Source organism: Vanessa tameamea, chromosome 12, assembly GCF_037043105.1.
Source record: "Vanessa tameamea isolate UH-Manoa-2023 chromosome 12, ilVanTame1 primary haplotype, whole genome shotgun sequence".
NCBI lineage: Eukaryota > Metazoa > Arthropoda > Insecta > Lepidoptera > Nymphalidae > Vanessa > Vanessa tameamea.
This window is the reverse complement of record NC_087320.1, coordinates 662367-721777: the sequence shown is the minus strand read 5'-3', so window position 1 is coordinate 721777 and position 59411 is coordinate 662367. Positions and strand designations below refer to the sequence as shown.

Here is a 59411-nt window from a genome sequence, read left to right as displayed (position 1 = left end):
CGCCACAGGGTCGCTTTCGCATGCTACTGTGAACCCATATGAAGATTGTGGGACCTATCGGCGCTGAGTACACCGGAATACCCACTAGAAAACCAGCACCCACTCCGTCTCTTCGAGGGACGTTAGGACATCGCTTGCGCACGCTGTCGTAATCCCCAAAGGTACCCTAGAAGGGATCACTCTTTAACCAGCAAGGCAGCCTGGCAAATTATACAACATTGTATATCCCGAAAAATATTGCTTGCTTATATAAAATATTAATTATATTTTGTTAATTAGAATGAAATAAAGTATAAATAAATAAATTGCATTTATAGTTAAGTTCGGTAATTAATCAATGAAATGAATACCTACTATTAATATTGTTGGTGCTCTCATAATAACTAACGTAATTGCAATGTTGCGATTCATTTAATTTTCCTTGTACATGTTCATAAAAGAATAATTTACATTGAATATTTAGTTCAGTATACGTATACAGATTAAGATATTACACCCATAACTTACTATTGTGTTTGTTAATTTGAGATTAGAAAATTGAAGATGATATATTGGATATAAGGCCGTTGAACTCGAGGTCCTGTGTAAAAAGTAATTGGAGTTTTCTGTCAAACAATTCTCAGAAAACGTCCGGTGTTTCGATGTTTGATGTGCGTCACTCTCTGTAAATACTCCCTTGTTTCGAAAAGCACGTTAAACCGTTGGTCCTGCGGCTGAATTCTTTCCGGTCTAGTTTGCCGCATCGGATTATTGGAGTAAGGGAATAGAGAGTGCCTCTGTGTTTGCACACATATTTGGACTATAATATGCACCACGTAATTGGCTGGTCGCCATGGTCGCCGTTGCCGAAATCGATCAGCAAAACAATTCAATTGTACATCACAATTGAAAGACTTCTAATGAGATTAAAATAAAAAATATAGTGTTAAGTGGATAAAATAGATATGATTTTTATTGTTATAATGATAAACAGCAACGAAATAATCAGGAGGAATTTTTCAGGCAGTGGATGGACAAATTCGAAACTATAAGAAATGGCTACAATTTCTTAAAGCAGTAACGGGTCGATTTTGATGAAAACTGAAAGTACGTCATTGGGATTTTTTAAAGCAAAATATTCCTAGCCCTGAATCGATCTGGTTCTATTTAAAAAAAAAACATAACAAACATAATAATAATACAGTTCCTACGCCATTCATTACATATTGCAAATTTAAGGAAAATGTTAAATTTAAATTTCTTTCATTCATACACATTTTTTTCATAAACAATTTGAATTTGGCCTATACGCGGATATAATAAAAATTTAAAATTAGAACATTATGTTTTGAAGAAGATTGCAGTACAGGTGTTGAAAAAAAAATGAGAATCATTTCGAAAAAGGTGCGGGCACACATGAATGATTTTACGACGTTTCCTACACTGTAGAACATGAGATGAATTGCATACACGAAAGAGCCAATGCGGTTATAAGATATTATCATATTTACATTACACGATACTTTTTTTGTTCAATTAAAAAAGCAAATTACATTTTTCCCAATGAATTTAAAAGTAAATTCTCATACTCTAATTATCTCCCTCCTATAAAGTGATATTATTTTAGGCGGCTACGTTAGTTACACGAGATAAATTGTTTCAATAACTAGAAAAATACTTTCTGCAGATACGTATACAATATATGCACAAGCGTCAATAGCGCAGTGGTTTAACGGCCGCCTAGCGATGTAAAAAGAAACTAGATCGATCCTGACCCTATGGGCTATTGTCATCCTCACTCCTGACATATAAGCTAAACTGGGTAAATAGGAATATTAGTAATTCCTTATAGTGAGGTGTCGCAATTATCATTAAAAAAAATGGTCTACAATCGATTGTAGATAGATTAGACGTTTTATCTATGTCGTGGTGCTCGTTTTATTCATCATCTTCATTGATAAAGATATTCATTTATATATCTTTGTTATTTATAAGGATAGTGTCAGAAATGAGATAGCAGATCGACAAATGCTGCCTCGGTCCCGTTCTTGGCAGCCAGCCAGAACAGCGACCCAGGTGGAGGCTGAAGACGGACTTAGGAGAGGTTAGATTACGATTGATCGTTTTACTGTAAGTCTTAAAAATCCTCACTTATAAACAATTATTTATCTTAATAAACATGTATTGTATTTATGTGATATAGAATGCGGGAAATTATTGATCTGAAGTTCTTGTCTCCATTCTACACGTTCGTGACTTGAATAGTTGTTGAATTTTTTTGCAATTAATTTAAACAGTACATATTTAATTAAATAATCTGCCGTTTTGTATTTATATAAAAATACATATTCTATGAAGAATAATTTTATTTATTTTGTTAATTTTTTAAGTCTATAATCTAGTCATCGTTTATGTTCAACCGCCAAAACCGCAACACTTTGCACGTGTTCCGGTGTAAAGGGTGAGTGAGTTGGTGTACCTACAGCCACAAGGGTCATGATATCTTTATTCAAGGTTATTTTAGTACCACAGTACCAGTGTCTTAGACGAGAAATTTACCATCAGATGACACATTTGGCAGTCTCCCTACCTATATATAAAATAATAATAATATCATTGTGCTATTGTTGGCATTTATATTAATATATTTACGAAAGTTTGTAATTAAAGTTTTACATATAAAAAATATCTTACGCCTCGTAGTTCGTTAAAATGTTTCGAATGTGTTTTTTAAAAATGCGCTTCCGAACGCACAAAAACATAATAAAGAATAGAACGATTAAATGAACTCTACGTTTGTTTATGAATAAAAGATTTTTGAACGTTGAAAATTGTATATAATTTTCGTGATCAAGTTTTGTGCTTTACGTCAATGGCTTAGGACGAAATTCACACAGAGAGACAAGATCGAATTGACCTTATATAGGATAAGTGAGTCGATTCGGTTTAGTGCTGCGTGCGAGCGCATAATGTGTGGTGCCTTACGTGGGAAGTGTCGATGAATTCAAGTGATCGGTTCTATAGTGTTGTGACAGAGAAAACGTGAAATATTCCAATGTAAGTCTATTTATGTTGACCACGCGTTTTGCTATTATTATATCTATGACGCTCATTATAATTGTTTATTTTATTTAATATATATTTTTAAATAGTGAAATTGAAAGAAATTGTTTCCATTATAAAAATAATGATGGAAATATTATTAAATGTGTTTTATTATTGTTTGATTGATCAACCTAATATACATAAAAGGTATTCTTTGATATAATTATGTTAAATATTTAAAAAAATGGCCAAAGAAAATATATATACTCAAATTGAAGCTTTTAAAATTTTTGTTTCAAGTTCAACTTCAAAATATAAAATAATTAAGAAAATATTTCTTTCAATTAATCTTTGATTGATCAAAAATAATCACAAATCGATGTAAAAATTATAACAATAAAAACAACAAAAAAAAATTTAGTAAAAAAGTAACTTAAATTTATTTATTTCTTTTGAAAATTCATATTATTAATCAGATAAGGATTTTTTTTTAAATTACACTTTACATAATAAATATACCTATTTAAAAATATAAAATAAAAAGAATATTGTTAAATGTTTAAGTTTAATTTTAGTGAACTTAATAAAATATATATTGATCAATAACTGTTATTACGGTAACTATTAAAATAATATTTTAAATAAATTAATTTAGATATATAAAATTGAATAATTATTAACTTAGCCGTAAAGCCTAGCTATAAACATATTTTATAAGAAAAGAATTAATAATATATTTGGAAAAACATATTTAATATTTTTAAATTAAATAAGAAAAAAATAAAGCTCAAATTTCCTTTCGAAATTGTCGGTAGCAATAAAACAATAATTTCATTTCATTAACATTACTACTGTTTTGTTTTATATTTATAAAATAATTGAATCTGTATCACAAATTTAAAAAAAAAAAACATCTGTGCACTGCGAATTCTGTTGTTAAAGAAGGATTATTTTCAATTGTTTTAAAATGTCTTTATCACAGATATTTACAACAAAGACTTCAATAAGACTTGGCATATTCAATTACCATACCTATGTAAATTGGTAAAGAGTAACTATTAAGTTTCATGCAGATTTTCCTCGATAGAAGGTAAATTCCGAACCGGTAGTATATTTACATTTAATTCTATACTGGAACATGACGATTCAGAGTACTTAGGGGGCTAATCTTCCTGTCGAGGAGAAGGTTTGGAGATTATTCCAACACGCTGCTCCAATGAGTGTTGGTTACACATGTGACAGAATTTTATGGAAATTAGACACAGGCAAGTATCCTTACCATGTTTTCTTTCAACGTCTGCTATGAGATGAATTATAAAAATAAATTAAGCACATGAAAATTCAGTGGCGCTTCCCTGGGTTTGAATTCGCAGCCAAATTCAAATCGATTAAGGTGCACGCATTCTAATAACTAGGTCATTTTGGCTACTTGAACAAAGGATATTTTGATAACAATTTTTTGATTCTAATATACTTCCCTCGGAACACATACGTGTGAAGAGAGCGGATGTATACGGGGAAAAGAGCCCGCGAATTCTTTAAGAATCCTACATAGCCCGTTCAACGGGATATCTTTTTCGAAGGTGTCCTCCACGAAAATGAAATACAATTAAAACGTCATCTCGTAAATAAAGCACATATATATATATATATGGACGTATAAAAACGGAGAGATTTTTAATATATTCATATAAACAATCAAATAATAAATCGAAAAATTTGGAAATCTTGGAATCGTCGTTTTAAGATATCAATTTAAATTAAGTTTCTTTGTGGCTTTGTGCAAGTCTATCTGGATAGGAAGCACTCATTCGTCATATAATCAAAGTGAAACAGCAATACATAGTATTGTTTTATTCTAGTTTGATGCGTGAGTGAGCCAGTGTAACTGACATATCTTCTTAGTTCCCACGGTTGGTAGCGCATTAGCGATGTCTATGGATGAACTAACCATCAGGCTCATTTGCCAGTCCGACTACATATTTTACGCAAAAAATAATTAAAGTCACCGAAAGCTCCGAGTGTAGATTCTGCAGAACCAGCAATAAACTCAGCAGCTACTCTTTTCCGACAATTAAATTACATTGGTAATTAAGCACAATTCAATTGTTAGTAATCGTGAAACGAATGCATTTATCATCTTTGTAATGTATAATTGAGTAATCTTTATTAACCAATGGATTTATAACATTATATTTTATTTTATTAATTGGAATCTTATATATTGTACTAATTATGTAACCTAACCTGAACGGTTAGTATGCATTATATTTATCTTGTAAATTATATAATTCGTTTGAAGTGATAATTATTGCTAAAAATAAACTCGAGGTAGAATTCGATTATTCTGACATTGGAGACTGGATTGGTTGTATGTAATAAGTATATTCTAATATCGAAAGTTTAAACGTATCAATTATTGATTAAAAAGTGTAATTCATTATTTTATTGTTTGTTTTTTTTTTCGGTCTAATCTACGTTCTGAATCGGTGAGGTTAAAATAAAATTTAAACATAAAAATTACTATTCAAAATATTTTGTAAGACTCTATTTTAATATAATGTATTTCGATTTGCTTCTTAAAAATTGCGTATAATCTTAAATCAGTTTTCAACATTTTAGGAGCCTTAGGCTAAGAACTCACGGAGCGGTTCTCAACCGCACCCGTGGCGCTTGCGGAACAGATGTTTCACGTAACCGCTGCGGTTGCGGAACGGTCCGCAATCTTGGCGGAAGACGATCGTAAGTCGTGGGTTTATTTTGGATCCATCGAGATAACTTACATTTAAAAAAAAACAATGAAAATACAAGACAGACGTGCATTATAGAAATTAACTAATCGATTTTAATAATATCTACTTGACGCCATGTTAAAAACAAATGACAATATACCGTTCGAAGGTGAGAGCCGAAATCGCACCGAATTTGCGCTCGCGAATCGACCGTAAAGTACGCGGACGAAAACCGCCAAGAACGCGGTAGACCTCGCCTTTCTATCAGTGTCTTAAAGGTACTGCGATGCTCTGCACAGGCAACATATCCGTCATAAACGAGAACCACTCCGTAAGTGCTAAAAGTTTTTGACGGAGCATCTTTATTGGTCATATTTATGACTTGACCAGACATCAAATTAGCGACCGTCTGCGTTAAACGGTTGCTTCTGCTTTTTACGGTCAAGATTTTAAAACGTACGTAAAATAAATACTACACTTATTGAAGAATAAGGAGCAATAAACTACTTTTGTTTTTTTAATTAAAATTCCACTTCTCGTTATATCAGTGAAACGCAATTGTTATATAAACGTTAGATAAAAGTCAGCGATGCGGTTTATTACGTGTTTGCTAAAACTGATTTGTGCAAAGTGCATCATTAATTTATATTTGTTTAACAGGTATAGTTAGTTTGTATAACTATAGTACACAGATTGGCTGAGGCATATTTATTAAATATTGAAGCTAATTGACAGTCATAGTAAAAAATGCCACTGGTTCGGAAAATTAATAGACTTGAGAAGAACCGGTTACAGAAACAATAAAAAAATGCTAACATTCTTGCCCCTGATTTGTTGTGATTATTTTTGAAGATTGAATGATTTTAGTTTATATTAGACGTCCTTTTTATCGCAGTTAAAACGCATTTCGCGTTTACCTCCCGTAATGTAGGGGCTTGCAGCCCAGGATACCTAGAGCGCGTCCTAGTACACAGGAATACCCTCCAAAACCTTTCTTCATTCACTCGTCGGCGAGCGTAAAGGGATTTTGCATTTTACGTCAAAAAAAATTTTCGAGAAACGTTTTTAGGTGATGCTTATATTAAAATCAAACTATTTTACAGCTTTCTTGGATTAATTGTTTTGGCGGTGCTTTGATAGTGCGTCAGGACAAACGAATTTATGAGTATATATTAATTAGTTTCTAATACAGTTCTACAATAAATGTATCCTCATTATAAAGTAAAAATAATAAAAGTATGGAAAATTTTTATTCTATTTTTTATTATATTTAAAAAATAAATAAACTATATTTGTTGCTGTTTATTATTTCTAAACGAACGTCTGTCTGTCCAACGTTAAATATTAATTAGGCAGAACGTATAACCTATGAAGCTATAAATCATCAACTATAATTTAACAATACAATTTAAGATCATGTTAGACGGAACATTTGCTTTAAATGGATATAGTCATTAGCGATTTTTTCACCAAACTTTTGTACAATTATTTCGGCTGTTGTTTGAAAATAATCACCAGTTATTATTATTTTTGGTATTCTTTAAGCACGTCACGCTTTTTGTTCTATTGGTCTTTAAGCTAACTATAATTTTCTGACAATAGTTTGACGCAGTAATAATCTTTTGGGACGATAACAGGTGGTTCGATGTTCTCCACTGATTTATTATATTGGGTCATGTAGGTTTGGTTTTGGGGGGTTTCTATTAGTGAACTTATAACAAAATGAACTGGCATTGTCTATTTTAAAATCATTTTCTTTATTTTAAAACAAATCTATTGTGTCCATCAAAGAGTGAAAAAACCCATACCATTGAACTATAAAGGCTTGTTCTTAATATTGGGGCTCTACCGTGTATATATGTAAAACATATGTTTAGGTATATAATTCAGCAGTAAGCTGCGTATACTTTGACAAGAAAATCGGCGACACCATGGTAAATGTTCTGGCTAATTGCAATGGATTTATTTACTTGGTGATAGAACTTTGAGCAAGCCCATCGGGGTACCATCCACTCATCATTTATTCTACCACCACGCAGCAATACTTGGTATTGTTGTGTTCCAGATTGAAGGGTAAGCCAGTGTAACAGGCAAAAGGGACGTAAGATCTCAGCTCCAAAAGTTGGAAGTAAGGAATAGTTAAAAAAAATTACGTCACCTTTACTATGGGCATTGGGGACCACTTATAATCAGGTGGTCTATTTGATGAAAAGAAGGAATGCAAGAGATCGGGATTGGAACTTCCCCTACCATGAGGAGAATGAATGATAAATATAAACAAATTACTCGAAATATCACTATTTAATGCCCAATATCACCGACTAAATAAATCTATCCTTAAGTTGAAAACTAAGTAATATCATATGCTATTGTTCAATCAGAACCGGTCAAGGCGTGTTTTGCATCTCAAATGAGACGGAGGCGCTTAAATTCTTTTTGATTGCTCGTAACTTAAACGCTTTGGCATTACTTAAAATGTTAATATCGACGGAGGGGACAGCGGTTATTTATCCTACAGTGGTATAAAACAATTCAATGAAAAGCCAATAGTCTGGAAAAGATTGCTCTTCATGATAAGGCTACACCTATAGCACAGATCACCTACTCGCCTCACACAAACACACATGCATTTTTTAATAATTATTAATTTCAGTTCAATCTTTATTTTTATTTATATTTTTCTCTTTAACTTTATTTATGTTAATTAAAAGTTTATTCTTTAGTTGCTTATATAACACATGATGTCATGGAAGAGTGAGTCCCTCTGACACACGTATGTATCACGATCACTAGAGAGACCCAACCTTAAATATATATACTGTGGTTGTGGTGGTGGTGTGTGTTCGTCTTGTTGTATTATTATTTAGAACTCACTAAAAATATAAAACATTTTCCGTAATTTTAAAGGGCTTTCTGGATAATCCCAAGGTCGTTTAATAGGAAACTAGTAATGATAATGCAATCAATGAATTTTCAGTTCCTCATTTAATCAAGTAATTGACGTTCGTCCAAATGAGGCGATACCATATTAGACTTCACCGAACACCTTGAATAACTGTCTGTAACATTCTTTACTAGATGCAGAATATTCAAAGATGAATGCGTAAAAAAACATACAACATATTGAACATTACATAGGAAATATATTGTTGGATTGAACAATAAGAACCTCCCAATTTTTGGCGAGAATTGTATTACGAGACGGTCCAGTGATTAGACAAACCACTCGACCACCTCAAAGCATATTAAAGGTGAAGTTTAATAATCTTGCCAAGTTAAATTGATGTACCCGAACACTTTAATGTTTGGGGTATCGTTAGAAAACTTACGTCATCCTAAACGACACTGATAATAAATTGTTTATTGCCAAAATCCAATAATTTATCACAAATTGTATTTTTAAGAACCATTAAAGCAAGAATGCGGTATAGTATAATATATCCATAATATCTTAAATTTTATTCAAATACAAATCATGTAGAACTTGTAAGGTATTTAACAGCGAAGTCGTTTTGAATTTAAATATTATTAGAAATCGTTGAAAATCATTGAAAAGGTTATATCTAAAAATAAGTTTAGAAATTCATCTACAATATAATTTATTAAAATTGATCAACTAAGAAAAAAGGTACGACGTAAAAAAGAACTTTCTAAAATTCCATCATATAAACTAGTCGACGTTACTTCTGTAACATCTGTGATGATCTCCTGCACGGAGATGGTTTCACAAAATTTGCCTTAGCGAGCACATATTAACTCTACACTGTCAAATCAAATCAAAATATACTTTATTCAAGTAGGCTTTTACAAGCACTTTTGAATCGTCATTTAGCAAATTATATTAAGTGAAGCTACCACCGGTTCGGAATGTAGATTCTACCGAGAAGAACCAGTAAGAAACTCAGTAGTTACTCTTTTTCAACATCTAAAAATACAGTCATGTTAGTTAAATACAATTATATATGTATGTCATTCTTATAGTCTGGCAATTGGACACGATTGAGGAGACATAAGGAAAAATGCCAACGACTCACTTTTCCCATAAGCATGGGAAATAATACCGACTTTCTAACTAAGAGTAGACATTATTATTACACTAGTGTTATCATCGTCCAGATCTATTGGCACCGTAACAAATCTTATCCACCTTATAACCTGAGCAGTAAAACTAAATATTGCTGTTTTTAGCTAAAATAACTGATGAGATGAGGCAGCGCTGGTCTGGTGACCAACTAAATCAGCAGACTACAAGGTCCTGTGTTGTTATGAAATGTCTGAACTCTTCCCGGTCTCTGTCTCGTCTTATCGGATTATGACAGTGAACGAATTCATAGTTCAATTTCGTTTGTTTACATAATTCCAAATGGGTAGTTTTTCTTAAAAAATGGCAAGAGCTGTAACCAATCTGGAGGACATAATTATAAATATCACCAAAGATGCCGCAAATATTTGTAGTAAATATACAATTTAATTTAAAATACCCATATTCAACTTATGCAAATAGACAATATATCTAAAAAACCTAATTAGTTAAGACATTTTTTTGTATGTCTAGAATAAATTATATTTATATTAGCAAACTAAACACGACTGTCATATCCGTTGACGTAAACATGTTCATGAATGTCATTTTAAGAAGTCAAACAATGCTCAAATATGCCTGAAATTGCCTCGTGTAAATTAAAAAACTGTTTGCAGTGTATAATGGATGTTATAGGTCAAAGGCCTTCTACCCGTTAAGGATAATAGACAATTTAGCACAATGTAACTCAATTTTACTCGCCCGATTTGAACCTGTGAACTTCGTTTAAATATCTACGTTGCACATCTTAATGCTGTATTTGTTATTGTTTATGAATAATAATTGTTGAGTTTTTTTTTAAGACATGATGGGTACTCTTTTGATTAGAAGATATCCAAATAAAGGGTGTCGTAATTTTTATGAAGGTATTTGATTACTTCGTATTTTTTTAATTTAAATTTTCTAATTTTTATCTTTAACTAAATTTATAAATAATGTTTTTTTTTTTAAAATAATGCTGATTGTACTGTACAGGCTTAAATAACACGAATAAAGTATATTTTGATTTCATTTCGTAATTTATAATTTAAAATTCATGTTCGTATTCTGGGGTGTGTTTTCAGTATGTTTATATATATTAGAGTTACTTGAGTACTATGGCTCCCTTAAGTCTAGCTGCAATGGTCGAAATTGTCTCAGAGGACGTCGTGGTATATTGAAGAATGTTTCTCTTGAAAATACGCGACGCATCTGTGATTATGATGGGAATACTTTGTCTAGCAATGGAACAATTGCTAATATTACTGAAAGTTCATAAATAAATAAAGTCAACTCTTCGTTTAGGTTACATTGTGCAGGTGATATAGACACGAAAAAACTATACTGTTAAATACAACCATTTTATTTGTTATAGGTTAGGTCAAATCGCCACATGAGCTGTCTGCTATATAAATAATGTGTTAATTTTTAAAATAAGTATTAGCGTTTTTCAAATATACATAATTCATTTAATTTGGTGCGAAAATTCACACTTCGCGTTATATTATAGTTTATTAAAAAGTTAAGTGTGAATTCGGAATAGTGCATAGTGTATAGCTGTGATATAAACTATACACAATAATAATATATATGTCATAACATACACAAACATATAATATCATAACTTAACTAAAGTTTCTTAAACGTTTGTTGAAGTTAGTTTTAATCTGAACATTGTAGCTGTAATCGTAAAACCATTCAGATTGTAGTCTAATTAGTTAAATATTAATTACCAACACTACCCTAACACTGAATATAAACGAAAGAGTTAATGTTGAATCCGAATGGTCACCACCACCTAAAGCCATTCCGCGACGACATTGCTCCTCAGAGGCTTTCCGTTAGACGAATGAGTGCGCAGTCGTTTATGGCTTAGACGAATCTAGTCTGAATACATTAAATATAAATTACGCGACGATTATTTCAATCATGACGTGTTTTTAAACTTTTATTACACAATAATAATAAAATATAATGACATTGATACATCCGGCTTTGTTATAATAGTACAAAAAAATAACAAGTCAAACTATCCGTTCTGATGCTACTGTTTGGTTCAGGGATTGTTCCCGCGACCTAATACTCAGTAAAAACTATAGTTTAAAGTAATATTACACAATGATATAATTACATTTATGAACGAGTCATAAATCGCTCATCAGGGCCGGATCTACCATATGGCTTCAGCCCAGGGCCCCGTGTATGCGAGGGGGGCTCCAGGTAGGTCAAGTCAAGTCAAAAAAAGAACGATATTGGGAAAGAATCCATAACTTTATTAAATTAAACATATCGTATGGTTTGCAGTCCTGCGAGTCCTGCAATTAATCAAATCCATTCAATTAATTTAATTCAAGTCTACGTTCAGATATGTCTTAGGTGGGCCCCTAAGTAGTGTTAGCCCTGGGCCCCCTAAACTTACGGTCCGGCCCTGTCGCTCATGAACACTAATACCACTTCATTAAACGTAAATATGATTAATTTAATACGTTTTCTTATATTAAACTACTACAGAACTATTGTAGTTTGAATTAATAGTCATTAAACTTAGTTCTTGGTTTATATAAAATAGTAAAAAAACATTAAACAGCTTATTTATAGCTGTTAAGTGTTTGTGATTACTTTTTGTTTCAAATACTAAGCTGCAAAATATCTAAAGACATACAAGAGATATTTTTTGTTTAAATTACATTAATTTTGTCATTATTTAACAAAATGTTTTTTTTTTTTTTAATATGCGTTATTAAACTTTTAATATTAAAAATACTATATTTAAGTAGCGGTTTACCCCTAATGTCAGTGTAACAACAGACTCAAGGGACGTAACATCCTAGTTACCAAGGTTAGTGGCGCATTAGCGTTAGCAAGGAACGTTTAATACCGTGCCAATTTCTACGATCAGTGGTTATTATTTACCAACAGGTGGTACCCCCATTTGCACGTCTGCCTACCTATTTTTTTATAAAAAACCATTCAATTATAATATTCGCGGCCACGGATTAATAAGATTTGTCAGTCTGTGTAAATAAAAAAAGAGCAACTTTGAGGTAATTTACCAGATCATAATTTAAACTAACGTCGTGAATTCAAATGAACCATGGACCGAAGTTTTTTTTGTTTAGTTCTTAAATGAGTAATCTAAAATTTTTTACTCGTTCTACCTAAGCCTGTAATTATGTGCTCCAGGTGTGCGAAGGTCGACGGCTGTATACGAAAAATTAAAATCAACGGCGAAATAAAAAAAAAACACTTGTCAAATTGACGTCAACTGCGCGCCTAAAAATATGACGTTTCTGTTAAACATGTTGCTTATTGATTGTTTATTAAACTACCTATTCTCGTAAAATTATGAACTAATTGAAATTTAATTGATAATCTTATTAAAATGGGTATAGTGTGTTAATACCATCTTGTGTCATTTGATAAGTTATTTTTTTTTCATTAATAGTAGGAAAACGTACAAATTGATGGCCCAATTGATGTGTCTTGGCCAGCAGATTGACCTTGACTAAAAGATGTTGGCAATGATGGCTTTGTTCCCTACTAAACTTGCTTTAGTGTAATAATAATTATAATGTAATCTGACGAAATTAGCAACTTATTAAGAGAATTACCGTAAAACTTACAGCAAAAGTTACAAAGACATATATATTTCAGTCTACAGTCTAGACCCACTTTGTATATATAAAAAAAAAGATATTTAAATTTTGAACAACAATTTTAATGCATTGAATATATATTTTTAATACTTTCAAACAATCACAATTATTTGTTCAATGTATATGTTGATATGAAAGAACGACGTAAGCTTGCATATTTTTTCCTTTTTCTTTACAAGAATCGTACCTACTCATGTTTCTTGTAAAGGACTAAAAAACTGTTTCACTCGATATATAATTAAAGTCCAATATTAAGAAATAACATTATTTATTATCTATATTAATACATATACACTAACCTTTTTTTTAAATCGTTTAAAAGTTGTCTTAATTCAATGCAATAATAAAATCAGGGCGGGGAAGGGTAGCATCTCTCTTGATTTATTAATAATTAATATAATATATTATTAACTTAATATCGTTGGAAATAAGTAATTACTTAACAGTCGCACTAAAATGAGTTAACATTCGCTTATTATAATTTTATTTATAAAATTTTATGAATCAAGAAATATATCCATTTTATTTTAAATTAAGTTAACCAACAGATAATAAATTGTTATTGACCAATTTGGTTGCGTTGGAATAGAATTCCATAAGAAAAATGAAGCCTTTATGATTTCGAAATATCTAATTCTGGTTAGTGTATCCAAAAAAGGAATCTTTTTCCTGGTTTTTTTTAAAACGAATCGTTTTTGGAATACATTAATCGAAAAATTATGTCATAAGATTATTCTTTTTTAAATACGGATGGGGAAGCTCAATACAGAAATATTATTTCGAAAGGTAACATTATTTTTTAAGTTCTTTATGAATAAAAATTACCATCTATTTTTTTTAAAAATGATAACGGTAAAAAATCATTTAGATAATATTGATTTATATTGAGGATTTTAATAAGTATATGACTAACAACATTTTAAATACATACTGTTCAAATCATGACCGCTTGGAATGTCACTTAGGAGCATTTCCCCGTTGAATTGCAATTTAGTCTCTGGCGAAAATTTAACTAGTTATGTCAACAGAGGACGCAATACGACTGTAGATTTTTCTCGACTGTGGACTAAGTCCATGATTTTCAGTACCAAACGGACACAACTATAATTTTGAATCGAAATATATATTATAATAAACTTAAACATAAAAAAAAATAATATTTAATAACTAATTTAATAGCACCTAATTTAGAAACATATCCACATCAATGCCAAGTATAAGGGTCTGATTTTAGGAACATACGGTTTTGGTACTTAACTAAAATACGAGTAGATTTCACACGCCGTTCATATAAGTAAGTTGCAAATCTCGCTAGCTCCAAATCATCATCTTAACAATATTTAGCGTGTAAATTTTGTACGATTTTGACCTCGATCCGTTGCCAGAATTTACCGACGTACGAACGGATGCACCAAATATTATACACAAATATGTGTACATAATACACTTAAAACAATATTTGTAGCTTAAAAGTCGTTGAAACTTCTCAATAAGGAAAAAAATTACAATTTTAAATAAATCAAGGTCCGGTTAGTCTAAACGACAGCATTTTGTATGAAAACCAAACACGTAGGTACATTTTATAACATTTTAATCAATCAGAATAAAAACTTTAATCATAAAATAATATAATCTGATATTTTTTTAGTTGAAAAAAACCTTGGTTTGTATAATTTGTCACAAAATAATAGCGCAAAGATGACATGACAACACAAACATCGAGTTCTACATCTTGCAGTTTGCAACACCGGACCGATTATCTAACATCTGATAACTTAGTAACTGTCTTAGACTGTTGCTCATAATGTCTTGCAATATTTAATTAAAAAGAAAATCAGATCAGCGATGCACGTCCTGCGAAGCGTAGCTCGGAAATACTCAGAGCACAATCGCTACGCTACTAACCTAACACTTGCTCAACCGTCTTCAATGTGCACTACATTCATTTAGTGCGTAGCCTGGCGCAAACGGCTTCCAGCGCGTTTATTTTTGCGCAGCTACCCGATACTCATCTTTCCGATGTAATTTTCAATGTACTCTCAGTTATGAGATGTAGTTGCTTTTTTATGGCATAGGTTGGCGGACGAGCATATGAGCTACCTGATGTTAAGTGTAGTAGTAGATGTCACCATCGCCAATAGCCAATGGCGCTGTAAGAAATATTAACCATTCCTTACATCGCCAATGCGCCACCAAACTTGGGAACTAAGATGTTATGTCCCTTGTGCCTGTAGTTACACTGGCTCACACACCCTTCAAACCGGAACACAACAATACTGAGTACTGTTGTTTGGCGGTAGAATATCTGATGAGTCATTTGTACCAATCCAAACGGGCTTGCACAAAGCCCTACCATCAAGTTAAGTCGTATTTAATTGTAGCTTTTGGAATATATTCAGTTTTCATCTCATGTGCTGATTAATGGAGAGTTTAATGCGGCAAAAGCAAGTGCCCTGTTCAAGACACGATACGAAATGATGTAAACTATATCTATATTCTAACAACGTGATAGATTTGTGAAATATAACAATCAAATTTAAATTAAATTCAAATAAAAACTTTATTCAAATGTACTTTTGCAAGTACTCGACCCGCCAGTTTACCAAGTAATTATGTCGGTTCCGTGTAAAGCGACAACCGGTTCAGAATATGGATTTATACTTTGATTGTAATCAAATCTTGCGTAATAATATTATTGATACACGTTGTATGATTGATACTATGTTATATGTCAATTTTACAAATAGATTAAGGCTACATTGTAAAACAATAGCCTGTGCGTTTATGTTAAATGTATACTCTATATGAATTAATATTTACCTTTATTTGAAAGTAAATGTCCAATTTCGTATTTGGTTTTCAGCATTCTTTGCAAATACGTAATGTTACCAGTTGATCTACGTCCATAAATACAAATATTATAAATGCGAAAGTAACTTTATCTGTTATACTTTCGCAGCCGAACAACCGCGAAGATCGATAAAATTTGTTATTAAACAAACTTGAACCCCAAGGAAAGACATAGGCTAAATATTTGAACTTAACATTTGACGACTAAACCTAAAATACGAGCGAAGTTGCGGGCGACAACTCGTCTATACATACAAGTAATCCTGTTTCTGTTTCTTCCTCTGACAAGGCAGTTATTTTTGTAGTATCAGGTGTCGGAGGATAGTCACCGATAACTTGCAAAACATACCAGCAGAAATAGTACTATATAATTATTGTAATTAAATGACTTACCATAATTTCCTTCCTGATTTTCTTCCGGTAATCCAAGGTCTATAAAATATTTTAATCATTTTAATTTAGATCCGTCGTACTGGTTTTAAGGTTAAAACGAGTTGTTTTCTTAAAATTACGCCTTTACTGTCGCGCCTTGTGTTTGAAATGTTAATTAATTATTGCATTTTTATGTGTTTTATATTTAACGTGTTTATATAACGTGTGTATATAAACCTATTTTATATTTTTAATTTATTACTGGACAAGGCGAATTAGTCTAGACAAGGATCGGGAGCTTCTACAAGGAAAAAGTATCAAATCAGCCGCGTATAAATGAAATGTATACGATGTAATTTATATTACCCGAATAAATTATCCGCATGACGTGTTACATTAAATTCTGTTTAACAACTATTAAATGTTTCGTAAACAATCACAAAAAATGAATGCTGTTACAGATAATTTTAATACCTTATTAAACGTTGAGCCTTATTATTCACATTCACAGATAAAAAAGTTGCGACTTTTTGCTTTATAAAAAAAAAAAAAAATGTATAGTTATTAATATATAGTTTGTGAATATATTTTTTAATATTTCCACTTCTCGATTAAGCAACATTTATATCGATAGTATGTATTTGTCTGTGTCGATGTAAAACAAACATTTAAAATATTGTTTTGGTATGGATACAAAGCATTAGATTTGTATCTTATTATTTTAAATTTATGACACTAAAATACTATTAAAATTAATCATCAATATTTTAATATACATTATTTTTCATAATACATATTTGGATAATACATTATTTCATTTCTAAGAATTTTGTTGGTTTTCGATTAATTAGGTTCTTTTTAAACAAGCAAGCACTTTTGAATCGTCATTTTACACTTCTCGCGTATGATTGGGACGACGCCGTGTAATCTTCTTTCATCTTTCTCTAAAAAATAATAGCATTAGTAGCATTCTGAAGTTTCGATGTTGAGACTCTCATGACTAAGATAGCACATAAAGCTGGTCCCATGTCATCCCATCAGAATATAAGGAGGGAAAAGAAAGTGTATTAATATTTGCGCACAAACGCCCGCGCTATCTGCGTAAACTTTTGCGCAGGTGACATATTCTCGTGTAAAAGCGTGAAAAAAATATTTTCTGTCACGAAAGGTACTATCAATGTCAAAATCAATTTACGACCTAATTTCGTATTGTATTCATTTGTTATACTACACACATTTCATATAAACGTTATCGATTCCAAGTATATAACGTTTATGTATATTTTGACATTACAAAAAGCTTATGATAGGTACATTACAAATTATTTATATCTCAGATAATTTGTAATACGATATCCAATAAGAACATGTCTTAACTGTTTAGTCGAAATCAGTTCAGATATATAGTTTTTTTTTATCATTATTATTCAGAAGCCTTGAGCAAAACAATATTTGCACAGTAAAGCGAAAAAAACTGATTGATACCTGTATGTATCATAACTTGATTACCAACACGACATAAAATTTGAATGACGTTATCCTTATTGGGATTATGTTTATTTCCGTACTTAATTATCGGAGAATTCTACTATTTTATATCATACATTTAATCATCGTACGTTAGAAAATTCATGTTGACACATATTACATAACCACTTTATAATGTAAATTAGATTTATGTATATTTTATTATAAATGAAAACAAAAACGAATGAATCTGTATCATAATTTTATATTAAAAAAAAAAAATACGTAAAACATTTACGTAATTCTTCTCAGGTTCGAGGTGTTAATTTCCGAACCGGTGGTAGATTTTTGACTATCAATAAGCAAGTGTAACACATCTATATATCATATATAATCTTCTAGGTGCATAGATAACAAATTAATAGACAAGAACATAATGTATTAATTTAAATTAATTTGTTACAGTTGAAAAATGGTGGTGGGCGCGAAGAAAGCTATCCAGCACGTGCCGAGCAAAGGAAAGATATCTATTAGGAAGTTACAGAGTTTTACTGTTAAGAAACGACGTAAGTACTTATTTATTGTGTAACATAATTATACATTTTCGTCTGAGAAAAGGACCATTAAGTCACCACCAGACATATACGGAGCCGAGATGGCCCAGTGGTTAGAACGCGTGCATCTTAACCGATGATTTCGGGTTCAAACCCAGGCAGGCACCACTGAATTTTCATGTTCTTAATTTGTGTTTATAATTCATCTCGTGCTCGGCGGTGAAGGAAAACATCGTGAGGAAACCTGCATGTGTCTAATTTCAACGAAATTCTGCCACATGTGTATTCCACCAACCCGCATTGGAGCAGCGTGGTGGAATATGCTCCATACCTTCTCCTCAAAAGGGAGAGGAGGCCTTAGCCCAGCAGTGGGAAATTTACAGGCTGTTTATGTTATGTTATGTTATGGACATATACTGTACTGCAGACACCCTAAGAATAAGAACAGCTATATTAAGGACACGGATATTGCAGACAAAAATAAAAGCAATAATTGTGTAAATAAAGAAATGTTTAAACAATAAGCTCTATAAACTTAAAAATTATCAATTTTGTTCTTTTTGAAATGTAATGCGAATGGATGACAGTGAGTTTTTTAGGAAAGTAATCAGTTTGGAAGTTTGATTGTTGATAGGCTTTAAGGCAAAAGGTAAATGCCGAAAAAGAGAGATGGACTGAAAGGGTAAATTAAATATTAAATGTTATACTAAAAATAAAATACATAAGTTAATGAACAAACTAACACTTTTAGAGATCACGAATGGAATATTTAGGATACCTGACCAATCTAGTTTGTACGGTTACGGACGTTAGCACGAAAATATTTTTTATAGATTTCATTTTTAAATACCGTTATAATCTAAGTCTTCTACGTGTTTCGATTTTATCCCGTTGAATTAATGAGTTAAAATAGCTCGAGATAACTATTTAATTGAATATAAAAATTCTTGTTTTATTTAACGGCACTCTTTTCAGAAAAAGTATAGATTTTAAATAATTATACCAAGCAAGTATTGATAGCTTTAAAAGCTATGTTTTTGTACATACAAAGATAATTACAAATGTATGTTTATATTTAAATAATTTTATTTAAATAATTATATCATTATTCAATCAGTTAAGTTGTATTTAAAAAAATAATATATGTACTATTTATAAATGCAAATATTTTGTTTATATTAATTTCGACATGGGTCTGTTATGTTTTTGTAGTTGAAACGACCTGATTAATCAGCATTTTTTGTCCCAATGATTATGAGATAATAGCTTCGTATAAATTCAGTTATGGTCTCATTTTGGAGATCTTCAGCCGTAGATGTGCAGAAAATTAAAGAGAATTCATGATTGCAATTTACAAAATTGTTACGATTTATCAAATAAAAAATTTTAGACAGCGTAAACTTTGGCCTATTAAAGACCGATACTACGGCACTTTAAGAAAAAAAAAGAAGAGTTTCATCATTTTGGCGCCAAATAGTGACTTGCAGTTTACAATTAAATTAAATCGAAACAAAACATGTCATAAGTTTCGAAATCCCTAAAAAATCTTTTGAATAAACGCGAAATGTCGCGGGAGACCGACTAGTTATAAATATTATTAGAATAAAACACAACCCTTAAATATTACCATATTTAAATTAATTTATTATCCTGTTTAGCATAACTTGTATTTCATATTATTTTTTCTTCGAAAAAAAAACTCGGAAAAAGCGTTATGAAAAATAAACTTGAAGTCAGTTTAATTTGTTTTTTTTTTTAATATTCATGTTTTTTTTTTCAGAATCTGTTATCCGAGTGGTATATGGATCTCTACTGGTTATATTCTCCGTGGTATTGGCGGCAATTAATCCCATTGAAGTGTTTACGAATTGGGTAAGTTTCGTCATTAATTTACTTATATTTTCGCGATCATCGTGAGAATTTTATATGGAATTATTTAAAACAAATAATTCCACTATATTTATTATCCTAGCTTGTGTATAAAAAACTTCCAGTCGTCTGTCATATTTAGAACATTAAGACTTATGCGGGGACTCTAATAGCTTAAGCTTTAGCTTACTAATAAATAGTACTAAATAATAATTTACTGGATAAATACTATCGTCTAATAGTACTGAGATATCGTTACAAATGTAACCTTCGTGGTCTATTTAATAACCTGCGTTTTGACCTAATACATCTAACTAAATCTAAAAGACTCGCTGGATAAAATACATTGACCTCAATCTGAGCTAAGTCTGAGTATAAATCATCGCTTGCTTTGATCGTGAGAAAACCTGCCCATTTTAGACGGAATTCAAATAGGATAATGGACAGTTCTACAAACAAATTGCCTCTATCGCAATCAAATCGTAATGATTCTACTAACACAACGATCCAGTTGCGGCTCGGTTAAAGTTGAATCAGAGAAAATCAAAAACGTTTTTGTAACCATTATAAATTAGCAGAATTGCCCACAGATTTTGTGTCCAAATAACATACACTGTTGATCTATAAACAAAAATCATGAATCAGATATAAATTCCAGGGCCGAAAGAGTGCTAATGTTTAAATTACCGCTGGTAGGAGTCCAAGGAACCGTCTGATGGAGTTAGTAGGAGAACTGATGAGTTCTACCGCCAAACAGCAATAATTAGTTGGTCTGTAGTTAGATATACAAATAGCATATAATACCTATGCTTTCATAATTTGACGTGCAGTTTGGTCTTAACAGTATCTTTGTTGTGGGGTATTAGGGAAATAACACAAACACAATTTATTCACGAACGAGAACTTTGTGAACTGGTATAATTAGTCAGATTTGAAATCGAGGATATTTTTGATTACCTTTTTTTTTTAAATATATTTGTGCAGACACAATCAGTGCCGCGGATGGTAGTGACGCACGAAGTATCTTTAATTTATTATTTAAAGCTTTTATAAACTTGTTTGAAAATTATTGACGTTATTTAGATCTAAATTAGACACGCGCGTCCGATATTTGTGACGTCTTTAAATAAAAAGTCGTAGCTGTCATTCGTCAGAAACGCGGGTGTCAAGGTGTAGAAAAAATGTCTGTATAATTTTTTCGACTGAATACTATAACATTTTTCGTCGTTTTTTTTACAAAGTTTTAGCAGGATAATAATAATATAAAAAACATTGAAGGATTTTTTATTACCGTTTTGAAATCTACGACCGCATTAAAAAATGTTAGTAATTTGATATTAATAGTTTTATCATTTTCAGTTTAACGGTCATTCATTATATATGTAAAATATTAAGATACATTATTCAGACTCAGTCCGAGCTACGGGCTTATATCAAAGTACGCCAATAGTCCCGACTACTTCACGTGATCGGTGCACGTCCCCGATTTACCTGAGGCTACGTAAATCGATATGCGGTCGTTCTAAGAATCTAATTTGAATTATTAAGAAACGATTATTAATGGCCATCGATTATACGACTATTAGGTTCGGCCCCCTTTCGACTGCGAATTTCAATAACTTTACTTTTTTGCTGGATTATCTATTTTTTTAATCTATATCCGATAGATATAGTTTACATATATAATACAGCTCAGTATTCAAATGATATTAATATTAAATGCAGCATATAAGTGTATTAAATGCTCGTTTCGACGGTTTTAAAAATGAATAGATATTTTGAAAACTTATTGGTTGCAGATTTTATATAATTGTTGTATACACTTCCGGTTTCATTTGCTAACAGACGTCAACAGTCATCAGTATCACGTATTCCTCGATAAACAACGTAATTAAAACCGGAATACTTACTAATTTTATGACCGTTTACAAATCATTAGCCAAAAAAATGTTGCCATTTGATAGCACTTTGTTTTAGGCCAAATTTAAGATACTATGTCATTTTACAACGAACAGACGGACGGATAAAAATCTTGTTAATTTTTCATATTTTTTAGTGATAATAGAAATGACTTTAGGTCACAATGATTGATTAAAATAACAAGTGAAATATAAAAAATCAAAATAAAAAAATACTTTATTCAAGTAAATTACGAGCACTTTTGAATCGTCATTTTACAGAAATACATATTTTAAAAGTAAACCTTCGGAATGTATATTCTACCGAATAGAAGCGGCTAGCCGCTAAAGCTAGAGAAAGCTAAAGCTAAAGAAGTAACTCAATAGTTACTTCTTTCCAACATTTGAGATACATTATGTTAGTCAAATACAATTATATATTAAATAACTCTAGCTCTAAAAGAAACCTTCTATAAAATCTTGTGTTGAATAATATGCCTTATTTATTATTGTTTTTTATCAAATTTATGAATCCGCAAAGTTATTGAAGCGAAACACCTTACTATAAGTTAACCGTAGTTAAATTTCTAAGTCTTACGTGCTACTCATTTTTGTTGGTATATACCCAGGAATATGGGATTTTCTGAAGAATATAGACCAAGGAGTTATTTCAAATTAAAATCAAACATTTTATCAATATGTCAGATAAAAAATATATTAATTAGGTAGGCAAACAAATAAAATTGCTTTAAGTAATAAGTGCTTAAGTTGAATATCCTCAAAACACTGTTTAAGTGGACACTTTACACGATAAGTCCAATAGTACAGACAGGCGCGAGCTAAATTACGTTTTTTTTTATTGCTCAATTTTCGGTGCTGTTTCAACTCCATAAATTGCAAGTCGCCTGCAATTATAAATCAATTATTTTTTTTACCTGTATCTTGACATGGCATAGAGTTACGTATTTTATATTTATAGCCTTTTTGTAGCCAATGAATGCTATTATGAAATTTAAAGGTTAAGTAAATATAAAAACGGTATAATTATTTATTGGTATACGTTACAAAATGACGACTTAAATTCCTTTTTTTGTTGACACTTATATTGTTTTTTTGTTAAATTTTTCAAATATCACTGTATCATGACGAAAAGTGCATTACTTGAATAAAGTTTATTTGAATTTGATTAAGCAAGTTTTCATAAAAATAATAAAATAATAGTCAGTTAATTTTTATTCTGCTATTTTTTTTTTGCTAACGGTCCCTCGTTATAATCGACCGTGACCGTACGTGTGTCGTACACGTATCCATTTAAATCTAATTTAGACAAACTGTTACTAGAAATGAAATACGTCTGTTAAATAATTATTATTAATCGATATTATTTTTATTAATTAAATATTTTTCTAATAAAACAGAAGATGCCTTACCTTAGCAACTTAGAGGGACAGCTCCTGACTGTTACTTTTTTTTCTAACCATGATAATAATAATCAATGAGGCTTAAAAAGTAATGAGACTTAATGGGCCAGAGGTTACAAGACATGAATTTAAACCGATGGTTCTGAGTTCAAACCCGGAGCTAGTACCACTCAATTAATGTGTTTAATTTGTATTTATCGTTCATCTCGTGAAGGAAAATATTGTGAGAAAATCTGAACGAAGTGGATGAGAATCTGCCAAATGTATCCTCCGACCATAATTTGAGCAGCATGATTAAGATCCAAAGATTCTCCTCAAAAGGGGACCTTTTCCCAGAAGTGGAACATAAACGAGCTGGTACTAGAAAATAAGATATGAAACACATTACTGGTACGTTTCCAACCATGGAATTTAGGTTTCCATATCCAAGTCGATTTGGTGGCCAGTGAACACAGGACGTTGGTTCACTCACCATTACGGAAAACAGAACTGATAGTTGGTGGTGGAATAATTTAATTGGCAATTGCACTGATGTAATGGCTTTTGTAACATTTATTTTTCTTTTGGATTCATAATTTAAGATCCTTATAAATATATTTTAACGTCGAATTAAAAAAAAAGATTGTAATGTAGAGCCGCGGTAGCTCAGTGGCTAGAACGGGTGAATGTCGACAAAATATATTACATCTTAGATTATATTTGTTAATGCACTACATTATTTAACGTGGAGGGCATTCGTGAGTGTCCATACAGATTGTTCATCACGGACACATCGTTGAATGAAAACATTGTGAGAAAACCTGTTTGTATCTGATGGAATTCTGCCACAATATCAACCAACTCGCATTGGAGTATCGAGGTGGAAAAGGCACCAAAAGTATCTCCTCAAGATTTCTTTTACCAGCATTGAAATCATTAATAGCGGGTCATTATTAACATAACGATCTATCCGCCATTGTCGTCCTGTAACTTCTGATTCAAGGTCTACCGTAATACTAAAAAATACAATTGAAGGAAATAACATATTAGAATTTAAAAGATAGCATCTTGGATGGAGATAACTATTCCAGTCGAAGAAGGAATAAAGATAAATAAACATTAGATTTACGTATACTTACCTACTTGATAAAAGCTCGGCTACGAGTATATTGTACACTACTAACAGTTTATGATTCACATGTCTTTATATATAATACAACATATATATATACAACACTACTCCGCTTAACTACTTATATACACTTTCATTTACTTCCAAGGTTTTGATAACAGCTTTGTTGACGATCAATTTCGATTTTTTCGAAAATAATAGATTATTTCATCTCTCGACCAATGTCAATTCGATGTCAAATGTTGTTTATTTGATTTTCCTCTTGTGGTTGAAATAGACTGTAGTGTGGATAAATATTTTGGTTGGCTTTAATTGATAATGTACTAGATACCATAGGACCATCTTCCATTAGGCGGTCTATTTGCCGGTCTACCTAAATGACGTAAAAAAGAAGTTGCGAAAAAGGTTTGAGTAGGTGACTCGTAAAATAGGCCCCTGGGTCCCTTATAGTCGGGGATGGAATTTCGTAATTTAAAATAGTACAAATAACTAAAGAAATGATATCTAACGTTCCAAGTGTAAAGTTTAAGACGTCTCATGTAGAATCAGACGAGTATGCGGAAAATAATTTATGTATCATTACCCAAATACAAATAACAATGTTTACTTGTGTCAGACGTATTCCTTGTTATGTTTTTATTCAATATTAAACATTGCAAAACCACATGCTAATCGTGAAACGTCTAAAATACACATTCGTGTGTGCACAATTACAACAGTATTCATTAACACGCTTGAAGCCGCGGAAATGTCTTCGCGGACGTCGTCTGTGATGCTTTAACCTATTAAACGGGCTTCTTTGGTCTAGTGCTATAGGCTAAGTCGTTTATCCCGAGTCTAAACCATTGGTTAAAAGTTATTGAGTTTTTCTGGTCACCACTGCATATTATAAATTAAAGTTCCACATCCCAACAAATTTTCATACTGTTGGAATAGACGGAGTGTTTCATGATGGAGTTTAAGTGTATAATTTATTAAGGTTTTATGTAAATAGGGTACATGACGATAATTGTCTGGAAGCTGTACTAGTGGGCATCGGGTACGCCGAGAGAGCTTTGTGTATTACGGTATTCCCTTATTATACCAGTAAGAAGACAGATCGGGTAGCCAGTATATTCATAGTAATTGCAAAGTTTATACACACATCGATATCATGTTTATTATGTATATAAACATACATAATAACATCGACAAGATATGACGTTTATTGTATTAATAAAATAAAGATTCTGTCATCATGTTCTTAAAATAAACTAAATTATAAGAAACTTAAAAATCTAATGACAATATCACGATGCTACCTAAATCACCGTTTTAGTCATACTGTATTTTTTGTTCTATAACATAGGAATACGGACGGCTAATGATAATTGACATTAACGCTATAATATTTTTTACCATTTACACATATGTTATGCCCCTGGTCCTTGTAGTTTCATTGGCTCACTCACCGTTCAAACCGGAAGACTACAATAACTACAGCTGTTTCGTGATAGAATATTTGACGAGTGGGTGGTACCTAAGCAAACGGGCTAGCTGGAACAGCATAACGTGTCCTTTTTAAATTAGTTACATACCTTTTTTATGATCCACCGATTGTATTAATAAACACTATATAAATATCATATTTTATTACGATTCTTTCAAATATTTATACTTCTTTTTTTAATACTGATTCTCTGGTTCTCACAACGGATGGGAGATATGTGTTTTTATATTGCAATTATTAAAAACTGATACAGTTCTATAATGACGAAGGGAGATATGCGATATTGACTCTAATTGTTATAAAATATAATAATTACGCGCATCAAAATAGCGTGTCACTCTAAGCTAGTTTACAACGTTTCACGAATAAGATACGAAATTTATTCTAACCGAATTGCTCTAAAGTAATATATGTACAATTTACATATGTATGTTAATGTATGTTTTAAATTACTAAACGAATTAAAGCTATAATACGTGGTCTGTTTATTTTTAAGAATTTAAATTTAAATTTAAGATATATATTTCTTTTATGGTATAGATGTTCGGACGAGTAAATGAGCCTAATGAGCATAGACAATAACAGGGTAAGAAATATTAACAATTCCTTACATCGCCTATGCACCACAAACCTTGGGAACTAAGATGTTATGTCCCTCGTGCCTGAAGTTACACTGGCTCACTCACCCTTCAAACCGGAACACAACAATATGCATATATAATGAGTACTGCTGTTTGACGGTAGAATATCTGATGGGTGGGTGGTACCTGACTTCAACTTGAGTAAATAGAGTATACCAACTGTACAGGCTTTACAAAACTCATTTTTTTATAGTATAGGTCGATGAGCAAATGGACATATTTGTTTGTATAACAACATTTCACTTAAATTGTCGTGCTTAGTCTATGAAATAATTGACATTAAACGTTAAAAAAAAAATTATAAGTATGACTTACTTATCAATAAACGTCAATTTATAAATGATAAAAAGTGAGCAATTTAATTCGTTGATATTCACGACGGATATGACATACATGGCGATACTAAATTGCCTGAATACCTGCTCGATTAGAGAACTACAAGTCAAAAATATATATAATATATTTGTAGGCCAATAATTGAGGAAGGCTTTTTATCATCTTCGAGGAATTCGGGCATTTAGTGAGGGTGAAACTGCGCGAATCATTCTGTTACCATAAACATTTGTGATGTTGTTCTCTAACAAAATAAGGTCATATACTCATCCTCGGGCTAAAGACCCGCCTAACACGGCAATCATACCTTCAAATGGTTTTAATAATATTTAATATGTTATGTAATTATTCCGACCTCAAATTTGCCGTTGATTAAGCAAAGGTTAAAATGCAATGTCAAAATCAAGTTACGAGTTAGTTGACAGGACAATGTCACGATTAACGCAGCCGAGTTGGAGCTGTATGGATATAAGAATTATGGAATTGAAATTGCTGTATACTCGTAATTTTATTTATCTTGCAATATAGACCCTTCCGATTTTTATGACAAAATGTTCCCGTATATTTTATTAATTTAGAGTTGATTTACTTATTCATACATATCGTGCAAGCTAGTCTTGGGTAGAGCCGAGATGGCCCAGTGGTTAGAACGCTTGCATCTTAACCGATGATTGCGGGCTCCAACCCAGGCAAGCACCACTGAATGTTTAAGCGGCGGTGAAGAAAACATCGTGAGGAAACCTGCATGTGTCTAATTTCAGCGTAATTTTGCCACACGTGTATCCATCAATCCGCATTGGAGCAGCGTGGTGGAATATGCTTCAAACCTTCTCCTCAAAAGGATAGGTGGCCTTGGCCCAGCAGTAGGAAATTAACAGGCGGTTAATGTTGTTGTAGTCTTAGTAGGTACCACCCACTAACTTTTCAACCTAAACAACAATGCTACAAAGCATTTGTGTTCCAGTTTGAAGGGTCAGTGAGCCAGTGTGGCTGGCACAAGGAACATAATATCTTAGTTTTCAAGATTAACAGTATAGTTAGTATTTCATAGAGCGCCTTTTCATCGGGTGCAAGATTTGCCTATCCATCTATTTATATATATATTTTATTTTAATTTAAACATCCAATCAAGCGCTTAAATTCAAGATGACTGATGTTCACACATTACAAGATTTGCGAGAGGTATGACTATTTCTAAATGCAATTCCGCGTTGCTAAAACGGATACATGTTGCAACGCTCGACACGCTTGCTCGCACGCAACACTTGTAACAATTTAATAATAACACTTAAAACTATTTCTGCTTAAAAACATGCAAATTTGTATTATAATACTTATATAAAAATATGATCAATTTGACGTATCTGCGGTTTTTTTCACTTGCAGTACCATTTCGTTAGGAGATTCACTTCGTATGTCACTTTAGAAATAATAAACGCGGTAACGCGTTATATGGATTTGAATGTGTCTCTGTTTCGTCTTCATATATAATATAATATACATTTAGAACCGGTGGTAACTTTAAGTTTAATACTTTGAAATGGAGTTGCAAAATTGCTTTTAAACCCCTAATTGAATAAAGTCTATTTTAATATCGATTTTATATATTGATCAGTGTCGCTTATCGCTTTCTGACATTTAACGATCGTGTTCCGCTGTTAGTTTTGAGTTTGTTCTTACACAATCATTCTACTGGATGTCTTATTCCTTCGCTCATAGACCATTGCATAATAAATATTATATATTCCTAACACGGACAATGCGCCGACTATGAAGACCTTAGTCTTACGTCGTGTCCCATGTGCCTGTAATGACACTGCCTCGAAACAGCAGTACAGTATAGCTGTGTAGTGCTAGAAAAGCTGATATAAGTTGGGGAGCAAACCCAGGTGGCCTTGAACTTGCATAATTATGTCTACGGACATCGTATACTTAATACTCATTGCAATATTTAAAATATAAATTAACTTCATGAGATGATTGTCATGGGAACATTGCAACATGAATTAAAATCTTTAGAATTAATATTTATTGTTTCTATAATCACACAATTCTTATTAAATTCAAATGAAAACCATGAGAAAACGTCATATTTTTATATGACTTTTTATCGACATTTTTTGTGCATTTTATCTTGTAGTTATTATCATTGTTATTTCTATTATAGTTTTTACGATAATACTTACAGATTATAATAATTTCTTCTTTGTCAACAGTATCTGGACATACAAGAAGGAAAATTTATATACAGGATGTGGCAGAATCCGACATATGAAGTTTTTTCTGACGTCTACATCTTCAACTATACGAACACCGAGGAATATCTCAACGGCGATGCCACGCAGTTTGAGATCGATGAGATTGGACCTTTTAAATTTCAGTAAGTATGAATATTAATTACGAAGACAAAGTATTTAAAGATAATGAGATCAGCTAAGATGGGAACATTTAGATGAATATGAAAGGACTCTAATACATATTATAAAACCAAGTCTCTGTTGTCTGTCTTTATGAACGATTTTAACTTATAAACCACCGAACGGATTTTCACATGATTTGCACCAATGGACGGACGGAATGAGGCAGGTTTAGATGTATAAATCATTAAGGTTTCCTGTAAATCGGCTGAAATGTGACGATAACTATTAAAGGTGTTAGAAAAACGAATCCAGAGTCGACGTTTTACCAGCTCGCACCTCGTATAACAATAGATGTGTATTACGTTATAAATGTTTTCTATAGCCCTCTTTCTACCTGTGACGAGACGGGGTAGCTGGTAACTGATATAATACCATAAGTACCGGGAAGTAAGAACTTCAAGAAAGTATGAATGGACTCTGTAAACGAATAAAGGCCGAATAAAAATATTTGTGACGTAACATGTTATTAATAAGGATTTCTAATCAAAGTCAATATCAAGTGACCTTCAATTAATCTTATTTCAATACTGAAAACAAATTTCTCATGTCAATCAGTTTAATATTAATAATTATTTAATTGCAGGGAGTTGAGAACAAATGAAAATATGACGGTAAATAAGGAACTCGGCGTGATGACGATGAATCCGAAGATCGTGCTGAAGTTCCTCCCGGAGCGGTCGGTGGCGCATTACAAGGACGTGAAGATCATGGTGCCGAATATTGCGCTTATTGTGAGTAAGAGTTTATTCTATATTACTTGTCTTTAGCAACAAGTGCTTCATATTGTCACAGTTGCGTTATCGTGTTTGTTCTAGAATTTCTACGTAGATGAAATAGTGTTCTTTTTTGTATTTAATGATGTGAATACTATAATGATGCCCTTCTCACCTATAGAGGAGATAAATTTAAGATATCAGGAGTACTCAGTTACTTCTAAAGGTACACGCCTTACCTCCTCCCGCGACGACACGGGAGGAAAAGGGCAAACGCTGAATCAATAGCTTGCGCCACGAATGCGTTAACGTTCATGATTTTTATATCTAACTTTTGAATGCTACTAAGAAATTCTGGACTCAAGTTTTGTAAAGAACCTAGGGTTCCGCAGACTTTTATGGCATCAAACGTCAAATCAAACTGCTAAACTATTAAGAAAAACGTGAACCTTTTAAACGTATGTATGTTTCATTATTTGAAATGTGTTAGTTATTTAATTGCCGAATATTGTAGATACCAAGTCTTGATTACAAGATATATATTACAAGATTTAAAGCTTAGTATAAATATCAATGATCATAGAATGATTGTGATAAAAAAACTCGGAATTAATAATAACTCATATAACATATCTGAACAAATATATTTCTTATTAAAAATAGTAAATATTCTATTCTATATTAATTCATAAAAAAATTAATTATATCGTAAACGTGTAATTTTTTATAAAAGTACTAACTACTTTATTAATATTAACTTAGTATTATTGAATTATCGCAGATCTTATTTCCATAATTAGGACTTTAACATAATATCATTGCAGACAATCGATTATGTCGTGACCAATACCTAGAATTACTTAAGACTTGGCAATGAAAAAAAGATATGAAATATGATAACTTGGTTCACAACAATAATTAAATTAAAAAAAATGAATAATTAATGGATACATTAACATTTACATTGATGACTTGCGATTCGCCTCGGCTTCGCACCGACACTGAGACGATAGCTGTGTAATGCCGTGGAATTTTATTTAAAACTAAAAGGAAAACAGTCCTGTCCACTAATATCTTGATATATCCGAAAACGGAAAGTATACGGTATCGGGATGTTACGGTATACGGATTAATATGAAAAAAAAATGTGAACATATATAATAAATAGACGATTTTACTATGCGTTATCAAATTAATGTTTAAATATCTATTTGAAATAAAAATAAACATCGTGGGATCTGACCACACAAATTAATTTATGAATAAGTGTATCTAAAGAACTAACGGTTTTGTTTAGTTATTTAATGAGTTAGAATATTTATATTACAGACATTTCTCTCATTTCGAGGTTAAGCGTCAATGTTCGACAATAATTTAATTATAAATTCCGTTTTAACGGAAGCCATATTGTTTTATAGACAACACGAAAATAACACACGCTGTGTAACAATACATTCAACATAAACAAACAAAAACTTGAACTCAATGTTTTATGCGAATATATAATTAATGTTTATGTAAAGGAGACAAAAAATTAAAACACTAAATGATTCTGAAGCTGTTAATATTTACAAAATAAATAATTCATAAAATGTTAATTAATTTAATATCTATATTTATAGAATATTCTTAGAAATCTCATAAATGTTTTATTATATATATATAGACAGTTATATATTTATATATTGGAGGTAAATTTGTATTATATATGTAATGCACTTATCCCAGAACATAAAGTGATCAAACTGTCAGTGTTTTTAAATTTATAAAATTGTAACAGAACGTTTCTGTGTAATAGAATTAAACAATTCACACATAGACGCGTTAAATGATGGTGAAATGATCGTCACCTGGCTCTTTATTTTTTATTTTGAACATTGTAAGCAATTAAGTATTTATAAAATACAAAATATGCTTTTATATTGACTCTCTATGAGTAAATAATGCTTTAACATTGAATAAACGGATTAAAATTTTTGTATATATATCTTATATCAACGCTGTAAAACTATGTATGTCGTTATATTAAAATATATTTTAGACCATGCCTTTCTTAGTCTTGTGTGAAGGGTGAGTGAGCCAGTATAAATTTCGAGTAGAAATTACTTATTGTATAGTACGTATATTGGAATACGTGATAGTCCAAGATTGCTGGTTCAATTTGCAACTGAGGATTCGTATCCTCAATTTTCGTTTCTAATTTATCTTACTCGCGGAGTAGCAGGATATCAAAATCAAAATATTATACTTTATTCGAGTAGAGTTTTACAAGCACTTTTGAATCGTCAATTTTTTTCTTTTAATACTTTTCAATCGTGAAGTTACCACCGGTTCGAAATGTAGATTCTACCGACAAGAACCAGCAAGAAACTCAGTAGTTACTCATTATCAACATTTAAAAATACTGCTATGTTAGTTAATTATAAATGTATGTTATATATCCTGGAAGTTAACAAGTATCAACTCAATGCTTTTATCATCTGTAATCTTGTATCCAATAATATGCCTTCTTTACCGATGTATTTTTTACAAACGATTTGAATTTATGAAACGGCAAAGTTAAAAATGTCTGCGGAATTTTATTATAGAAATAAATAATACTTGTTTATGTGATGAAATTGTGCCAAAGTTCTAACATTGGATTGTGGTGGAATAGGCCCCAAAATATATTAGATTATTAGCAGGATTTACTTTATGTGGTTTATACGTCATACTTATAATTATTAGTAACAGCCAGAGATTTTAGCAGAAACATTGGCTCATAGCAAATCTGCGCTAATATTTCGATAAACATTTGTACAGTTCGGTTATTTGTTTTAGTTCGAGTGTTAATGTTTTGGGTTTTTTCAGACCAGACATAGTATATCCTAGTGAAGACAAACACATTAAATAGACATCTAATTTTTACTGCAAAGTGCCAATATACTTATAGATGTAAAAGGTCGTATGTAATAAATACTCAAATAATATGTCTCAATTCTTAATCTAGTCATTCTTTTTATAGTTATATGTTATATATATTTTAGTTATATCGGAAACGGTAAATAAAAATGTTAATATTCGACTAATGACGTATGAGAAAATAATCATTTTCCATTATATTTACGAAGCAGAATTTTCGCTTACGACTGACGTTCTCATGAATAAATATTAGAATTGCCGTATTTTGTCAATATAGCATCACAGCCATTATAAATAAATAATAAATATAAATAAATATTGCACAACATCACATACATTACTCTGATACCAATGTAAGTAGCCAAAGCACTTGTGTTATGGACAATCAGACGTAACGAAGGTACCACAAACGCCCAAACCAAAGACAACATAGAAAAGTAATAAACTTTTTCTACATCGACTCGGCCGGGAATCGAACCCGGGACCTCGGAGTAGCGTGCCCATAAAAACCGGTGTACACACTACTGGACCACGGAGGTCGACAATATAAACATATTGTATTGATTGTGGTCGTTATTCTGGCTTAATTAGCACCAAGAATATTTTGGTGGTTAGCATGGTGGTAATCTATATCAAATCATAATATATTTTGCTCAACTACATTCTTGGGAGCTCTTTTGAATCGTTAATACACAGGATTAAATTATTTTGACACCACCGGTTCGGACTGTAGATTCTAATTAAAACAACCGACAAGAAACTACGTAAAACTTGCTGTGAAATAATGAAATACAATTGAGTTGTTATATAAATATGTATGTACTTATGTATAGAAATATGCGAATTGGTAATTATTATAAATATATTTAATAACTGTGTTTCCTGAGTATTACAATCTGGGCCACTTCTAGACAAGCACGTTCCTAACACTTCGTAGGTACCATCGCCTGATGGTACCAAATGCTATATAGGCATATGGCTGAGAAAAAGTCCAAATCCAATATAAAAAAATTTAAAGGTCTTGCGTTCAATCAACTGTAAGTGGGTTATGGTTACCGTAAGATCTATTGACCTGTGATTTGGAAGTCAAATAAGGGGCTACTTTATAATTCAAGGGTAATTGGTGTAACCGAACGAGTTAAGTTACGTCACTTTAATTTCTCGCACCTTGAGTAACGAACCATTAAGGTCCCAATATGTCACATAATGAAAAATTATTAATTAGCGAGACTGATAATTCATTTAAAAAAAAAATCTTCAGAACTTTATAGAAAAATAAATTAAAAGCATTTCTTACGATTACAAAACCAAAATATACTTTATTGAGGTAGGCTCTCACAGGCTATCATTACACTAACAGCCTGTAAATTTCCCACTGCTGGGCTAAGGCCTCCTCTCCCTTTGAGAAGAAGGTTTGGAGCATAACCACCACGCTGCTCCAATGCGGCTTGGTGGAATACACATGTGGCAGAATTTTGTTGAAATTAGACACATGCAGGTTTCCTCACGATGTTTTCCTTCACCCCCGAGCACGAGATGAATTATAAACACAAATTAAGCATATGAAAATTCAGTGGTGCCTGCCTGGGCTTGAACTCGAAATCACCGGTTAAGATGCACGCGTTCTAACCACTGGGCCATCTCGGCTATCGCAGGTTTCGAATGTAGATCCTAGAAACACAACTTCATTCTTTCCCGACAAAAATGTAAACCTATAAAAATGTAACATTTCTTTAACAGTATACCACATCTACTATAGGAAATAGTTGTCATGACCCAGACGTGAATCTTAACCGACGATTCTGAGTTCAAAGCCGAGTAAACAACGGAACAATTGCTTAATTTGTGTTTATAATTCTTCTCTTGCTCGGCGGTGAAGGGAAACATCGTGAGATATCCTGCACGTTGGGGAGGAGAATAAAAAAATAAAAGATACGCAATGAAATAAGTAACAGACTGTTGCTTTTTAAACTGAAAATCTTAAAACGCATTAATGGTAATAAATTAAAGTATACCATGTATATTTTTAGAATTGGAATTTATATTTTAGTTCAACACCATTCAGACCACGCCTATATATATATATATTAACATAAAAAACAGATATTTAAAAGATAATATTGATAAAATTAGCGAATACTGTTTGAATAACGTATATAGCTGTATAGGGCTAATGTATTATGTATAAAATTACATGTCAATACAAGATCATTGACCTGTGCTTTACGAAACTAAAGTTGAAGGGTACGTCTATTTATTAGTTCTGTCAAGTTGTCCGTCTGTTAAATAATTAAATAACGATTACTGCGGAATCGATATTCAAATGTTATTTAGAAATAGTTAAGAATTATATGGAAAGGTTGGACGTGATGAATACGAGGAATAAGAAATGTTCTATGTAAACATTATTCTCAGTAATAATATAGAATGGCATAGTTTTCCATATAATTTGACGTAGGAAGGTCTCGTGTGCACTTGCTAAACATACATCATCATTTAAGGGGGTGAAATGTGTATATTGTTTGAATAATGTTTTGTAAATTATTTAAAAAGAAACAATGAAATGACAAGAAACAAAACTGTTATTCAATATCCCGTGTGAATTATAACAATAACAAAATATATATTTTTAATAATGTTATATAAATCTGTATATAATATAAATAAAAGGCGAGGCAAAGGTCGCCGATAGCTGCAAGCTCACTCTGCTGATGACAGCGAAAAAAACTTCGTTTCAAAAAATTGGAGAATTTGTTTTTACAGAATGCAGAATCCATATTCATTTGATAAGAATTTGAAAATTCTGCTAAAGCTTACCATAGGGTCACAATGTATCTTTTTCCCGGTGTGGTAGATCCTGGGCTGTGCAATATATTTGGTAAAGCCGAGCTAGTCCTGTGTTTAGAACATGACTTGGTAGTTTTTTGTGCAAGTGCATTGGGATAGGTTCCTAATCATTATATATATTTTATCGTCAAACAGCAATACATACTATTGTTTTGTTCTGGTTTGAAGGGTGAGTGAGCCAGTATAACTGAAGACACAAAACACATAACATCTCAGATCCCAAAATTGGTTATGCATTGAAAAGTAATGTATTGTAATATTTTAATTGTTGAATATATTTATTGCTGATTTTATTGCCGAAATTGCGTTTTCGACTCCGAGTTTCAAGTGTCATTAACTACTAAATTAAAATTAGTAAATGTACTTTTCATGTTTCCCTTTAGTTTCTGAGTAATTTCGTAACATACAAATTACTTCATCATTATAATATTGAACGTATCGTATCTGATACGTGTACGTACTGGTTACTTTTCCTTTTAAACAATTAATATGCTTATACGCACGGACAGTATTGGATTGCGTCAGAATCTTAAGATTTCTTAAGAATAATCGCACGAGAATTATTTTTATAACTTGCTAATTGATACGTAGTTTGAAGTTGAATGACGCTGGCTATTTCTAGGAAATTGTGTATTTTGCGTAATTAGTTGGTGACGCTTCAAGTTTGAAATTAACTTACTGTAATATACTGTCATAGCCCATTGCTGAGGGTTTTTATGAAGAATGTTTAGACGTTATCGCGTCACGCCATTTGATTAAGGAAATGAATGATAATATTTAGTAGTATGGTTTTGTGCAAGCTTGTTGGGTAGGTACCACTCATCATATATTCTACCGCCAGGTAGCAATCCTAAGTATTTTTGTGCTCCGGTTTAAAGGGTGAGTGAGCCACTTACACAAGGGTACAAAGACGATCACATCTTAGTTCTCAAGGTTGGCGGCGCATTGGTGATGTAAGGAATGGCTAATATTTTTTACAGGGCCATTGTCTATGGGCGGTGGTGACTACTTACCACCAGATGGCTCACTTGCCCGCCTACCTACATATTTCATAAAAAATACATAAACAATTAATGTTTTTAATAACTTCATTATTAAAAATCCTCTACTCGAATGTGCTTTAATAACAGTAACAGAAAAGTAAAAATAACATGATATATATTTTTTTACTGCATTTGAAACAAAACGGCTTCCATCACACTCGAGTATCGAGTCTATACTTATTCTAAATAAAAATTATAAATGAAACACACAAGCAAACACAATAAATATTATTATTCATTGCCCGGATGCGAACTTGCAATCTACTATAAATATCTAAGAGATCAATCGACGGCACTATTAGTCCTTTTGTAGGACTAAGATTAGATGGTATCTAGTATCATGTTTTCCTCATAACAAAACATGGCGTTAGTAATTTATATCAATTATAACAATTAAAATCTACTAAGATCGCTCACTTAAGTCACTTTAGGTATTGGAGATGTGACGAATACAAAAACCAACCGACCATAGCTTCGTAGGCTTTGTAAGAGTTATTACTGAGTTCTTACTGGATCTTCTCGGTAGAATCTTCCGACCGGTAGCTTTAAATTTAACTTAACACTGTTACATGATGATACAAAAGTACTTTAATGAACCTACTTGAATAAAGAATAATTTGATTTTGATTTTAAATGTTTTTTTAATAAAAATCATTGTACACGTAAAGTTGGTTTACGCTAAGATATAATATTTGAATAGTTGATAAAAAACGTGTTATTTATATATTTTAATCTTCTCCAGGCAATCAGTACGCTTTTGGCAGATCACATGGGCTACTTCGCGAATGTCGGAGCATATTACTCCATATCTGCACTTGGATCCAAGTTGTTCATGAATATGACAGCGGAAGGATTGCTTTGGGGCTACGACGACCCTATCGTGACGATTGCAAGCCGGCTTCTTCCTGGCTGGATCGACTTTGGAAAGATTGGCATCATGGACAGAGTGAGTAGTTTGAAATTAAGGTATAGCTACTGCAATAATCTGATGGTACTTTAGTAAAGTGTAACCTGTGAATGCTCATTGCTGGGTTTAGGCCTTTGGAGAAGTCTTGGATATTATTCGACATTTATATGTGTTAGATTTTCTTTCGACATGTGCAGGATTTTTAACGATGTTTTCCATGCATGAGTAAGACCATGAGATGAAATAAAAAAAAACAAATAATCGGTATATCTTGGGACCTTTGGGAATATTCTCAAAATTAAGGTTTTTAACCCTTTCCCTCTTTTAGATGGATCACTTTAATCATTATTATATTATTACAACATACTTTTATCTGATTCATGAGTAATTACGGTATAAAAAGGGACTTTTTTGAAACGGTTAACAAACTTGATCTACATTTATTACAAGGTCATGTATATTTTCTCACTGCACACTTGTTTCTCTGAACACCGTTTAATATGCGATTACCGTCAGCGTCATTATAGCACCTTGAAGTGCCAAAAATATAATTATTATTTAATGAATCGTACTTGAAACTGTTTTTGTATCTATCTTTCGCTCGAATTTGTCCCCAAGTTTAAAGTAATTTCGAAATAGTCTCGAACATTCTAGAGTTTTCCAGGTGATTTAATTTAATGGAGGAATTATGAGGGAATATAGTGTACATGCTTAAATTATTTTTATATCTACTTAGATAGAGTATCGCACTACAAAAGAACTATAACCAACGGACCAACTTAATAATCTTGGTGTGCGTGACAGCTACGATTATCAAGATAAGATAAGCTTGACACTCGCCTACTTTACTAGTGTGCGTGATCAACGTTTGGCCACTATGTTTTCGACGCGTTCTAAGATTTGATAGTCTTAACATATAAATAATCCAAGTGTACATGGTTGCACTAAAATACGAGTCAGTAAATCTCGACTGATAACAGTTCATCTTCATCAGATGCTGTTGAGTTTCCATATTTATTTCTAAAATACCCATTACCAGTGACCTAGGTCTATTTGCAGTAACAGCACAGACCTTCGTGATATACATAAATGGAAGTGAAAGTAGATGCGTCTACATTCATTGAAAATAGTGACCGCTTGCATAAACTGAGATATCACCTTGGAGTATCGTTCAAGGCATGTTGCTGATATGATCCCGATATGTAATTTACAACAAAATTGTCACTATGATAAAAATCTTAATGCTGTGATAGTGTAGTGGCAATGTCATCCGTAGAATATAAATAATGAAATTATATCATTTAAAAAAACTAACATTTTATATATACATAAAACTCACTGTTCGAAGTCTGGACTAAATGCTTTCGACAATTCGAAGCGATATCGAACTCTGCTATCGTCTAATTTATTCAAAGATTGCACGCGTGATGGATTGGAAACATAAATATATCATCGCCGAACATTTTGGTCTTTTCTAAAAACGAAATCGACAATTACTGTCGGTCTCTGTAATGGCGACTTCTTTGTTCGTCATCCGAAAAGGGCTATCTAGCAATTAAATTATACTTTATCAGATAATGAGTTGCTTCAGGCCCAAGGACGTAAAGTCTTAGTTTCCATATTTGGTGGCGCATAAGCGATGTAAGGATTGTTTAATATTTCTTACGACGCCCAATGGCCAGTGATGATCACTTTTCATCAAAAGGTCCTGTCCCTGTACAACATACAGGCCTCCTTAGCTATTATAATTTACTTTCTGTAACAAATGTCACTTGGAAGGGACTGCTACAGCGATACAAACATTCATTCCCATTTAACCTACTTTATACTCTGTACTATGATAATATGTTATAAATAATATAATGATAATAATCCATGATTCGGAACTCAATCCACTAAGCGATGGATTTGCAGGTTAAGACATAATCTTAGAATAACTTTCACCGCGTGCAGGTTGCCTCATTGCGTTTTCTGTCACAGAGTGATGAAACGCATGTGCAAATAAAGGTCTTGGCATTTAATTAAATTATCTGCTTTTTTTAATACTCTGTGTATTAATTAACTTTTGAAGATTTTCTCGAATATTAAGCAATCTTGAATACTTGCACCGAATTTATAATATACTATATTCAAATAGGCTCTCTCTTCCTACGAGAACCTTTATATTCTTATTTTATTAGAGGATCACCAACTCAGTAGTTATTCCTTCTCATCATGATCATGTTCAAGGCGATCAATTATTTTGTTTTAATAATATCTATACGATATGGCCCGAGATGGCCCAGTGGTTAGAAAATGTGCATCTTAACTGATGATTTCGGCTTCAAACCCAGACAGGCACTACTGAATTTTCATGTGCTTTATTTGTGTTTATGATTCATCTCGTGCTCGGCGGTGAAGGAAAACATCGTGAGGAAACCTGTATGTGTCTAATTTCAATGAAATTCTGCCACATGTGTATTCCACCAACCCACATTGGAGCAGCGTGGTTGAATATGCTCCAAACCTTCTCAAAGGGAGGCCTCCTGCCTTAGCCCAGCAGTGGGAAATCTAATGTAAATGTAATGTAAATATCTATACGACACTTCGACATTACAGTCTATTAAAAAACAATGTCTTAAGGATGTAGCAATTCACGCTAAATCTTTTGTCATATAATATTGTCCATGTTGGTAGTATTATTAATCAATATCTCTTCTTTGCAGTTTTACGCCCAAAGAAAGGAAGAAGTTGAAGTGGAGCTGAGAAACAAATCCCAAAGATATTCCATAAAATCTTGGAATAAGCTGCCCGGACTTCCTGAACAAGGATATACTGATTGGAATACGAGGTACGGAACGACCCACTTAGATGTACATATATTACAGTCAATTTTACACAAGCTTAACAAGTTGCATTCGTTTTGAAGCTAAAAAAGTATACCACACAAAAATATACACCTTAAGATATAATATTTACACATTTTATTAACGTGATAGTAACTCTTGATGAAATTTGCTGCTCTCGATAGCCAACGACCGACCTCTAATATGCGAGCGAACCCACTGGCGACGATTAGTGTCAAATCAACAATCCGAAAATAGAAAAAAAAAACAAAAACATTTATTCGTCACATCAAGAATGTTAATTAATTAAATCATTAACTCTGATATACTTTTAGGTATGTAACCATTAGCTAGGGAAATACCGCATATATGTCCGCAGCATTAAAGGATTGCCGAAGTATGTATCTTATGCCATTTAATGTTTATAGACACTGGGACACTTAGCCATTATGTGGTCGTAACTCATTTGTCTTGCAATCCATTAGACAAACAGCTCTTCCATTTTTATTCCTACGGACAGTTATTTAGAAGCTATTGTCTAGAATTTTTACAAGTCAAGTCGAACAAAAATATTTTTTTTTAATTAAATACCAATTCTCATGTAATAAAAACAAACAAGTTTGATAAATTAAATGAAAATACAATCGAGTACAGCTGATAATTTATTATCTTATTTAGATACAAGACCAAGTATTTTGAAAGAACTCCTAATACTTAATATGATATCAAAACGATCTAGTTCTGCTTAAAATGCCTAAAAATCAAGTACCGTAGATTTGTCGAAACTATCGTCAGAATCGTTCTGTTAATATGAAAGTTTAAATAAATTGAAGATCAGTCGTAGTTCAAGTTATGATGTTTGTTTACTTTAAATAAGTCATCGGATTTGGCTGACTAATAATTGTCGGGCTACAATTATATATCCTGTTGAAATTCCGCGGCAACTACGCAGATCATTTTATAGTCCACTAGTTTCTATATATTATTATTTTATATAATTTCTATATCTCAATAAATCATTTTTAGGGTTCCATACCCAAAGGGTAAGACGGACCCTATTAATAAGAATCTGCTGACCAGGCTGTATCTCATGAATCGTGAAACACTTGAAATTTTCACAGATATATATTATATTATTGTTGTCGCTATAACAACACATACTAAAAACAGGATAAAATAAATATTTAAGGGAGCCCATTACAACAGACATGATTTTTTGCCGTTTTTATAGATAATGGTACGGAACCCTTCGTGCGCGAGTCCTACTTGCACTTGGCCGGTTTTTTTTTTAATTTCAAGAAGGAAGGCAGACTGACTGTTATATCCCTTGCGTTTGTAGTTACACTGGGTCACTCACCCTTCAAACCGGAACATAACCATATTGAGTACTGTTGTTTGGCGGTAGAATATCTAATGACTGGGTGGTACTTACACAGACGGGCTTGCACAAAGCCCTACCACCAATTAAAAGCTAATATTTCTACAGCGGCAATGTCTATCGGTGGTGACCACTTAACAGGCCCAGTTGCTCTTTCGCCTACCGATTATATAATATTATCATTGAATGGTTTTCATATCTTAATGTATCTATTCTTTGTCACAGTTCTTGGAAAAATCCGATTTACTACGCGCTTCGACCAAATGCGTATTAAGATGACTTTATCAGACAAATCAATAAAGTAATTATATTGAACTTTGCTACAACTCAATCATTAAATTGTAATCGAGTATAATTACTTACGTTTAAAATGTATTTTCAAATGATTCATAATGTTTTTTTTGAACTGTTATTACGCGGAGACCTTGACTCCATCGGTTTATTGACTAACTTTATTAAGTAAATGCTAACTTAGAGGACTTTCCGTTATAAACATTGAATAATTTCGTACGTAACCGTGTCTTTTAAGTATAAATATTAACTTTTTCTTTACAAGAGTACTTAAAATAAGATCCTTTTCTTCCTTGAATGTTTCCGGTGTATGATTGCAAAGTCGTGTAAGGTATATTTTTAAAAAAATTGACGTATATCTTTATTTCAAAAATATATCTCAACTAAGCACAGTTTGAAACAAAGTTTGTAAATTTTCATGATATTATTTTTGATCACTCGTTTACTATTGTTTATATTCATACTTATCTGGTATATATCTTATATTATAATATATAAAGTCACTTTGTTAGCCTTAAGTTCAGGTAGATATCATCTATTATATTTGCTGATTTGAAGACTTAAGGAGCAAGTGTTGCAAGCACAAAGGACATAACATTTTAGATGTCGAATTATGTAAGTAAGGGTATACTGTAGGTATACTTTAAGTACCAATCTGATCATCTACCACCTGAATCACGTTAGATCGTCTTGATGACAAAATCATAAATAGATTCATATACTTAATATGTTGTAAAGCAACATTGCCCTACTAAAGAGTTAGTGACTCCGTGCACTCGAGTGACAGGCGTTCCGTATTTGTGTTTGCGTTGTGTTAACACTGTGCGTGTCACAATAGTGTATGTTAAATGTCGAAAAACACACGTTTATAGGTACCGCGTATTGACTCTTTCGTCATTCAGAGATTCGCGACCTTTTTTGCGTCATAAATAATCGGTCTATATTATTATCCTAAAGTGCTGCAAGTTAAGACGTGATTAGCTGACGTTTATCGTTGTGGACTTTTCTCTAAAAGGTTAGTTCGATGTAAACGGCGTTTGATATCACATTACGCCCGCTAGAGTCGTGCGACATGCCTTTATATTGAATCTTTCTGATCTCCTCAGACGTGTAGTCGCTGTCGATATATCTTCCTATTGTTTGGTTGATTTTAGTATTATGATGTCCATTTTTTTATTTCCGGGCTGCACCACAATCAAATGTCATGATTATTATGTATGTTTTCGTCATCTTTATTAATTTAATTTATTTTTTCTTTCTTGTTTATCCATGACGGGGTCAACTCATTTATCAGGTAATTTAAGGATTTAGTCTAGAATTTTTATTTAATGCCCGCTTCATCAACGCCTTTGTCGCGTCGTCACAGTCGTCGGTGTTGCCCTTTAATAGATTTGAATCTCTTTATATAGAGCGGATCTGCTACACTTGTATGACCTTATAGTCCTTAAAAGGCATAGGAAAATTGTCTTGGTTAGTGTTCATGAAAAGTCATAAGTAATGAGAATTGTGATTATGTTTTTTGCAAAGGTCAGCAATTTTCAAACGGTATTTGGCATTTAACCGTAATTTACGCGCCTTTAGTGATAACAAGGCAATGCACTAGTAACAATTATCATTGCATTGATAATATTAAAGGCTATATAGAGATACACGGATACATACGTCACATTGTAAACGTTTTACTAAACATACAATCTGATTCCACACGTTGATAAGCTTTTGGAATGAAACGTCGTATGACGATAACTGGGTTTCTTGCCAGTTCTTCTCCATAGAATCGATATTCTGAAGCGATGGTAGCTTTAATTTTAATAAAATTCTTTAAAACTATTCAAAATTATCTGATTGAAGTATATTTTGAAATGATAAGTACAGTAACGTTAGCAAAGTTATCGAAGTTATTTGTTTTAGCAATACGTTAAAATTGATAATTTGGACGAATATTAGTGTTAACTGGTGCACAGTTTTAAATGAAAAGGGTGTGTGTTCGTAGAGTACAAGGCTTAAATCATTATGTACTCTTTTCAACAATTTGTTATAATATATGTTTTAAGAAATAAATGTACTATTTATTTAATCAATTTCTTTGTCATTGATTTCCTGTTACTACCCATAAATACAGTCTCGTAACGTGAAGAGTTCAAGCACAGAACTAAGACCTCAACGTGTCTACGTACGTTAAAATATTATTAATGAACCAACCACACATCGCTTACGTTCAAAAATATTCGCTAATAATTAACTCAATTATGATTCATTTATTCAAAAGATTTTACTACCTATTTGTAATCGAATTTAAAAGACAAAATTTCCTAGAAACCGTCCAAAAAGTTTTAGTGTGATTTTTGTAAGAGTATTCAAATGCGTTGTTAACCTTTTTTATTATATATATATTATATATGTTTATATTATTATAAAAATAGGTATATACAATGTAAAATGGTCTAAACTTAATAGGAATTGCAGGAAATAAATTAATTGAAGAGACAGCTATTCACACTCATACAAATAAAAACACATAAATTAATTTGCCATCTCCAACCTTTGCGGCCATCATAAAATTTATATTTGTTTTAATCCAACAGCATACTCTGCAACCGTGTGAAAGGAACCTACGAAGGCCTAATGTTACCTCCGAACATTGACAAGAGTTTGGATCTCCCAGTGTTCAGGAAGCAAGCTTGTCGCGTCTACCCGTTCATCTTCCAAGAGGAGAGGAAAAGTCAGTACGGATTTAATTTGTACCGGTGAGTTCCTTTTTGCACAAAATGGACGAAAGATTGCGTCACCTGATTGCCACCTTGTGACTGTAGTTACACTGGCTGACTCGCCCTTCAAACCGGAATACAACAATACTATTGCTTATTAGATGACTATATCTGATGACTAGGTACCCAATCAAGTATTATCTGCAGTACCTTAAGCTAAAAGTTTTGGTTAAGCTGATAGTTCCATCGCGATAAAAAAAGCCGACATAGCCCATTGGTTAGACGAGGTGAATCTTAACAAAGATTGCAGTGTTAATTCTGCCCAAACACCACTAAGTCGTGAGATAACTTGACAACCTGACTAATAAAATGTTACACACGTGTATCCGTATTAGAAGAGTGGAATCATCTCCAAGACTTCTTCATAAAAGGAGAGGAGGCCTTAGCCCAAGCACTGGGACACTACAGTTAGTTACTTACATATTCCTCTGATCTTAAATATTTTGAGGCCCTTTCTGTCTATAGACCGTTGAATTTATTTTAAACTTAAGCAATATAGTGAATAATAAAATACACGAAGAAGTTCTATAAGAATGTTAAACAAACCTACCTAAACAAGTATTGTGTTACGATGTTATATTATATATGATTTTTATATATTTCAAGAAACAACACCATTTTTATTTAACAACGTTTCTTTATTTGAAATGAAATCGTATTTACACAGGTGACGAAATTTCGTAAATATTTTTCTAATTAATGATATAAGAGTTTTAATTATAAATTGATTTAAATATTTTTAGTTCTATCTGTATCATAAATCAATATGATATTAAATTTACTATGTAAATATATTTTATTATTATATTATTAATAAAATTTGTTATCCCGGCTTATCGATGGAGCGTGTGCATCATTATCATATGACGCAGTTTCAAACTTACATTCCATACATCGTTGATCGTGATTTTTGGTACCTATCTACAGATAAAAACACACACGCGGGTGCCTTAATAAACATAGACAGAAATGTAGTCATAGCTACAGTTTTAGTTCTAAGCATAGAGACAAACAGAGACACGTGCAAAGTCTGAAGAGACACACTTCTTGACACACATTTTTACATTACATTACCAGCCAGTAAATTTCCCACTGCTGGGCTAAGGCCTCTTCTACCTTTGAGGAGAAGGTTTGGAGCATATTCCACCACGCTGCTCGAATGCGGGTTGGTGGATGCACATGTGACAGAATTTCGTTGAAATTAGAGACATGCAGGTTTCCTCACGATGTTTTCCTTCACCGGCTAGTACGAGATGAATTATAAACACAAATTAATCACATGTAAATTCAGTGGTTCGCGCCTGGATTTAAACCCGCAATCATCGGTTAAGATTCACGCGTTCTAACCAATGGACAATCTCGGCTCTTTTCAAAATTGTGCATGGATTATTTGCAAGTTTCAATATACGTCACAACCGGATTTAAATATGTTCCTGTACGGCGTACATTTGCTAATCTAGATCACTAATCAGCCCTGTTATCTTGTGATGCTAATGGCATTTAAATTTAGTTATATATAAAAATCTTCCAATAGTAAAGTAAAAATAGTAAATTTGCGGTTGTTTTAGGTACATAATGGACGAAGCTGCGTTCAATAATACTTCGCCTTACGCCTGTACGTGCAACAGCAATTGTCTACCCGACGGCTTCGTCGACATAAGTAGCTGTTATTATGGTAAGTCCCTCATTATTTTACACTTTTTGGTCACAATGTATGACTATAAATAAAGTGACCATACATTTTGAGCGAGACAATGGGACTGTCTTGAAATAACTCTAAATTGTCCGGCTTTGTTAAAATTGATTAAAAAATGGTGATCTCAAATAGTAGATTCAGGCATAAGATATTATGGACTACAAATGTGCAACAAAATACTCTCCCAAGCACATATCAAAAATTATTCCGGTTTGAAGGGTGAGTAAGCCGGAGTAACTACAAGCACAAGGGACATAACATCTTAGTTCCTAAGTTTGGTGGCGCATTGGCGACATTTCTTAGAGCACCATTGTCTATAGGCGATGATGACCACTTACCATCAGGGGGCCCATTTGATCGTCAGCCAACATATAAAAAAAAAATTGAAGTGTAGTAGTAATTGTAATATTGTTCACAGGTTTTCCGATAGCTCTATCGAAACCGCATTACATGGATACTGATCTGGAACAACAGTCTTTCTTCAAAGGGTTCAAGCAAGACCGGCAGAAGCATATGTCCGTGGTTGAAATAGAACCGGTAATTATTCTTACATTCACTCTATAGTTGGAATCAGGCAAAAGGCCATATATATCCTTTAGGGGAAGAACTTGGAGCTTATCCCTGGCTCCAGAACAATTTGAGGGATACATTTCAACCGATACATGCAGGTTTCTTCACTATGTTTTCACCGCCCGAGATATATTAAGTTAAGGTAAGTTTAATTGCATGGGGTCGAAATCAAACACGCGGCCTTAGGTTAAAAATCTACATAGTTTATTTATTTAGCCATTGTTAGTGTTTAAAGATACTTAGTACTGTTTAATAATATAATTGTCTATTGGTGGTAGGCTTTCTTGTAAGCCCGTTTGAATTAATTTAAGTTGTCAGTTTCTTACCGCAAAACAGCAATATATTGCGTTCTTTGTAATATGTAATTAACTAACTGTTGAGCTACTTGTCCAAGCCTCCAATACTATTCAATAAAATGCACGATAAAAAGGGAAAGCTGACGCTGTTACGCAGAACACTCCGCTTCACTTTCATCAAAATGGAATGATTAGTTTAGGAACGTATGGAAAACGAACATACAAACATACTTTTTTATTTAATATTGAAGAGGTAACTAAAAAAAGTAGCAGCCCTTAACACTCACGGCTGGCCTCTAATCCTTTTGAGGAGATGGTTTGAAGTTGCACCACGTTGCTCCAATGCGAGTTGCATATACATTTGGCAGAATTTCATTGAAGTTAGACACATGCCAGTTTCCTCACTATGTTTTCCTTCACCGCCGAGCACTGGCTAAATCATAAACACAAACTAAAAACATAGCATTTCAGTGGTCTGGGTTTGGACCCCACAATCCTCGTTTAAGATGCTCTGGTTCTCACCACTGGGCCATCTCAGCTCTCAACACGGTAGCTTAGGTTATACTTTTATAAGGATGATTATATAATACATAAATCCTATAATTATATTATTATTTTAATGATACTTAGTACGAAATGAAATATCGAGTTAATTATGTTTCTTGCGCTGTGAAAATATAAATTAACTTACGGATGTAGCTTAAGATGTTTTTTTTTTTAATAATTATTTTCTACAATGAAAATGAAGTATCGCTTGACGTCAATGACTTCAAATAATCATAAAATAAAGGATATTAATTAAATAAGTAAATTTATTGTGTTCCATTATATACTTTTTTACACAGAAATATGTACGTTCAAGTTATACAGTGTTGTCTTTGTCATCGGTACTCATTTAGAAAATCTAAATCAAAGAGTAGGTAAGCATTTAATTTGACACATCGTTACGTTAATTTTATTGTTAATAAAAACGCATTAATAAATTCCACGTTCATAGCAATAAATTACGCAAAGCAAAATAAGAGTTTAACAATTTAATCCTTGCTGATAATTATGCCCTTGTATGTAGACCAAGGCCTCCAATCTCAGCGGGAACTATTTAAATGCGCCGCGTTATTAATTAATGTTTTAGGTAAACCTAAGCGCGTGCTTTGCCCACCGTCACCACCGTGGGTAGTTACCACCGTCTAATTAGATATTCTTCCGCCATATATAAACACTTATATTGTTGTGTCCCCGTTTGAAGAGATAGTACTACAGGCACAAGAAAACATCGTAGCTACGGAGGTTGGAGACGACTTGGCGGTGAAAAGAACGATTAATATTTCTACCATATATCATTTGCGGTGGTGATCGTTGACCATCAGGTGGTATGTTTGCCCGACCCTTTATCTTTATCATTTAAAAAAAAAGTTTACTCTTAATGTAATACCGATAAACGGAAATTTTTAAATAATAAACAATTAGCTCATGAACTTAAAGTCGAACCAATGATACATTTATAAATTGTTTCTATTATATACGTAAACATATAAATACTATATATACGGGTATTTATATAGCCACGATGTCCTTAAGCAATTATAATATTGCGGATACGCAATGATTCTCAGACGGAAATATCAGTATGCGTGATATTAGCATTGAATATATACCTATAGTTTAGGTTAGAAATTAGAATAATGTTTGTGTTGTTTTTAATATACCGCTTTTTTTAATTTGGGAATTCATTATTATTAACTCATGTTAAGTTCACTTAGACAATTTTTAGCTTGACATCCGGCCCTGTTCCGTGAATGGTTTTTGTTATAAGGAATCAACTCATTGAGATTTGCGTGAGTTCTGCGTTCTGATGTGTTGAAAATAGTACCTACTATTTGACTGTTGTTGTGGAGATATGATGATGGGTAGTTGTGGAGATGACTGGTAGAATTAATTGATAGAAAAAAGACAAATAAATTGCTAGATATTATTTGATATATTTTTTATAGCATATATAAATACAATATATTAATTAATTTAAATATTTTAAAGTTTTAAAGCGCAAATTCAATGCAAACTATAATATTTTTATTGAAAGATGCATGAATTTCAAAAGACGACCTAATCGCTAAAAGATATCTTTCAGACAACCTTAATAATATATAGGAAGACGAATAGTAAATAAATGTAATACATAGTCCTGAATAGACAAACTCACATAAGTAACTAGTAAATAATTATTAAATAACGATGCCATTAATAAAAAATACAGGAAAGAAAAATATTTTATCAAAAAAAAAAAATTTACTTCTTAGTGCGAATTTCTCATTAAAAATGTATTTTTCCATCATGATTCTGAGTAAAATCGTCGCAAGGTAATCCTTGATTACAGATTTAATGAGATTAATGAGAATGATTAGATTTTAATAGATATTCATTAGAATAGCGGTAGACTTTCAAGGTATTCGTAAATGTTTTAGTATCTGTTCTAAGAAATCAATGAAGATTATATTATATTGATGCGTTTATAAGGTTGATCGCGCTAATATCAAGCAATTTGTATTATGAAGAAAACATATGACCATCACGGACGCCCCGATGTTAAATATCGAAATTTATGCATATATAAATAATTTATAATTAAATAAAATTAATAAATAAATATTAATATAAAAAAATATAGTATATTCTTATTATAAGTAGGGGTACCTTATTTCGCTACGCTACCTACGCTTCCGATAACAATCAGTAGTTAGTATTATTGTGTTCCGGTTGTGAGTGAGCCAGGGTAACTACAGGCACAAGAGACATAATATCTTAGTTCCCAAGGTGGGTGGCGCTTTGGTGATGTAAAGGTGGTCAGTATTTCTTACAGCGCTAACGTCTATTAGCGGTGGTGACTAATTATCATAAGAGGGTTAGTGCCTGTCCGCCAAAAAAATATATACATCGAGGTATCAGGTTACATATTGGATAAAAACTGCATCCAATAACAGGACTTTTAACACGCACTCTGGGATCTTGCTATAGTCCTTAACCCTTGGGTGTGGTCGCCTTGTTTCCGTTAAATCCACCAAAAGTCTTAAGCTTCAAAGACGATAGCCAAATCCTAATGAAGACGTCATATTAGGATAGAAACTTTAAAGGATAAAATAGTTTTGCTATTTTGTGTAAAAGCCAAGATGGCTCAGTAGTTGACACATGATTGACAAAAGTCAAAGTTCAAGTTCACTAAACATACGAATATAGTATTCAAAGTCATTCGACAATTGAACAATTGATATATGAAAAAAAAATATGCTTAAAACTCGTAACATATTATAATTATATATGTGATATCATAATATTTACCGCTATTTGTAAGTTTGTTTGTTACCAATAACCGGAAGGAGTAATGGAATATTTGAATGGAGCTTTCATTTTTTCCGTGATCCGTTGAGAAGGTAATTTACAAGGCAATCAGCAACAGTATTCATATTTAATGTATTTTTCCGCAAAACAAAATCTATACTAGTAATGCTTTATGGGAAAGTGATATTTTTCATTTATAAAAAGTTCCCATAAAACTGTTTTTTATCTTTTCTATGATATATATGATTTATTTATTAAAGCAATATTGCAATGTATGTTTTGTTAAATAATACTTGAGCCTACTAGAACCGAGATGGCTCAGTAAAAACGCATGCAACTTAACCAATGATAGCGGATACAAATCCAGCAGCAAGCACCACTGAATAACCATAATATGTGCTTCCTGAATGTGTTCAATTTTGTTCATAATTTATATGATTGACGGTGAAAGAAAACATCGTGAGGCAACCTGTATATGTCTAATTTCAGTATAAGTATACCCGCATTTAAGGCGGAGGAAAACCAAAAGGATCTGCTCATAAAATAAAGAAGGTCTTAGCCTTAATAATTTTCTTTTTTCAAATGTAAAATTGATATTAGGTGAGGATGACGAGAGATCAAGACATCAGGATTGCACCGCGCTTTAAAAGCGCTAGAAAATCTTCACCATTTGGTACACAAACAAAGAGACAAATATACAATATAGTAAAATTATATAGACGATCGACTTAAAAACGTTTCAAATGTAACGTCACGCTTATTATATACACGAATGATTATAAGCAAATTTTTCGCAGTTCATTTGTTTAAAATTTTAACAATACTTCGTTAAACACAAACTATTACGACAAATATTTTTGTAATTATGGAAAATTTAATTCAATCGTCCATTGAAGCGGCTGATGTTGTATTTAAATTTGTGTTTGGATCGTGTTTTTTTTTTCTTAATATGTGTGAATATCTTTTATATTGTCATTGGATTGTTGAAATACGTCAAAGGTATATTTTTTTTGACTAAGAAGACAAATTAGACACGTGCTGTCCGATGTGAATAAACCTTTAGTTATGAATTATTATTAGTTCAAAAATTAAATACATTAAAAAATAATTATTTAGTGCTAAAAAATATATTGTTTTAATCCGACCAGTGCTCCGACGTGATTGCCTTTTATTATAGTAGCTGATCGTACTGATTTCATTCGGCTATGTTACAAATTATATAGATGATTTTTGCGAAACATTCATTGTTTACATAGCTCACAAAATGAATAATTTCCCCCCGTTTTTGCAAAAATTGTCCTGATACTCTGCTCCTATTGGTCGTAGCACTATATAGCCTATAGTATTTCTCCTAGTAGTTCCTGAAATTATAGCGTTCAACTAAACAAACGAATCCATCATCTTTATAATATTATTATGATGACCTCCGTGGTCGAGTAGTGTGTACACCGGTTTTAATGGGTACGCCACTCCGAGGTCCCGGGTTCGATTCCCGGCCGAGTCGATGTAGAAAAAGTTCATTAGTTATCTATGTTGTCTTGGGTTTGGGTGTTTGTGGTACCGTCGTTACGTCCCTTGGTGATTTTCCATAATACAAGTGCTTCATAATCTAATTTATAGTGAGTGTTGTTTATGATGTTTATTTTAATAATGATTAATTATAATATAGATATTGGGAGTCCCATTAGCCGTGACGACGAACATTCAAGTCAACATAGCGGTCCGGACGTCCTCTGGGAATCCCATCACGAAGCCTCTCAAAGACAAGGTCATGCCGATACTTTGGCTGTCACTGGTATGTTACTTTCAAATTAACTTGTTTATTTACGCAAGCGATAGTTAAAATTGATTACAGTCGTTAAGAATAATTTAACATTAATATTTATAATTTACATCTTAAATTATGTTGCAATGTTAAAAATTTCATTATGTATGTTATATATATTTGCTATTTATTTTATTGATACACAAATGAAAGAAGGTATTCATTAATAAAATATTAAACAATTTTTATTTAAATAAAGTTAACTTTAAGTGTAATAGGTATTTCACGTTTTAAACAAATTCTGTTGACAAATGAATCGAACAATTAAACGATAAATTCGTTTCATTTAAATGAATAACTTTCACGTTTACACAACAAACAAACTGCCTTGCCTTTTGATTTATGTTATAAAATAATTCTCTAAGCCTGTCTACGCCGACAAAACCTTAAGGAGTTCTTCATATTGCGTAGCTCACTCGAATTGTTGATTTAAAAAGACACTTACCGTTCAACACACTCTCGTTTTTTTATTAGTAGTAGCGATTTATCTTGCGGGAAGCAATGGCAACATTAAATTGTCAATATATTAAAAAGTAAATTTATTACCGTAATTTAATTTGTTATGACTTATTCCTATCGTTGACTATTAACTATTTTAAATATCACTTACTTATCAATATTGAGCTTGTATATGATTACTATACTTCATTAACAAAATTTATGATCGTGATTATTATGAATATAAATCAACGATTCCGATCATTTTGCAAATCATATCAATGGTAGCAAATTAAAGTGTTGAATTTAACATTTAAAGGATTTAAGTTGATAAAGTATTCAATTAATTCAGTTGTGATTAGTCCGCTCGCGGATATTTCACTTGTGAAAAGGGGAGAGGCCTTATAGGGCCTTTTCTGTACGTCAGACAACATACATGTATGCTAATTTTATGACGACCGGTTTGGTAGTTAAGAAGTAAAAACGTAACAAACACACAAATAGACATTGATACTTCTGTATTTATACAATACATAAATTAATTATAATAGATAAATTACAGAAAAATATTGCTCATAGAGTTAAGAAGCTAAGTTTATATATATGTTTTCAAGTTTACCTATTTTGTATAGACTTCAAATAAAGCGACACTAAAACCGGGAGCCGTCGACTAGGTATTTCAAGTGCTAAATTATTGACAAATATTCCATTCAGTCAGAACATCGTGAGTCATACGAATGTTTTAGAAAAAAATTACGTTCTGAATCCTTTGGTCAGGTCTAACATAGTTTAGAATAACTTTGAATAATTATTTTTACTAGCGACACTACCAACAATCCTTTGTTACTTTATATATAATTTTTAAGATCTTGTTCTTCCATACAATGTAATAATAATTTCATAAATGTTTACTGTGAAAAATCATTAGCCATCTCATTAAATATATAATCTTTAGACGTACTGTATAATTAATACTTATTCAGATTTTATGGTAAACTATATAACTTAATTTAAGATAAACTATAATACTTCCATAAAGTGGAGTTTATACGTCACAGGTTAACGTAACGTATACTTCGACGTTTTAAGTTAGAGCCGTTCATATTGAAGGCAGTTTCAAAAATAACTTTAAAAGTTTAATTAATTTTTCGCTCAACTGGCGTAAATACACTCAATTCAAAAAATGTTTTAATGTCGTTTTACATCTATGTATTGTGTTGTATTAATTTTAATTATATTATCTAAGGAAACTTTAACAAGAATGAACCTCTTCTTCTTCTTTTCATTTATTTGTTACGATTTATCTCTTACATTTATTAAACGTGAAATTGGCAGAATATTGATTGACCTTAAGCTTAACCATGCTATAGATAGACAAAAAAGAAAAAAAAAATCTTTAATTATTTCAGTATTGCAAGGAGCCACCCCCAGAAGTGATCTACCTGCTTAATCTCCGATTAGTTATCGCTCCACCTCTGGTCATCACACTTGAAGTCATACTCTTCATCGTCGGCTTGCTACTCGGAGTCCAGGGCGGTCAACGTCTTTGGAAACCTAAGTATAAACTCGTCAATACAAAAGAAAACATTAAACGCAGGAAATCCAGTGTCATTTTAAATATGTCGGATAATAACGGCTTTATCGATGATCAGGAGTTGGCGAAAGAAGCGGTTTCCTTACTTGCTATCACAGAGGAGGACGGTCGTATACCAGATTTACTGTTAAATGAATAAAATACCTAATATTATACTATTACAAATGTAGGATTAACAGAATGTATTTATTACAAAAACCTCAATTATACGAGTTAAAATGTATCTATATTCTAATTAAAATAAGTAGATTATATCAATGTTCTTGTGATGTGTTACTAAAAGTTACTAATTACTACGAGCCGTTAGTGGTATTAGTTATATATATATATACAGAATTTATTGTTAAAATTTGACTTACGGGAAGTTTTTAATGTGTAATTACCATTTTTAGACTAACCAAGGAACTACTTAATTTAATTAATATTATGACGGGTCTCAATAATAATAATAATTAGTTATTTAAATTACATACGGACATAGAGACGGTTGATTGTAATTTTTTTTTGTAGCCACCCCATCACACAATCTTAAAAACGAGTATTTCTGTACTATCAAGACGCGGTAAACGCTGTCTGTGTTTTTAATATTCCAACTGTCATGGCGATCGGTTGAACTATAAAGTTGACGTGCAACGCCATCTATGTGTGTTTTTGCTCGCACACCTGCACAGATTAATATGACCTGTGTAGTTGGATTGTTCCCCTTGAGATTTGCTGTCGTGGCCGATCTTTAAGGATGGCAGAATGTATCAACTTGCATTTCATATAACAAGAAAGATCTTAGAATTAAGAAGTTTATAATCCGTCCAAAATTGTTTACGGGAATTATGGGTATAAATGTTAAAGAATTACTAGTTAATGTAGGGTTAAGATTTATACTTTTGGTAATATTCTCTTGAAATAAGCTTAGTTATAAATTAACATCGGCTATTAGCTATTGACGTAACGTTACACTGAAATACCCTTATTGGTAAGGCACATCACAAATTCTACCGCCAAACAGCAATGCTCAATGCTTTGTATTGCTGTGTTCTCGTTAGAGGAGTGAGGGATATAACATCTTAGTTCTCAGCGTTGTTCGCACTCTGACATTGGAAAGCGTCACATTTCTATGGTGGATGATGATCATTAACCATCAGATGGCCCCTATATACCGACCCAATTATTTTATAAAAAAATTAAACGAACAACGACAGATGCAACTTGATATATTAATTACTTAAAAACCTTATATTTATAAATTGGTCGTAACAACGTATCAAGATTATGTAACGTTATATATATATATATATATATATAGTCATAATTGGCGAGTTATATGCGTAATATATATATATTAAAACCTATTACATTAGTAGTTAGTTACTTTTTTATGGATCGTTTATTTAATACGCATATGTTATTAACTTTACCTGAATTTTTTGCTCAATTAGATATAAACTGTTGATCAATCTTTACACATTCTTGTTTGACTGGATAATACTTTGAGTATGTTCTTCGATGTATTTTCTAGAGTAGATAAATATGAAAAAAATGCAGGGCTGTACTGAATTAGGTACATCAAATAAAATAACTATTTTTTGTTTCAATAAATGTATAAAAATAATAAAAATAGAAAGAACGCATCAATAGATTGAAGGTAAAGAGTAGCCCTAGACAAAATCTTATATTGATGGACGGGTTTGAAAATGACACATTAATTCGATTTAACACGTGACCAGCAATTGACGTTTAGAAAATGACGTCACAATCGCTCATTTTAAAGCAAACTATCTTTTTGACATTGTCTTTCGTCAATTTATATGGTCGAAAATGTATTCGACAACGTGTCGAAGCAATTTTTTACACTTGTCGAATGGACACTGTCTAGCCCCCCGACTGTTAAACGATGTGACGTGACGCCTAAGGTTCTTATCTCCTCACAACCAACATTTAATTGATAGCAGTAATTTTAATTACAGCAACAATTAGTAATCTCATCAAAATCAAAATATACTTTATTCTAGTAGGCTTTTACATGCACTTTTGAATCGTCACTTAACAAACTATATTGAGTAAAGCTACCACCGGTTCGGAATGTAAATTCTACCGAGAAGAACCGGCAAGAACCTCAGTAGTTACTCTTTTTCAACATCTAAAAATACAGTCATGTTAGTTAAACACAGTTACATATGTATGCTATATATCCTGCCTGGAAGTCAACAAGCATCGTCAGTGAAAATTGAAACACGCATATCTAGACTGTCTTGGAAAAGATTTTAATAGTTTTAAATAATATTTATTAAAGACCTTAATCTGGGGCTGTAATAGTAATATATTGATTTCAGTTATAAAAGTGTTTTTTATTCCAGTGGAGCGTAAAATACCCCATGGGCAATTAAGGATTAAAATTAACCTAAATGTGTTTATATATTTAATATATAAGAACTTCCATTAGGTAATACCAAATGTCAGTATTATATAAGTGGAAAATGTTAACAATTTAGTCTTACTGGTAAATGTACAAATTACAACATTAACCGGGTAAAGTCTAACCAGACAATGTGTAAAATATATATATCTATCTAATTTCAACTAATAATCTTTTGAAGTAATTTATTGTGATACTACTTTTAAAATAGTTAGTTTATTTATAAGATTTGTAAATATAGACTGAAGGTGTAATGTTAATAAAAAATACATTTTAAAATGGATATCGTTTTATTTATAACCTTATTTACTTTAAACTTAATAATACATAACAGACTAGATACAATATTTACACTTTGTAATTTAATAAATAACTTCATAAATAAAAAAAAAACCTAATTTATAATAATTAACATACTTAATTATATTATATTACAACAATTATATTATAAATATTTTTTAATAGTAATTTTAAGGTAAGTACCACTCACCATATACTTGAATGCGCTGGTAACATTTCATTTATACTGTTGTTTTAAAAAGAAAAATATCTCATTATATATTAATCAAGAATCTATTAAGATATTAAATATAGTCAATTTATTATTTACAATTTTTTTTTTTAAGATCAAGAAATTATTAATCAAACTATCAATCGACAAAAATATAATTTTTACCTTATAATGAAATACTAAATTATGCGTGGTAGCTAAACTTACCATTAATAAACAACAACTATTAATAAGGTAACGATTTAAGCTATATAAATACAAATATTATACAACAATAACTTTATACATTATATAAAGATATGGCTTTACAATTTTATAATACTCAGAAGTTTTAACAACACGAGTGGTTTTGTATCTTAGAAGTTTTTGATAGTTTTAATTAGACTCAGTAGGCGCTATTCACCAAAGGTATCAAACTGTTAATGAAGTCGGACTGTATTGTAGGATAAAAGTGCTTTGACATAATCTTGTATCAATATCAATTCTGTGGCCTGGTGCTAAAAGGACCAAAGTAAATCTTTAAGAAAATTTTGCTTAATTTTGAGCTAAACTCAACATCAATATTAACAAAAATATTACGCAAAAAGCATATGTTACAGTATTGAATTAAATGTAAAGCTAACACCGGTTCCGAAGTAGATTCTACCGAGAAGAACCGGCAAGAAACTCAATAGTTACTCTTTGCCACCATTCTAATTACAGAGTATGTCAATAAAGTACAAATACTTAGTCCACGCTTTCTTATCATGAATATAATATCGTATTAATATATGTATTTAGTATGCCTTATTTTTTTACATGAGCTTTAAATTTGTAAATAGGTTATGTTAAATATCAAGAAACAAACCAACTTCTGTTCATTGTTTCTTCTTGATAATAAAAAAATATGGTTATTTACATTGGACCTTTCAGAATGAAGCTACTGAATTGTTGTACACGTTTTATATAAATAACATAGTAAGTATAAAATTATATCTTGTTATATAAAAACTTCCACCAACCCGCATTGGAGCAGCGTGGTGGAATATGCTCCATACCTTCTCCTCAACGGGAGAGGAGGCCTTAGCCCAACAGTGGGAAATTTACAGGCTGATTATGTTTATGTTTATATGTTTTATATAAAAATAATAAATTTAATTGTATTTAATTAACATAGTGAGTTTGTTAT

General features: G+C 31.9%; 1 protein-coding gene across 1 annotated transcript; it reads left to right on the top strand.

Annotated features, from left to right (window-relative positions):
- Positions 1-2925: 2925 nt before the first annotated feature.
- Positions 2926-56091, top strand: LOC113401492 (sensory neuron membrane protein 1-like). Its single transcript, XM_064216543.1, has 12 exons — positions 2926-3036; positions 18627-18727; positions 20496-20587; positions 29694-29857; positions 30481-30628; positions 38144-38347; positions 41014-41138; positions 45388-45549; positions 47139-47245; positions 47685-47803; positions 53135-53260; positions 55138-56091. The coding sequence occupies exons 2-12, from the start codon at positions 18634-18636 to the stop codon at positions 55459-55461; spliced, it is 1665 nt and encodes a 554-aa protein (XP_064072613.1). The 5' UTR covers positions 2926-3036; positions 18627-18633; the 3' UTR covers positions 55462-56091.
- The last annotated feature ends 3320 nt before the right edge of the window (positions 56092-59411 follow it).

Bases quoted from the DNA above. Each gene is read 5' to 3' on its own strand.
- LOC113401492 (XM_064216543.1), top strand. From the start codon at position 18,634: ATGGTGGTGGGCGCGAAGAAAGCTATCCAGCACGTGCCGAGCAAAGGA. The intron at 41,139-45,387 runs GTACGGAACGAC...TTAATCCAACAG, and splicing joins TATACTGATTGGAATACGAG to CATACTCTGCAACCGTGTGA. The intron at 53,261-55,137 runs GTATGTTACTTT...TAATTATTTCAG, and splicing joins CGATACTTTGGCTGTCACTG to TATTGCAAGGAGCCACCCCC.